Here is a 72,089-nt window from a genome sequence, read left to right on the forward strand (position 1 = left end):
CAACCCTCAGGTCAAGAGTCCAGAGCCCTAACCACTACTCCACACTGAGTATGGTCAAACTGTTTATACTACATGCAGAAATATATACATTATATAACATACATTCATATAAATAAAATACATTGTTTCCCATAACCTAGAACATATATTTGATCCTAATTATCCATAACAGATTAAAATCCTCCTGGGTTTGTAGATTAATTAAAATAGTTTGAATATTTTACACCACTTCTTTGTCTATATTATTATTATTATTATTATTATTATTATTATTATTATTATTATTATTATTATTATTATTATTGTCGTTGTGTGGTAACCAGCACAAGCGAGTTGCACGATGTGTGGCGTAAACTGGACAACTAGTTACGGGCTGTGTGCTTTTGGTAAGGAAGAAATTGTGAGGATACACACAATTATAAAAATAATACGTCAATGGGAAAGATTAACTGAACTTCCCAATATAGCGATAAAAAATAATAATAATCAATTTGCAGTATTTATCTATACATATAATTTGTACACACATGCTTAATATTTTTGTTGTCAAATACAAACCTTGTGTTTGCCAATTCTGGTACAGAACAGGTATCGGTATATTTAAATACTAAATGGGCCTACTGTATTGTTTCTGCTTTGATCTTAAGCCTCTGAAGACATGGCCAGCCATTGTATTGGGTGTATGTGTATAATGATTAACTTTAGCTACAATTGTAAGACAGATAGCATATTTACATTTTAAAGACCATTGTGTAAAATGAATCAATACCGAAATTACAACCTTGCTGTTTGGTGTAATTTTATCTGGTTTGTTTTTATGACAAAACCCGTTAGATCTTTAAGACATTATTACAATTAATCCGGAGCAGAAAAGGTATTGGGTAAATAAGGGAGTGTGCATATTTAATGTATTTACTTCGTATCTGCCATGGCGTGCTACAAACTGTAGGACGAACTGGACAGGTTTAACAATGTTATCGTATGAATTTCTCATTCATAAAATAATATGCCTACAAAATAAAACGGTTTTGTTTATGTTATCTAACGTGTATATGAGTAAATGTGTTGTAACTTTTGATTTTATTCAAAAACAGGTTTTAGACACTATTTTACCGGGGGAAAAACATACATAAAACAAATACAGTTATTGAATGGCCAGCTCAATTTAAAAAGTCGTCGTGATGTGAAATAAAGACAAAACAAAAATATAGACATCCAAAATTAGAGAGTTGTTTACTGTTAGAGCTATTGTTTTCCACGTCGTATGTGTAATATATTCAGATTGACTCCAGGGAAAACTAAATGTATAACGAAAGCTTATTCGTGAGGAGGAATATACTAATGGAACAATTTGATGTCTTCTTAATCCTATGTAAAAAAAAAAAAAAAAAAAAAAAAAAAATCTCTGTTGTCTTCCTAATATTGACTGAATGGGTAATTAATGGCTCTTCATCTCGGAGAATACCCAGTAATCCAAGATAGGGAAAGACAACAAGCCATAGTTACAAGAAAACAGCACTAACAGGAGAGTCTACCAAACCACAATCTATACAATCCTTCTGGTGCATATTAGAAACCTCGAGAACAACACAGCATAAACGATATCATAGATACTTAAACATGACGCAGATGATAATGCAAAGATCTCGGGAGGGCTAATACTTCAAAAACTTGTTTTTATATATTGTGCAGGTAATTTTAAGTAACTTATTAAACAAACTGCTTCACATCCCGTACGTTTCGTTGGTGATATGAATCAAAGTTTACACTTTTCTCAGACAGTTTTTTTCTTTCTTTCACAAAACACAAAATACTTTTAACGCATATTTCATAGAAGCACTGAAGGTAATACCATGCCTAGAGTACAATAATGAGGTTGTTTTGTCAGCTGACATCCTTTTAAATATTATTTCGCAAGGGAAATAAAAGCTTCATCTCGGATTATAGGTGGGTATTTTTTGGATTTATGCGATTTACAGTAACCATGACAACTAATGCTGTATGTTAGCTACCCCAATGCTTGGGAAAGGACTGGCAGTTTTAATCAAACTAAATGGGTTGCTGCTGTCTTTACCTTATACCTAAGTGATCTATACAATACAAGCGCCCCTATGTTTTCATGTTTTGTAGGGCGAGATATCAAATGAAAAGCGCTGCTAGACATGTAACCCAGGTTACAATAATCCTATCTTTAAAAAAAAAAAAAAAAAAACTTTCCTCCCAGAGGCATATCTTTAAAGGGGTGAAGATATGTGGTTCAAATAATAATAATAATAATAATAATAATAATAATAATAATAATAATAATAATAAATGTCCTTAATAGTTCGTTAATATTAGATAGATAGATAGATAGATAGATAGATAGATAGATAGATAGATAGATAGATAGATAGATCGATAGGGATACATTGTTATATTTTGATTCATTATCGATGATAATCGAATACAAATAAATAATTTCCTTAAATGGCTTTTTCCCCTCTGAAGGATAATTGAATTGGATATAAAATTAAAAAAGGAAAATACATGGTTGAAGTCCAAACATCATTTGAGTTCACATTCGGATTTAGAGACACAACTTTAACATTTCTGAAAAGAACTGGAAAGTATCCTATTTTTAAAACAATTACTGAGCTACCATTTAAACTTAAGAGCAAGACATTACCAGGTTATATTAGTCAGCTCATTTTGTCCGAAAAGCCTGTAAGTGAGGTGTATATCAAGGGTTTTCACAGGAATAAGTCAATAAAGTATTAGTATCCATCAAGCATGCATGAGAACATGTATATTAGGCATATGACAGCGGCATATAGCAGTTTATAATATTCTAATGACGTGAAGTCTCGCCTTAAAGACCTCTGTTGAAAATGTTAAAGAAGAACGAAACACAGCTGGTTATTATATACTAAATACATTAATGTATTCCTGTATTTTGTGCATATTTATCAATTTGTTTTTTTAAAGTAGGCCTATATAATTTTATATAAGCCCACGCACAAACACATTTGTATTTAGATCATATTGTTAAATACTTGTATCATTGCTTTGTATTTTTTTTTTTTTATTGCAGAAATAAAATATTAATAGATGTTACATTCATTTCGCAGCCCTTATTCATAAAAATATAAAATAAATAGAAAGAATAGAAACATCTCGTTGGTCAGTTTTTTTTACATCTAGTTGCTATTCGAATTAACATAACAATGCCAACAAGTTTTCGTGTAACAATTGTTTATATTAATTTTAAGATGTGAAATATCGAATTATTACTTTGGTGAATAGTATGTATTATAAAGCTGTAGACGTATTTTACAGATTCTACTGGTTATTAAACCTATTCGCCAAATTGACCCCCCTCCCATAGTTCCATTTCCCCAGCTGTTTAGACCACTCAGTAAACAATGACCGAATCAATTACTTGGCTCATTCATTTTTAAGATAAATACATATTTGAACGTTGAGCGAGTACAACGTTCTCTTAATATTTTACATGTTCAAAAAATGATGATATAAATATTTACATGTATTATATATTTATGAAATAGTTTAGCTAATCCATAAAATTTAAGAGTAGCCCATCAGTTTATGACAACTGTGTTTAGTGTCATTTATTTCATGGCAGATTTCTTAGCAGATGCCCTTATCCAGGGCGACTTACAATTGTTACAAGATATCACATTATTGTTACATACAATTACCCATTTATACAGTTGGGTTTTTACTGGAGCAATCTAGGTAAAGTACCTTGCTCAAGGGTACAGCAGCAGTGTCCCCCACCTGGGATTGAACCTACAACCCTCTGGTCAAGAGTCCAGAGCCCTAACCACTACTCCACACTGCCATACTATATTGTTTTAGCTAAAAGTGCATACCGTCAGTTTAATAAGAAATACAATCTAAACGCATCCAGCCAATTTATTGTAAGTATTATGCCGTTAAGAATTACAGCAGGCCTACGTCCATTCTATTTCTTTTTTTTTTCTTTCTAAATGAACATGAATTGGTGAGTTTCTTTGAATGTCTTTATTCATTATCTCGGGTGTGAATAGCTGCAGGCAGATATGAATATAGGATTCCCAGTGAAGAGTGGGTTCGAAAACGTACGGCAACGGGTTGGTTGAGCAAAATACTTGCCTAAATCAATGAACAAATATACAGAGCCAAAAATGGACCTCAACTACAAAACTGAATGGAGCGGTGTCTTTTTAAGAAGGCACTTGATTCACTTGACTTGCAGGTCAGCTGCTAAAATGTTAGGAAGGAAATATTTACTTTGCGTTTATTTTTTATGATCTTGGGGGAATTACAGAAAATTCAATGAGAAAACTGCTAAAACTCCTTTAAAAGACTTAAGCAAATTAGAGTCTTATCAGATTAAAAACCACTACAAATGTAAGAGCATTGTCTCAATCGAAACGCTGTGGGGTCTGAAGGAGAGATACTCTGCCAAATCTCGGGGATAAAATACGTCATTTAAATAGCAGATAATGAGCAGAATGTAAATTAATTAAGCGCTTGCCACTAACACGCTAAATACGTGAAGCCTATAGTTTGTCGATGTTTTTGTTGTTGTTATGGGTAGCGTAAATATAAGCGAGCAGAAAAGATTAATTTACTTTATATACAAATACCTATTTATATATAAATGTTACATTTAAAATCTGAGTACGCCTTTACATATGCATTGTTATAGAATATCCTATTGGGAATATATATATATATATATATATATATATATATATATATATATATATATATATATATATATATATATCCAAGCGAAGGCTTTGTCTAGATTATTATTGGATTTTTTTTTTTTTTTTAAATCGTGATTTAGTCGCTTTCAGTTCTAAAAATTGCATTCAGATGAAGATCATTGCGTATAGTTCCGATGTCTAATCAATATGATCTTGATAATATTTTTTTTTAAAACAGAAAGCCATGTATTCTAATTGGCATTAAAATTAAATCATACTTTTTTTTTTTAACAGGTTTACTGAATAAGTATACTGAATTGTGAAGATGACTTTTCATTGTTTATTATGAAGCTCCTGCCTATGCCCATTGTTGACGCATAGGACAAATACCGCATCGGTCCAATAAATACATAAATAAATAAATACAAATGGTGTATTCCTTTTATTAGACCAACATTCCATTTTAGCAATCTGCATATGTGTCTTCAGCTCAACGTTATAAGGGAGTAACTGTAAAGCCAAATGTTTTAGATTTATCTCACATACAACAGGAATTAAACATATCGTGACGTTTATTTTAACTGTTAGAGAATATACTTTACACTCAGAGATTTTTAATTACAGTTTATAAATACGGCCATGTGTTAAAATATACTGCTTAAGGTGTATGTTCAATAGTGTTACAATATAATAATAAGAGGCTTTCGTCTTAATCTTGGAAGATAAGGTTAAGACCGTATAACTCCTTTTTCAAAAATGGGCCTATGTAAAGATGACCCTTTGCTTGTTTTACAAGAATAGCCGGTTCTTAACAGCTGTACGTTTCAGATGTTATACTGTTTTACTACAAAAACTCTGAAAATTGTCTGAAAATTAAACACCAATGTATTTTACCTGTATTTTATTACGTTTCTTATTTATTTGTTTAGTTTCTGAACAGATTTAATTTTATGTAGAAACTCGAGCATTCACAAAACCTCTAGTTATCTCCATGAACTAATAATGTATGTATGTATGTATGTATGTATGTATGTATGTATGTATGTATGTATGTATGTATGTACTGGTAGTTTAAAAAGTTATTAATGTAACTGACCTGTTTTGCAAATAGCAGTCTACTGCAAATATCATAATACAATAGCAGATCTGATGTAACAGCATGTTAGCATATACAGTATGTTTATAGAGAAAAATAAAACGAAAATGGCGCTTGTCCCATTCTGTATAAAATCGGTTTCCATTCTGTTATTTCAGTAGCCTGGAGATGCAATGTTTTTTATTTTTAGTTATTTATTTATTTTTCAAGTGTTGAAATATTCCCAACGGTGGTAGCCCTTTCTTGTTTGTAAAATATGTGGTTTTTGAGGACAATTGTTGATGAAATAAAAATTGAATAATCTCATATTTGTGCACCGAAAATGTTTTTTGTTGCATTGTGGGACGGTATGGGTTCCATATGCACGGCTAATGGATTTATATGAAGCAGAACATAAGCACTTCCCAGGGTGAAAACCATTGGCAGGTTTTTTCTCCTTAGGTCTGGTTGGTCAGGGAAAACGTCATTTCTGAATTCCTTACGCGTCTGTGAAGGAGTGGGAGGTGCTTCCTGACGTCTGGCTCTAGAAAGGTAGCTCTGTTAAACTGAAGGCAAACAGGGAGCAGCTGAACTGAACAGCGCATTAGTGAGTGCTTGTGGATATAATATCATCTACCTGTCCCTGTCACTCTGACACTATAGTATTGCCAGAAATACAGTGTCAGCCAGGATATTTATTTTATTTGCTTCAGCTTCTTTAAAAAAACAAAACAAACAAAAAAAAAAAACGTTATTTTCTTCAGATATCGATAATGCCTGCAGGGCTTTAAATTAAGACATCTTAAGTAATTTAAGCAGAGCTGTGTACGCTATTGGAAGAGCTCCACCGCGAAACTCTTGATGCCACAGATTTTCTCATTTGTCTTCCCTTTGGACGCTGTGTGTTGGCACTAAGGAAGTTAATCTGGTTGTACCACCGGGTCTTCTGTTTGTTCATCGATTAACTCCACGAAAGACCCATTGAATTTGGAACAACTATCCGGGAATAAACTCACACCTCCTCACCATACCACATTGGCCATGGCTTCTTTGCAGCGATCTAGTGAGCCCAAGCACCGACTAGAGGTGCACACAGTCTCAGACACCTCCAGTCCAGAGTCTGTAGGTAAGGTTCAGCTTTGGCTTTGTAGGAGTTGGGAAAAAAAAAAAAAAAAAAAAAAAAAAAAAAAAAAAAAACATTTAAAACTGCAGGGCGCTGTCATAGCATGCCTCTGTCTCACAAAAGTAAGGAATTGTAAAACTCATACTAGTAACAAGAATATGCCTTAAAACGGCATCTAATGGATTAACCGTGAAATTCTAAACAAAACATTTAAGAAATGTGTTACTTTCACTGGAGGAAAGTGTGTGTTCTTATTTATTTAAATATGATGTTGCTTTCCTTTTGCCAGCAGTGAAAGCACTGTTATCGTATTGCTGAACTATAACATCAAATTGTTATGATTGCAATAATTATCCCTGTCTGGTGTTTAAAACAGTGTTCTACTTTTGACATATTTGACAATTCTATGAAAAAGTGCCCCATCTGCAGTCCTGCATTCATGTGGTGATTCCAAAAATAAAATGAAGCAGATTTCGGTCCATCTTTGTTGTGCGATATTCTTATTGTGTTTGACGGTCTCAATTGACACAGTTTTAGTTTCCAGAATTTATGGCAGGAGGTCACATAAAAGCGCATTAATATGAATGGCACTTCAAACCCAGGGTTTATTTCTGATTATAGGTATATTTTTATATGCGTCCGAAAATAACAAATAAAATCGAAAATGCTAATTTGATCGATTTGGCAAGCGCAACATTTGTATAGATTTCATATGTAGTAATCTGTTTCGTTCTTTTTTTTTTAGAAAAAGAAAAAACTCAGAGTAAAAACGATGACTCTGCTGCAGACGATCCTTCAAAAAAGAAGAGGCAACGACGCCAAAGGACTCATTTTACCAGCCAACAGCTTCAGGAACTGGAATCCACTTTTCAGAGGAATCGGTATCCCGATATGTCAACCAGAGAAGAAATTGCAGTCTGGACCAATTTAACTGAAGCTAGAGTCCGGGTATGTACAAATTGAATGTGATACACGAACAAGTTATGACTATTTTATACATATATTACTAGCAAGCCTGTATGAATATTTTAATGCGTACGAACCTTCAAACAGTAATACGGCTTTTGTAAATGAGTTTAATGAACATGACAATGGTTTATAGGCCTAAGCACATTTTGAAGTAAAATCATTTAAAAATCTGCGATCCCTGTTCTGGTCATTTTAAATGTGTTGCGGACAGTATACAGTTAAGATTAAAATGGACCATATTATGTGCCGAACTGTGTGTAGTTACAGCGACTATTAAAAAATGCTCTCTGGATTATTATTATTATTATTATTATTATTATTATTATTATTATTATTATTATTATTATTTTAATACAACGGTGTAGCCTATTATTTAGCCCGTGTAAGCACCGTTTTGTTGTGACTCAAAAGTTACAATTAAATGACATTTTATAATAAAGTATATTTATGATTTAAAGAATATGTCTAGCCTAAATATTTTCAGGTAAACCACGCACATTTTTTTTTTAGCACAACTCGTATTGAAATGTGCTGGGGTGGGTTTTTAATTATATAGACCTATATCTAATATTTTTTAATACACAGACATACATTTTCCAAATCGAAGTAGTGTCTATCAATTACCAGATATCTGCTCTAAACAAAAAATAACCATATAGGCCTACTCAAACGTACATTTATTGAGTCAGCTAGGCGATATACAATCAAGCGGCTATTTTAATCGCGTTGTCAATGATGTCCGATTGCGCGCTGTAGTGGACATTTCTTATGTAAAATATAATTGAGGTTATCAGGTTGTCTCGGGGCATTCTTTGAATACACAATCTGGGAATTGCAGGCAGGCGGCCAAGTGGCAATTTAGACAGAAAGATGTGTATTGAGATCCCTGTTAAAACCAGACACGGCGTGCATAGGCGGGATAAAACGCTCAATTAGAACTCATTAACACCGTGTAAACTAACAAACAAGCTACAGAGAATACAACACCACAGTATTAATCAGTTGTAAATGATTACTGACCGACATATAATGAAAATGCAGGTATTAAGCAGGGTGTTGTTTATAGTAATCCTACTTTAATAGGGCAACGTTCATGACTACAACGTTACTTATAAATTCTCAATTAAATTATGCCTATAAACTGCGACCGTAACGTTTTCTAAATGCGTGTTTGCTTTTTTAATGTTACACTTTGTGTTGTGTAAAACAAATGAAAACACACTCGATAAGTACACGCTGTTTTATAAGTTGAATTAAACTGCATGTAGCTTATTCATTATATATCGCCTAGTATATTGTCTTAAATTAACAGTGCATTTCACATTTAATATTTATGTTTTCTAAAATAAAACTATATATATATACACACATTCATTACAAATGAATGCGATATTGCAGTAATTTTAAAATGGACTAGTCTTTTTGCATGAAAGATTTAATGAATTCCCGATGTTTAATTTAAACTAATGTAATCTCCTCTAATTAGGTATGGTTCAAGAACCGCCGGGCCAAGTGGAGGAAGAGAGAAAGAAACCAACAATCAGAACTATGCAAGAACGGCTTCGGTCCTCAATTCAATGGCCTTATGCAGCCCTACGAAGACATGTACCCCAGCTACACCTACAATAACTGGGCTGCGAAGGGTCTGACGTCGGCCTCTCTCTCCACAAAGAGCTTCCCTTTCTTCAACTCAATGAATGTCAACCCACTGTCGTCGCAGACAATGTTCTCACCACCAAACTCCATCTCTTCCATGAGTATGTCCTCAAGCATGGTACCCTCTGCAGTCACAGGAGTGCCCGGCTCCAGTCTCAACAGCCTCAATAACTTGAATAACCTCAACCCTTCTCTCAATTCTGGCGTGGCAACATCAGCTTGTCCTTATGCCCCGCCAACTCCTCCTTATGTATATAGGGACACTTGCAACTCCAGTTTGGCCAGCCTGAGACTGAAAGCCAAGCAGCACTCCAGTTTTGGATATGCCAGTGTTCAGAACCCGGCCTCTAACCTGAGTGCTTGCCAGTATGCAGTGGATAGGCCAGTGTGAAAACTGAAAATTCCAAAACGGAATGAGGAGAAAAAGAGACTCCAGCTGACTTAAAGGGCACTACAGACTAAACCACTGAATATGAGCAAAACCTGAGATGGAGAATCTAACTTAAAAGCAACTAATTAAATACAGGCACCCTTCCTACAAGTATTTTTTTTTGTTTGTTTGTTTTTGTTTCTCAAAAGAACAAGTGCAGAATTCAACTGGATGTGCCATTTTATTCCTAGATAGGCTTGTTACTTTGAAGTTTAGCATTGTGGACACTGAATGACTGAAAGGATGTATATATAAGAATGTCTAAATAATTTTATAAAAGCAAATGCTAGTACTATCTCAACAGTGTTTTCAAGGTTTAGTTTTTTTTTTTTTAAAGCATGTGGAAACGTAAAGGAAATGTGTTTTGCTTGCAAACAAGAGATTGTATATACTTGTAATGCACCAGTTGTATGTTTCTAACATTATTATTATTATTATTATTATTATTATTATTATTATTATTATTATTATTAAATGTCTGTGTGAATATCGATTTTAGAGTAGCACCCCTAGTAAGACGCAACAATGTTTCTGCAAAATGAAATATAAAATTTACCCTGTGCATAATATTTGGTACAGGTTTCTGTTTCATTTTTTTTTTCAACAAAAACAAATAAAATAGTGTGTTTTATTTCATGGGAGTAAATATACTGTAAAACTATTCTTGAGTACGTTTTTCTTCTCTCTGTTTGCACTGCATCAACACAAATATGTAAAACTAGCTTAAGTGAATTCCACAGGTAATAAAAAAAAAAGCACATACAATGTTATTTACAGCAATATAGCCTAACAATAGCAGTTTGATAGAAATCCACACTCCATTAGCCCCAGACCAAGCACCGGTCTCTCCAACACACATTTGTCAATTTTGTCACAAAGAGGGGTGTAAAGGTTATGGCTACATTTCCAGGCACTTGAGTAGCAATATGTGGATCGCTGCAAGGTCAAGCACAGTATGTAAAGTTTTGAATAATGTTGATCTACAGTTTGTTACAGCTGTTTGTAGATGAAATAATTTAAGTTTTTACGTCCTAAGAGCCAGTATTATTGCTGGGTCACTCTAGATCATGCCAGGCGGGTTTGGATATCCAAATTCATATTATAAATTAGATGCAATCATTTTTAATATTATGAGCCTTTAGAACACGTGCTGGATAACGCACTGTTGTATTAAAGATATTCATGTGGAACTAATAAAGCACTAAAAACCTGTACAAAACAAAGAATGGAGTCCTTGCCATTTTGTCTAAAATACTGCAGCTTTTACTTAAGGGTGTTTTTCTTCCCCCAAAAGAGTACATCTTTGTTTTGGAGTAAACGCTTCCTCTGTATATCACCACAAACAATCAGATATACAGTTTACAGTTTTATAAAAAAAAAAAAAAAAAAAAAAAAGATTTCAGATTAACTTTTGTCATTCTTATATTATTAGGACGGGAAACAAATCCGCTTTAGAACGCTTGGTTTGCTTCATTTGTTTCTGGCACTGGGCCCAAGTAGACATATCTGTGGAACCGGGAAGTTTGTCATTAAGCACCTACACAAGGGAAGATTATTGAAACGAATGATACTCAAAATGAACACAAAATAATATATATCTGCTAGACGTTTGCACAGAGCAATCCACTGCATCTGGGCGTTTGGGGATCGGGACTGGCTGCAGGGGCGGGTTCACTGATCTGCTCTTGCTACTCGGAGCAGTTGCATACAAAGCGACTGAGTAACCAGATGGAAATGAAAGTTAAGGACTCTGATCTATATTGACTTGCAAAGTAGGTAAAGCATGGCTGATATTGAACGTTTTATGGAAGGATCGCGACTGATTAGATATCATTTATATTTTAGTGACTATTAAACATAGATCTGAAGCGTTAATAATTTAAGGAAAGCAACATAAAGATTACAATGGCTTTGCCTTTCTAAATGTAGCCCGTGTATTTAGTTAGTCATTATAAAAATGCATTACAACCCCCTCGTTATCTGCAAATTGGTGTTTCTATTTCTGTGGTAAGTTTTAAATCTTTACAATTATTTTTACGATAGCATAAAGTTGAACTGTACACGAGGGGAACTCTGCTATTGGGCTCGCAATACGAAAATGGCGAGCTGTTTTTGAAACGTGTTTTTCGGAAATAAACTGCTGCATACTAGAAACTATAAATGTGGGGTAACTGAAACAACTTTCGTTTCTTTGCCCAGCTAAAGCGTTCTCAAACTATCGATTACAGTTTTTTTTTTTTTTTTTACAGTTGTGGTATAGGTTTTATTAAAACTAAAATGTATATATATATTTATAGGCCTATATCGCACGTTTTGATTATTGATTTATACAAAACATTGGGGAGCTGAGACAAAAAAAAGTTGATATTCAAAAAGCTGGTGGGTGTTTAAATGAACAAATTGTTATGCCGTATTTTTTTTATTTTATTTGCTATAGCATAAACTATCTGACTGCACGTTTAAATGTTTTGCGCCAGCAGAGGACAGAATTTATGTTCCCAAAAAAAACGGTATGTTCTCCTAAAAAAAAAAAAAACTTCATCCTCAAAGACGAGGGCTTAATTACTTATTTGAAAAGTGCATGCTCTTGCTGAAGTCTGTTAAAATGAGGAGATAATAATGGCTGACAAAGGAACTTCTCCCAGCGTGAACAAACAGCGGTGTCTGGGTCCCAATACACATCTCAATACACATCTCTCTGAGCTGCCCAGAGGTCGATGACTTTTCTAAGAAAAGTCTGATCGCTGATGAGAACGGCAGGAAAGGAGCTTGGACTGCGCACTAATTCCCAGATTTAAACTAAAGGTAAGGAACATGATTTTCGATTGCAGACTGTTAATGGCCAAATTATATATGTATGCTTAGTTCAATACAAAGCATGTAATTGTGTATGTGTTTGTTTTAAATGTGCATTACGGTTCATTGTAATTGAGGTACGTGTGGTATTTACTGTCTAACACAAACTGCAGAGTTGATTTCTAAAAATAACTTCATCAAAAGAGCGATTAAAGGGGCAAATAAACCGATGGTGTTATTTAATAGTTTTTTAAAAGTCAGATATAAACCAATTGTAGCGAGTAGAATATTTGACAGATTTGTTAATTTTAATACAATGAATTACATAGGTCTATATGTTCCTCTTTTCTGTATGTAAGGCTATATATAAGGTAAAATGCGGTATTACCGGTGAAAGCTGTTTCTCTATCATCATACACAATCCTTAAAACAGATAAAGAACCCAAGAGGGTAACATTGGATCGAGTTGTATAGCGCTATACACAACAGTGGATTTGATTTTTTCAAAATGCATTTGAACGGTTTGTAGTTAATTGAGAAATATACAGATATTTTGAAAGGTATACACCAATGGATTTTCGGGCATAATGAATTTGAACACTTTGTGGTGCATGGAAAAATATTCCGATATTTTTTTAATAAAATAGTATTTACCTGTAATAACAGGGTGGGTACAGTATAACAAGTATATAGTTTGTTAAACAGTTGGTACCATATTTAAAATTACTCGTGTGCCGTTGGCTAAACATTTAAATACACAATACATATACTCATTTTAAATATGCAATATTTTTACACAATGGACCAATTATGCTCAACTGTTTAATTACAAAGTTTCTTGGACCCATGCTGGGATATTTTCTTCTTACATTAAGCTACATGAGAATACATTAGTATAAACCAGGGCTTCTCAAACTCGAACCTGGGGACCGACCCCCTGTGTCTGCTGGTTTTCATTCCAACCGAGATCTCAATTACTTAACTATATCCTTTATTAAACTGATAATTTGCTTAATGAGACCTTTTTACTTGTTTTCAGCTCTTAAGCAGTTGCAGTTCAAGTTACTTGTAAAATGTTGCGGCTAACTTGAAATATGCAACTGTTCAAGAGCTGAAAACAAGTAAAAAGGTCTAATTAAGCACATTATCAGTTCAATTAAGGGTCTAGTTAAGTAATTGAGAGTTCGGTCGGAATGAAAACCAGCAGACACAGGGGGTCCCCAGGACCGAGTTTGAGAAGCCCTGGTATAAACGTATTAATCTGATTTAAGATGAGAGGGCAGTATTAGTCGCCTTGACATTTAGACGGATCTGTGTCATGTGAACTGGCAAATCACTTGTGTATTGACTGATTTCTTCATAAATTAAAGCCTCGGGTTAAAGCCGTGAAGATGTGCTCATTAGCTTTGCTGACCCAGATCTGCGCAAACCCCAGTCTCCAGCCTCAGATACAATATAGCAACAGTAAGCCGCATGTAGCAAAATATAACGCTATTGTATCAACTTAAACAAATCGCATTTGTTTAAACAGCAAATGGACAATGCCAAGGGTTTGGATGAATTTCTGTACAATGTCTTGTCAAAGGTATTAACGAAGCCCCGTTGTTTCTGTTGCAGGGTCACAAGTGTCATCCACCAAGTCAACCACATACAGGGATCTGGGGGGGGGCGCTTTATTCCACCTCTTATAGGCAAAGACGGGCATTGGACAATACAAGAAAAATATACACCACCTGGCTGGTTATTTAGTGGCTCATAACCTGACAAACATAATAATCTGTATCACTGGTTGTACAAGGTGAACTAAAGTTTATTTGATAAATGTAGTATTTGTGCAGTGTGTGGTTTACCATCACTCGAAGGAATAATTGTGAAGGTCACAATGTTTGCGTTCTTTTCAGAAAATGCTTTAAATGCAATGAATAATACAGAATGTTTTGTGCAGCCTCTGGGCCCTACCTGTACGCATTCTATTCATATTGTCCCACTCAGCTAATGCCTTTTGAAATAATTCCCTAGACTGGCGCCAGATACGGAATAGAACATAGCTTAAAACCTTTCTGTTAAACCAACAGAATTAAAAATGGTGGCGTAATTGCAAGTCGGGCATATTTATAGAATGCATTTAGAAAAGCTGCAGACCTCCTTAGAACTGTTTAGAAAACCTAGTTCGCTTTACATTATGCATTCATAAATGTTACGTAGGCAATATAACCGGCGTGTAGAGAAAACACTGGAGCTTCCTTTACTCCACATAAGCTAAGTAATGATCTGAAGAAGTCTTACTGAAATTATAGTAAATACATTGATGTACAGATTAATATACTAAATTAATATGTGTGTTTTATACAGCATGTCCTGTTAAACGAATCTATTTTATTTGGGGTGTTTTTTGTACAATTGTTTTCAGTGTAATGGCGCGACTGTACTTGCGATTGTCAATGTGAATGCATTATTTTTTAAATTCCAGCAAAAACGATTTAGATTTTTTTGTATTTCAAAATGTATAAAAAAGATACAGTTATTTTTATGTGTAGGTTGACATTAAAACGCATGTGTATTTTTTCGAAACATCTCGGCATACACTACTGTTTTAAATTGAATTGAGCACAAAATAAATGTTCAAACCGAAAAACAATTACCGTTGAAGAAAACAACATCTTTATGGGCATAAACCAAAGTTAGCAGAACAAATAAACATGAGCAAATGTATTTCAAACTATCAGCTTTGTATTAAGGTATGGAACTTAAAACTCTGTCTCCTACTAATGCAGTTAAAAAAAACAAAAAAAAAACAAAAAAAAAATAACGAAACAAGAATATATACATAAACATGAATAAAAGTGGGCACCAAAAATATATGTGATGGCATACACCTTGAATTAAATTGTTTGTCGCTAACAAAATGAAGCTGACAGAACTCTGCTTTTATAACACATTGTTTTGTTATTTACTGTAATTTTTGCAGTCTTAAGAGTTAAATGTTTAGTTTCGGTAGACGCCCAGATACATTATAGCAGGTTACTACATTGTTTTTCTAAGTGGTTATTTGGGAGTATGGGATTGCGCTGAAATGACCAGTGTGGATTAAATTAACCAACACTAAGGCTAAACACCCAATAGCATGATCAGTGTCTAATATATATATATATATATATATATATATATATATATATATATATATATATATATATATATATATATATATATATATATATATATATTCAGTAATTGTACTCTTTGAGACAGATGGGTAAGATTTCCATTTAAATCTCAATGTTAAAACGAGAAAAATACTATCGGTATACTTTTCAAATAATATGAATACGTACTGATATATAAAGAGGTTTTTTTTTTGTTTGTTTTGTTTTTCTGGACATCCTAGACTAAAACATGAAGTAGACGTTTGAGAATGTGTAAAGCATCCAGATTTGTCTGTGGGGCAAAGTAGCATTACATGATATTTGTGGTTCGCAGGTTTGGCGTCTCTTACAGTGACACATAACTGTTAATAATTATTTACAAAACTTAGACAGCACATAAACTACCTTTTCCCCCTCGATGTCTGAGCAGATGAATCGAAGTTAAGCAAACGGATGGTGGTGATCGTACAGCTTAATTGTAATACTGACTGATAGCCTACACCGTAAAACAACAACAACAACAACAACTAGCATGATTATACTGCTAGTGTGTTTTACGGGCGCATGGGAGTCAAAAACCCGAAGTCCCAACATTTTATAAACTGTAATCACTCGGCCTGCCCCTCAAGACGCTGAAGGAAATTAATTTGCTTATTTATAACTCACATTTAGATTTTGGTTTATCCTTCTTTCGACATGAAGCAAACGAGTTGCTCTTAAATTATTATTAGCATTTATTTTTTTGGCAGACGCATTTATCCAAGGCGACTAAAAATGTAGTAAAAGCCCCAACCACCGAAAGTATTTGTAAGTTGTACATTTTCTTTGATTTGTTTAATATTTGCTGCAAAAACTAGACTTTCAAACTTTATTTCGCTTTCCCAATTATTTGCGCAGACCACTGGCATTTATTGCATTGTTTCCAGTAATACGCTAGGGGAATGTTTACAAGGCTTTACTGTAGTTTGTATTTAATGCTGTATTTATTGTTTGAACAAAGAGAAAAAGTTCGCTTAACAATGTCCGTCAAAATAATGGAGTTACTTATTGAAAAGGGTTAAAAAAATTTCAAACAGCAATGTGATCAACTTATTTGACCTAAATGGATGGCTTAAATTACTCATTTTTCCATGTTGAAACATTTTGATTTAATTTGTTTCTCGCATATGTTATTTAATAAATAATAAATAAACAACCTTAGCCCGAAGTGGGTTCTTCCAAGAAAACAATGGCAGGCTTCAATGTCTGTTGATATGAATTCAAACAGGTCATGTTTTGTATAAATATTTGAGGTGGTGGGATTATTCAGTAAGACACATGACATGGCCTTTGGGAGCAAAAGGATAATTAGCAAAGTTATACATTTTAGTGTTACATTCCAAAACCTGCATAATCACTGCAGTAAAAAGAGACAATTCAATGATGTGCAAAACTGCAACATAGGAAGCAAAACCTATAGGCAAAACAGAAAAAGCAGAAGAAAACTAACAAATCAGTTGGAAATATATTACACATAAACACAACATTATTATTATTTATTTCTTATTCCTTATCCAGGGCAACTTACAATTGTTACAAGATATCACATTATTTTTACATACAATTACTCATTTATACAGCTGGGTTTTTACTGGGGCAATCTAGGTAAAGTACCTTGCTCAAGGGTACAGCAACAGTGTCCCCCACCTGGGACTGAACCCACGACCCTCCGGTCAAGAGTCCAGAGCCCTAATCACTACTCAAAATATCAACTGCAAGATATTTAACACACTTTAAAACGCGGTTTCAATTGGATATAATGAACACCAGCTGTTTTTTTTCACAATAGCAGTGACCTGTATAAGGAGGTTGAAAAATATTATGATTAAAACAAAATATGGATGTGTTGAACCACTTCAGGTAAACAGATGGTGGTACTAAAGAGCTTTGAAAACTTTCACAGCTTAGGTATTATGTAGCACAGCACACAAATCAAAGCAACTGATTTTCAACACATTTAAGCATTTCTATGCTTTACAAGGTAATGTTTGTTTTGGTAACAGATGAGTTTTGTGTTAGTCTAAACACCAAAAATAAACACTATGATATGTTTAAAATATGTTGCTCAAAATGTGTATATTTCATAAACATTTGTTTTACAGTGCAGGGCAGGGCACAATTTAAACAATGATGAAAGATTACACAATTTTACATTATTATGCGGCTGGTACCACTTGCAATAAATATTCAAGGAAATGTGTGTGATACAGTCCAAAAGTAAATCATTATTAATTGGATAAAATCAAACAATGCCTGTAATGTTGAAGTTTACATTGTCAGTGACTAAAACTATAAATGTCACTTTTATACAAACAGTTGCTAGCTATGCATAAGGGCCATTCCATCACTGTGTATTATTTGTTAAGTCATCTATATCAAACTACTGACAAGCCACAGACTTCTGTTTAATAGGATAGATCCATCATCACAAAAATTCTGATATACATGATTTATCAGTGTATTACACCAAACATACCATTTCTAAAGAACAGCCCATACAAGCTTAGGCATATAAGGAAGCAGACTGTTAGCAAACACATTTTAAATAGTCTATTTACAATCAATACCTACATTAGAATCTTATAATCTTATATTGTGATATGCATCATGCAGCCATTAATTACATAGACACATGCCTGGATTAAATCAAAATGATGGCAATGCCATAGTCATAATACAGTATAGTTATTAACTTTGGGTTATTTCAGGCATGGATCCTCATATCAGCTATGCTGTGCCTTGCAAAAGACACAAGACATCACCTACAATATATTAAATGGATATAGCCTAGTTGTTTTTTCCAAATCTGTAACGATACAAAAGTGTATCCATATTTGATCATTGATTCTAGAATCAGAAGATCCAGTAGTACAGGACAAACCCCCACAACACAAACATTTTGAATAATTACATTTTTATTGATGATTATGTAAAGATGGACATTAGCCTCAAACCTGTTTGGCTTGAGGGTCCTCCACCTCGCTTGCTGGAAGCAGCAGACACAAGGAAAGGTAAATTACCTGTCTATTTTAAGTTTTCTGATAGGCCAGCAGTGGAGGACATAGCGTGTGTGAACCTAACTTAGAAACTTAATTTGTTGAAAACAGAAGATTGGCCTGGTATTCCATCACCTTGATCTGGAGAGCAAAAGAACAAGGTGTTAAGGTGTTTTATATCTAGGACAAAATCTAATCTGCCCTACTGGAAGCACAGACTTGTGTAAACAGAGTTGCACTAGTTATCAAAAAACAGCATCATAGGGTCTTATAACAGCTTCATAACACACCCCAGAAAAAGTAGGAACCTTGTTGTCTGTTACGCATCCATATTACTGTTACCTCATGGGAGTTACAAAGGTAAGAACGGACTTGCCACATTTTGCAATATATCCTATTTAGGTAGACAAGTAATTGAGCAAACAAGGGATATCTGGTCATTCCGAATAGAAAATGCAGTGAGGTCCGAAGTGATGGGGCTCGAGAACTAAATGAGTATGGACCTAAAATGGTTTCATGTGTATGCTTAGTCCAATATTTATTTTCCCCTGGTATTCTCAATCCTCAAAATAAAGAAAGAAAGAAAAAAACAGGTCACAGTCACCACATCTCCCACTGAATTACATTAGTGAACACAGGTTATTTCAGAACAACTGTGCCTTAACAATGGAGATGGTTTTAATTAATGTGATAATGGTCAACAACAATGGTTTTGTTTAGCCAGGCAGTGATGCTGTGAGCAGGGTAGGCTAGAGTTTAGGGGTTCTAGTTGGGCTTTGTGCGCTTTTAAAAGGGTTTAAAGAGTAAGTAGGTCTAAAGCGTAAAGTCTGTTTCAAAGCTCTTTTCAAAATGGCAGCAGTGTGGAGTAGTGGTTAGGGCTCTGGACTCTTGACCGGAGGGTTGTGGGTTCAATCCTAGGAGGGGGACACTGCTGCTGTACCCTTGAGCAAGGTACTTTACCTAGATTGCTCCAGTAAAAACCCAACTGTATAATGGGTAATTGTATATAAAAATAATGTGATATCTTGTAACAATTGTAAGTCGCCCTGGATAAGGGCGTCTGCTAAGAAATAAATAATAATGTCCGCTGTTGTGCACTGGGGATTGAGATCTGTCCTCTAGATCAGTGGTTCCTAACCCTGGTCCTGGAGGACCCCCTACCCTGCTGGTTTTTGTTCCAACCAAGCTTGCAATTACTTAATTGAACTAATAATTTGCCTAATCAGTGCCTTTTAATTATTTTAAACAGTTGGGGTTCCAAGTTAAGCATAACATTGTATAAGGAACTTGAATTCTCCAACTTTTTATAAGTTACATTATTTAAAAAGTCAAATTTAAACAAATTCTTACTTAAATTAAGTGTTCAATTAAGTAATTGAGAGCTCGTTGGAACAAAAACCAGCAGGGTAGGTGGTCCTCCAGGACCAGGGTTGGGAAGCACTGCTCTAGATCACTGCAGGAAGAGCGATTAAAAGAAACATAACAATATACTCTGGCTTTTCTGTTCCATACTACATCATGGGTGGTCATTGCTGTGTTACCTGTTTGACAATGTGGGCAATAATCCTTACACCATCAGTGCACTACAGCGGCCATTTTGAAAAGAGCTTTGAAACAGACTTTAAAGTTATAAGTGTAAAAAGTTGTCAGGATGTTAACGATTAAAAACAAAAATTACAGGTACATCATTTAAACAGTTGTAGCACCGTGCAGAGACGTGGATGCTATATTTTTTTGGAACCCTGCTATTTACTCTTTAAGAATCATTACTAAATAAATGAGCATTTATTGTTTTATTTCATGATCATTTTTCCCCACTAATCAGTAGTTTAATCATTTTTGTTTTTGTCATGGACTTTTGATGTTGGGCAGGTGTGGCTCAATTGCTTACTTAAAATTGTATATACTGTAATACATCTATTTAAACCCTGTCCTGAGGTTTTGACGTGATTTATGATTGCAATGTATTTGTGTACACAGTGTTACATTGTAACAAGTAAAAAAAAAAGACGTGTGAAGGTTATGCTATTGAATTTCAAAATGGAAGCGACTCATTAACATTTGTTTTTATCTAGTACTACATTTGGCAAAAAGCTGTGTGGAGTAGCTTTTATTGTAAAAAAAGTGGTGTAAACCATGTGCAAATCATTATAATTTACACAGCAGTGACATTAATAGTGAGAAGCTGAGCCTAGTTGTGTCTTGCTTAATTTATGTAATTTGTAACATCACAAGGGGGAAAACATCCATTTAATTGCCAATTGAGTCAGGAAAATCTTGCATTAAATAACCACCTTTATTATAATACAAAATCTTACAGATTTCCAAAAACATTGAACCCAAACAATGGGTGAAGAAAAATAAGTAAAGTAAAACTAATTGGAGCATCCCGGTGCCACAGAGACCAAGACCGACAGCTGAGATTGAAATGAAGGTCTCCAATGCGGAGGTCCGATAATGGATCGAGGAACTGGTTTAGGTGGTGATTTCGCCATGCCAGAGCAACTCACGGTAGCAGTGATGACGTTGTTTCTAGAAGGACATCCTTGAATGGGGAGAAGCACCTGGAGCGCAGAGTTGACAGACTTAGGACTCCTTTGTGATCGGTGCTTTGGAGGATGTAGGTTGGAACAGATCTTTAGATGTCCTGCAGTGACATTTGCAAATTAGAATAGATGTTCTATTGGATTTGTTGAGATGGTTCGTTGATCTGGAGGATTGGTGAGTGAGTGAGTGATAGAACATCCAGTTTATCAGGGGTTACAAACAATAAATTAGAGAAGTAAGTATAATAGATTCTAAGGCGACAAGCAGCTTTTGTAGAAACGTGTAGAAATGTCTCTGTAGCTTAAATGAAGTACCACAGGGTAGATCCTCCTCGGAACATTTTGAACCCAGTTTTGTCATTAGATATATGCACATTTTTAATCTTATAGCGGCTGTCCTGCATAGTAATAGTAAAGAAATCAATAGACTCTAAAACAAAAAATAAACCCAATGGGAATTTGGTCTTTTTAAAAACATTTTATTATTATTATTATTATTATTATTATTATTATTATTATTATTATTATTATTATTATTTTAGTAAATATAATACATTTTCACAGAACAACTGTTCTTTCGGGCCACTGTCAGTCATATACCTGAAAACACAGACAGCTGAGCTGCATTTCCAACATGAACCTGAGGCACCAAAGATATTAAGCCGTTCTGAATCCTGTTCTCTCTCTACACCCGCTCCCTGGGCCCCCTCATTGCATCCTATGGTTTCCCATACCATTTCTATGCTGATGATGCTCAGATTTTCCTCTCCTTCCCAACCTCTGACTCCACCATCCCCTCCCGTATCTTTACCTGTCTGTCTGCTATCTCCTCCTGGATGCACTCGCATCACCTCAAACTCAACCTCTCTAAATCTGACCTCCTTTTCTTTCCCTCCTCCTCCTCCTCCTCCTCCTCCTCTGATCTCTCTATCTCCATTCCTCTGGAATCTACCACACTCTCTCCCTCTTCCTCCGCTAAGAACCTTGGAGTCACCCTGGACCCCTGCCTCTCTTATTCCCAGCACATCTCCACTCTGGCACGCACTTGCCGATTCTTCCTGAGCAACATACAAAGAATCCGACCCGTCCTCACCAATTACGCCACCCAGCTCCTGGTCCAGGCCCTGGTACTCTCCCGCCTAGACTACTGCAACTCCCTCCTGGCTGGCCTCCCTGCGTCCAACACCCGTCCGCTCCAGCTCATCGAGAACTCTGCTGCTCACCTGGTGTTCTCTTTGCCTCGCTTCTCCCACACAACTCCATAACTCCGCTCATTCCACTGGCTCCCGATCACCGCTCGCATCCAGTTCAAGACTCTTGTACTTGCCTACAGATGCCTTGACCAGACTGCAGCCGGTTACCTCCAGACCCTCATCTCTCCCTACACCCGCACTCGACCTCTCCTCTCCTCCTGCACTGAAAGACTGGCTGTACCTCCTCTACACTCCCCTACCTCCAGAGCCCACTCCTTCTCCACCCTCACCCCACAGTGGTGGAATGACCTTCCTACAGATGTCAGGACTGCCCAGTCCCTGACCACCTTCCAGCGCCTCCTCAAGACTCACCTCTTCAGACAGCACCTGTAGAACTCCTTTTCCCTCTGGACACTTATCACTCTTCCTTAAATGCGCTTTACTTGCTCTTATCTGCTCCCTATTTTACTGCATTTAATCATGTACTTTCGAGTACTGTAATCTGTCACAAGTGTTATTTAATCTGTAGTATTTTGTATTTAATTATATCCTGATGTAACTATCACTGACACTGTTATCTGCTCCGTTATTGAATCATATTTTGTCATATACTTGTACTTGCTAGAACCGAAGTAATTGTATTTTATCCTGCTCTTAATTGTATTAATACTTGTACTGTGATTCTTGAAATGTATTTTTATTTACGACTGTAAGTCGCCCTGGATAAGGGTGTCTGCTAAGAAATAAATAATAATAATAATAATAATAATAATAATAATAATAATAATAATGTTAGATGTACCCAAGAATACTATCTCTATTGATAATTAATAACTTAACATGCTGTCATAGCCAGAAATCAGAGAAAGTAATTCCACATTAATTACCTCTATTTGAAGAATTGGTGCCTTCATCATGGTCTTTGAGTGCCAGTTCTTGCTTGCCAAGGTAAACAACAGAATCAATAAAGCGTTTAAGAACCTCATGATTTTTTCTCATGTGCTCATTGTGATGTATTGAATCCCTACGCTTCTGCTCATCCAGCTGAACATCAATCCGGGTTCATCCAAAAGTTTTGAGTGTTACAGTGGCTCGCAAGTGACTTTGGGAATGCTCATGTTTTTGTGCTGACTTCATTAGCCATCCTAGATTGCTGTAGCCAGTGCTGTTCCATATCACCTTTTCTGTACTGAACAAAATACAGTTCCAGCAGTATAGTTAATTCTCAATAACTAGCAATATCGCACGAAATTCAGCTATTCTTACACCCTTACCTATACTTATGTCCTGCCTCTGCTCACTAATGATTGGACATGATTCACATTACCTGTTTTTCCAGTGGCAAATGTATAACACTCCCCACAAATTATCAAAATTGAAAACATTGCTCTGACTTTTGACCTTTAAAAATACTACAAAACATTGCATAACAGGTACAACTAAAATGTCTTAATGGACAAATAAATGCCCCTCAAAACGAGCTACAACACGCTACGTTTCGGCACGTTATAAACCAAACCCCATGCATTTAAATATATGCATTCCTGCAGTATACCTCGTGAGTCACTTACGAGTTAAAGGTCAAGACGTGAATTTGTTGCAGACGCTATTTAAAAGATAAATCCATCTAGATATTCTTACGCATTTGTTTCATGCAGTATATATATCTATGGCAGGCTGGTATGCAAAACATTTGACCACCCTACTGGACTAGCGACACATGGGAGTACAAACGGCATTTGGAAAGACTGACTTGTAAAGTATGAATGTTATGTTGTGACTGAAAAATGTATTTGAGTTTCTTTCTGAAATCCGGATGTGGGTAACTGCTCGCATTGGGCTACACCTCGTGGCATTCATGAGTCCTGCCGGAGCACTGGCTATGCATCACAGGGATTTTGCACAAGCAAAGTGTCTTCGGTGTTATACATCTCCAAGGAGAAGTAACAATACAACAATGCTTTTTACGTTCTTACCTTGTGGATTTTGAGCCAGAGGATTACTGGAACATGAAACATTTGGCTACAGAGTGATGAAATGAAGTAATTGCTGCAAAATTAAACATTTTGTAAGATGGATGTGGTTTTTAGACGATTCCTTTCAGGACGTTTTCCTCCCGAATCCTGGACTGGTCTATGTTTGGAGAGTCGAATCCATAATGCGAAGTTAAGGGACAACATTGATATGACCGGTGGGGGTATGTAATCAAATAAACAACAAGTGGTCATTCGAAAACATGGCAGAACTGAGGTGTAAAATAGGTTTATATTAGGGGTGGGCACCAACATCGATATTCTGATAATATTGATATTTTTTGATACCGATAATTAATTTCCATACCACGATATCGTGGGATTAAAAAAAATAAATAAAATCACGTACACCCACAGAGACTAATACTGCTAAAAATACAAACTCAGTATAATCAAGTTTATTTTATATTAAGATACAAAAAACCCTATACATACCAATCACTGTTAGTCTCGTAGGCAAACATCACACATTAAAGTATTATTATTTTAACTAAGTTAAAATATGTTATTGCTTTTCATATTTAAATATCTGTTGACGTATATATATGTTTCATATTGCAATTGTGTTATTATATGTTTCTGTGTTTTGGAAGACTTCAATATTATGAATATCGATATACAATTTTCATATTGTTGCCCACCCCTAGTTTATATACCTTTTATAGGCTGAAGGGAACTTGCCGGTAATTGGCTTGTAGATTAACCAATAAATGTACTCGGCACTTGTATATAGATTTCCTGCCTGAAAACAAGTTTGATATTAAATTCGATTTAGATTTGTTTAAGAAACATTGGAGTTAAGGGACAGGTTGATCTGAGCAGATCCAGAATTGAATACATGCTTATAATATTTTGACAGGTATTTCAAAACTATACCTGAGAGAACACAGCTGGTGATTTGTAGCACCGCAAGATGTTTGTATTCACAGCTTGTACTCACATAGAAAATAACTTTGAGCAAGGGTATGCAGATATCACAATTGTTCAATTGACATTACTTATTTATATATTTATTTTCCATACAAGTAACAAAAAAGATACACTGGGATTTAAAGTTTTATTATTTGTAAAATGTTTCTGGCTGATTCTATAAATGGTTGGTGTTTTGCAAGTCCAACACTAGATGCCACCACGACTATTTACCACTGACCAATTAAGCAAGATCTAATTGTTAATATTGGCACTCAAAGATCAGTTACAAATAATAAGAAACATTTCGACTTCACCTTTCGATGATGCAACAGAGTTAAAGTCCAATTGATTTTGCTTTTGACAAGTAAACTATCAAGTCTAATATCTTCACAACCAGCTTGATGATACTCTGCATTCTCACATTCATTTGCATTGGATTCACATGAAAGGCCCGGCCCACACACAGTTTATATTTGGTATGTATGTATTACAAAATCTAATTTTTGAATCTAAAATTTAAAATGAATCACTCTCATTTTGTAAATATTTGTTAACATGTGCTTCATCACCAGAATCCAGTCCTAACTATCTTGTTGATTCATCTGTATCGATACTGTTATATAGATGAGGTCCCTTAAAACATGACACATTTTCAAATTAAAATAATAATTTGTTTACAGTTTCATTGCTTGTTTGGAATTTCAGTTGTGTAAATACAGTTTGTTTAGAGGCAATCAACTACAGCTGAAAACATCAATATTATGTACTCTATACACAATGTCCACAAAGAGATACCCAAGTAATAAGGAAAAGACTTCTGAAGATCACCAGAGCTTACAATTATATATTTACATTAGTTTTTGGAGTGCTTCCGTTGTGCAGCAGGCAGTTCATTGTGTTTTTATTTAGGAATAGTGTCGAGCCATCTCCGAATCTCATCCTTGTTCCTCTTCACCCATTCAATGTTGTTATTCAGAGTTTCCAGAGCCTGCTTCCGTGGTGTCTCTCCTGCGCCTGCCTCTGGATATTTCTCAAAGAAGTTTTGCATCTACAATGTTTAAAAGACATTTTTTTTTTTTTTGCTTACCACTAAAGTAAATCAAAATAACTCATCTGGAAACATTCTGTGCTCTTTACCTGCCACAGCTCCAGTTCTGTATTGAATGTTCCTGAAATGGAGTTTATCAAACGACCCAAGTTTCTGTCATTAATGGTAAATCTGAAAAAAAAAAAAAAAAAAAAAAACTAAGCAAATTGGGATCCAAAAAAACTATTAACAGAGAAATAGGACCCAAATGCTGTGAATATCATTTTTCCAGTCAGCTGCCAAAAGCTACGGTTATGAAATAACTTTCACACAGCATCCCTAAACCAGTTAAAACCAAAGCAGTTGCTTGTTTTATGTCAAGTCAACCTTTCCAGAATCTTCTAGAACACTCCTATCCACAGAACAATTTTACCCTAAATCAATTACTTGGAGAATAATGGCTACCCAAGTATTATTTGTCCCCCAAAATAACATACTTGCTTTCGGGCAGCTTTTAGAATAAGTTAATAGTCACAATAGGTAATGGACTAGAAAACGCTATTTTCTGACTAAGTGGGACTATTCATTCTCCTGAAGTACTGTATCTCTTTTTAAAAACAGATTGCCATTTATAGGGACCCATAACTTTGATTGGTGCCAGATAGAGGTACAGTAACCCATTGCATATCCTTCTGTCACATATCTGCCCTAACCGTTTATCCGCCATGATCAATCTCTTCAGCAATGTTAGTTTATTATTGAAGAGAGAATATTAGTTCAGAGATTGGAGATCCTACCAAAGTTTTCGTACACTGTGTTGTATGCGCTCCATGCGCAACCATTGCTGGTATTGTCATGTGAGCTGTTCAGTGTGTTGATATGTAAATAAATCCTGTTCGCCTGCAGGGTGTATCAACTTCAACCTCCATCTCGATCTCCTGCCTGTCACTCAGTAGTGAATGCACACATCCACGCAGCAGACGGCTACCCTGTCACAAGCATTAATACCCTGTATCTTTCTAAACAAGGGATTTAAGGGAGCTCCCTAATAAAAGATAAATCTCAAATACAATAGGGTAAATCTATTTTAGGCAGGATGTAGAACATTTTGGGTAGTGTAGTCTGAGAGGTTAGAGTTAAAAGATCTCTTGAATTTGGTTGACACAAAATAACGAATACATTCTTCTTATACTTGTCATAAATAAAAGGAGAAGTCTCTGTATTACAGTTAAATAATAATATCCTCCACAATATTACTGAATATGACACACCTGTTCACCAAGTACTCCCAATTCAACCGTGTCCAGTCCCAGGCCATAGTATTTCCATATGCGTTATATGAGATATATTTTACAATGGTAAACACATCTTGACTCTTGACAATACTTTCATTTTTGATGGATTTTAAGAACCTGTGAAAAGAACCTGTCAATAATAGTCACACAGAAAAACAGGTTTTGGTTTTATTAAATCTAAACATTAGAATTATTGTTGGAATCTATTCCCGAGATTCATACACTCTTAAGACTGTTATCCAACTTTATCACAGTTAAAGCATTATGTGTAAGTTCATACATGCAGGCACCTCTACTATATGCTAATCAAAACACAACCTAACAAATTACGGTAAATTACCCTTGATATTCAAGGTACATTCTCTAGCAATAATTACATAACTAAAGTGATTATACCTTTAGGGTGCATCTTTAGACCCAGGAGCTTAACAAAATATATTTGCGAGCTATAGGTTGCATGAGGACGTAGGCCAGCCCTGCAAGTTTCCACCTGAGCACACTGGGCATCTGGCTAGTAAATGCTACTATACTGCACTGAGGTGACTCAGTCTCTGATGAGCATTAGCACCAGAGCCAATACAAAGCTTCCTGTGGATCCCCAGTGAAGATCTCTAACTTTGATAACCAGAACGCAAACTTGCACTTCTCTGACTGTATGACTTTGTTCTAAGATCCTATCATTTTGTGTTACTTTTTCATGGACAAGAAATGGCCCTTTCCCTGTAGTTAATAATCTTAATATATAAAGAAGAAAGTTTGTCTGTCTGTCTGTTCCTTTATGCATTAGGACCCCGCAGGAGCCAGTGCAACCAAACTTTGCATGGCCTCCTCCTTCATCCAGGGGAAGGTCAAGGGCTATGTTTGGATCCAAAATTTTGACCCCCGGAGTAGTAACCCCATTGCTGGATCACTACAGTAGCCATATCTCAAACAAAAGAAACACACAAAACCAATCAATAAATAAAAATAACACAAATTTTTAAAAAAAATTAAATGGCAAAAACCATATAAAAAAAAAAAGTTAAAAAAAGGCAAAGGGGTCAGAGTGCATTGTGTGACACCCAAGATTGGTAACTTATAGGAAACTATAAGGCTACCGTTCCCCAATTTGTCATGCATGAAATACTGAAATATTGAATTTCCCTGGGCAGCGCCGGGTACTACAGCTAGTAACAGATAATGTACCTGTCCAAAAGCTTGATGTCCTGCACTGAAGCTAACCCATTCAGCAGCTTGTCCTTTTCCTGAGCAAGACTTGTGTTGGTGTATATTTCGAACATAGCATTCCAAGATTCCTCATCCCCAGAATTCTTCATTCCATAGCGGTATACCAAGAGTCTAAGGTTAACTGGAACGCTGCAATCATAAATGGTATTCATGATTTATATCTGGAATTATGTGTGTGTGTGTAAGGTAGAGAGTGCATACTGTACATCATACCTTATCAATAAATCCAGGATCCAGGAGTGAACATAGTGTTAACTAAGATATACAATTTAGATTAAGCTGCTTGTGTTTGGTTCAGATTGATACTTTCCTATTACTAAAATACAGATTTTTCCCATTGTATCATATAGAAATATATGATACCCTGGATGGGTTTTCCTTATACTCTCTTTTATTTTAGTCAATCCACAGCTACAAATAAAGGCAGCCTTGGTTGTTTTGCTTTAATGAATTAATTAAATAATAGTTGACATGCATATTGACATATTGTGACCAATCAATTTGTCCACAGCTATATGTACACCATTAAAAAATAAATAATACATTCCATCTTGATAGACTGGGATAAATCAGCTAAAACATCTTCTTGTTCTTTCTGTTCTCCTTGATGAAGAAGTGAAACATCTAATACTGTCAATAATGGCATACCATACCTTGCAATCACCCATCAATCCCCAATTTATTTTTAAAACATGTATTTTTTGCACACATGAAATGTTGTTGGTCAGATTACAATTTGCAACAGTTCTTTTTCCATGCTGTTGCATATCTTTTTTTAATATAAAAGACAAATAATATATTCAATGAGCACAGCAGTTAAACCACATATGTACATATGTTGGAATGTATGTGAAGTATATATTTCTAAAGACATATCTATGGTCACCTTATGTTTTTCTTAAGCCACTCGTTAAATAAAGCAGAGGCATTATTTAAAGCATCTTGGTCATCCATCTGGCAAGCAATTCCCAAGACAGTTTCCCTCAGTAACCTTGCAAAGAAACAAAGAAAAAGGTTTTAAAATCCTTTTAATCCTTTTCTCTCACTTCAGATTTAGAATTAAAAATAGACACACAAAAATCACCTGTCCAAGTGGGATCCTGTGTCTTCCCACCCCAGATGGTCAGCAATTGGTTTAACTTGATCACGGAAATAAGTCTGAAAACAATTCCAAACATAACTTTATTCCTTTTGCTCAGTCCGTGCAAGTGGTTCTTCAAACATAAATCTTTTTACAAGTTAATGTACCAGATAATAGTAACACCCAGGTGTACCAGGTCTACTCTGAGATTCATTTTCGAGAGATCTGTATTGAAGCTACATTGTGTGTTTAAACATCCGAGTTTTAAAAAGTTACCAGGGTGTGAGGACTAAAACAGAAAATAAAACAACAACCTTTGCATTTTATGTAATCAGGAGATCCAGGGTTACAGTGTATTTATGGTGTTGCTATCCTTATATCCTGCTGTAGTGGCTTTAAAAAAAAGTGACATTATTTAAAAGTCACAGCTCGTTTTCACCAGCAGCGAAAGCGCAACGCCAGAAAGCTGGAACGTAGTACTGCTGCACTGCCATGTGACGCACAAACCGAGCGCCTCACAAAGCTGCTTGTTACCATGGCAACTCACCACACTGGCGAGAGACGTTCAATTGTTAAGGTAAACGAACACGGCAAGTGCATAAGGCAGGCAGCGATGTGAACAAACTATTGTTAGCCATGTTTCCTTCTTTTAACCAAATAAGGCAGTTTCATCTCTTTTAATCATATAACTGTCAATTTCTTGCCACAACATGACAAGCTGCCTTTTTTTTTTAAATGAATGATTTTGTGATATTGTATTTGTTTCTTTATAGCGAATGTTGCACGCTGGTGTCACGTAATGACTTGTAGAACTAAATAATATGTGGTTTTAAGTTTCTCATTTGCGAATTGATTATAAAAACTTGTATCCACAATTCTGTAAGTTGTGTGTTGTTTAGTGCTAATGTTGCTTTTTTAATTGATTTTCGTGTATATTTTACACAGCGACTGCAGTCTGTTATTTGAATGCATTAAAATGCTCTCAGCGGAGGGATGTATGAAATCAGCTGAACAAAGTGCATTTACTTTTAGTACATTAGCCATTGAGTGGGGGTGGTAATATATATTACAGTGTTAATATATGTATATTAACATTTTCTGACTTGGTTCATTTAGCCCTAAACACAAAACTTTAAGGACAGTTTATTTCATGTTATTTCTCAGACAGCTATTGATTCAGTAGTTTATTTTACCTTGAATGTGTTGTAAAGTGTATCATCATTCATCAGCATGTCTGTCACGTATGATATGGAAGAAGACACTCTTTGCCAAACTAAGTATTCTGTTTCATTTGTCAAGTATTTTGTGAGGTTTAAAGCATGTTGATAATCAAGAAGATCTGCCCTGCAAGGAGAAAACAAAATTCACTGCTGTTACAGAGCTGCAAACCATCATATTATATTGATGGGACAGGCCATGTGTGCCAAAGATATTATAATAAATCACATTGTTAAATATGATTATGTGACTGCTCTGTGTGCATTTGCTCAGCAGATAAAAGTGTTGTGTACATACCTTGCCAGAGAAAAAACATCGTCTATGAGCCCAGCTCGGTCAGCAATGCTATACATCTTTAAAACAAATCAATAATTGAACTTTAACAATGGCTTTACATTTGCATAATAACTGAACTACAGTATAACTATATAGTATAAATAAATTAAAGCACCAAAATATTTTAACAAATATGTTAATGAATGTGCATTGCACAAATAATAAAATGGTAATGGAGGGTAAAATAAAATGTAGCCATATGTTCTTTAAATACAACAAATTACTTGGGTTAGAACTGAAGTTACTTACAATCAAAAGGTCAAGTAGGGTGTAAAGTTATATGTCAGATATAAAAATAATAATAATAACAACAACAACAACAACAACAACAACAATAATAACTAGAGTTGCCAGCAACATTATGGCTTCCAGTACCAATACCAGTACCAAACACTTTAGCAAATAGTGCAGAATGCCAGTACCAGTACCACTGTCTCAGGAGCTATAATCCAGTTTTACATTTGACCTTTAGGAGAGGTCAAAGGTCACATGCAATTACATTTTTTGATAGAGCATACATGAGTTACTATATGTGTTCCAAAGTAACCATGGCCCTATCTGCACTCTATAAGGAGTTATTAGCCAGTTTTGTATGTTGATGATGTCATCCAATGTGGCTGCCATTTTTTTTTTATTGTAGCAACTTCCCTTGAACAATCTTTAAAGACAACCACACTAGGATCATGTGTGCCAATTTTTGGTTCAGTCGGTCTAGCGATTTCAGAGAAGAAGGTTTTTGTAACCAGTTTTGTATGTTTATGATGTCATCCAACATGGCCACCATGTTTTTTATTGTAGTAACTTCCCTTTAACACCATTTAAGGACAAGCACACTACTATCATATGCGCCACTGGGTAGCGGTTTGGGAGAAGAAGCTTTGTAGTTTGTGATTATGACGTCTGTACCATGCGATTTTTTATTTTATTTTATTTTTTTAATTTAGTCGTTGCCAATTAGTTTTTATTATTTTCTCCCCAATTTGAAATGCCCAGTTATTTTTAGGCTTAACTCACCGTTACCACCCCTGCGCTGACTCGGGAGGGGCGAAGATGAACACACGCCGTCAGCCGCCCGCTTCTTTACACTCTGCAGACTCACCTTGCAGCCGCCTCAGAGCTACAGCGTCGGAGGGCAACGCAGCTCTGGGCAACTTAAAGGCAAGCCCGCAGGCGCCCGGCCAGACTACAGGGGTCGCTGGTGCGCGGTGAGCCGAGGACACCCTGGCCGACCTAACCCTCCCTCCCCCCGGACGACGCTCCCTGGGAGCTCCTGTCCACGGTCGGCTGTGGAATAGCCTGGACTCAAACCGGCGACGTCCAGGCTGTAGAGCGCATCCTGCACTCTAGTGAGTGCTTTTACTGGATGCGCCACTCGGGAGCCCCTGTACTGTGCGATTTTGACGTCTTACGAACACCAGTTAATCTTGGACTATCCCTCAACAACTATACCAACTTTCAGCACTCTGCCTGGAAGCATCATAATAATAATAATAATAATAATAATAATAATAATAATAATAATAATAATAATAATAATAGTAATAATAATAATAAATAAATAAATACCCCTTTATCCATGGACAGCTGGAGAGAAATGTTGTCCCACATTTCAGTGTGATAATTTACTCTGTAGAATCCCAAGTGATCTCTATTTACTTTTAGCAGTCCATCATTAGTTGAATATCCAGCCAATGTAATTTCTTTGTATGGAAACCAAACATATTTTTTCAAAGAAAAGACATTGTAACAATAACATATTTTTCAACATTTATGAACAGTAAAGTGTTATTTTCTTCATAAATACAAAGCATATACAGTAGTGCATTTGTTGTAAGCAGTTCCCAAATGAAATATAATAAAAAAAAAAAAAGATTGAAGTACTATCCCTGCAAATTAAAATCCATGTCATGCTTTACACAATTTTTGTTCTAGAGATTTTTTGTCCAGAATATTAACATTCCCACATATGCAGAGTCTCAAAAAAGCATAAGGCAATGTATATACTTTGGGTGGTATATTATTCCAGGAGAAGAGATAACTCCCCACATAGCACCCAATTTAAAAGGTATCAAACATGTGTTTCTTAATGAAAATTACAAAATATATTTGGTTTTCCGCATTGGTAATTGCCAGTAACCCTCACCCCTTCCACCACCGCTAAGAAACCAATGCAATAAAAATGAATTCTCACTCAATAGTCATGTGAAGAACAAACAGTGCCTTTTGTGTCTTAATAATAGTTACTATACTTTACCATTTTCTGACATGTTAAAGATAGCGGTTCCGTTTTTTGTACTGTTCACTGCATGCCACTGTATAGGGATAGTCCATTTATAGCTGAAGAAAAATACAAAGAATCAGTATTCCTACTATAAGGTTAAAAAAAATGTTTTGTTTCTGATTATGGGTGAATATGAGCTATACAGCTATGGCCAAAAATCTTGCATCACCCTCTAGAATTAACTAATGTTGCTTCATAAAGTCGAATTAAACTTCTGAATAATGTTACGTTAACATATTGAATTACATACCGCTTTGTAGTTTTCCATATACTAATAAAAAACTGACAAAAATTGAAAAATGTGATTTTTAAAAATATAACATTAAATACTGTACTACTATCATGGCTTCCGGTTGACTTTTGCAATATCATTTAGTAGTTTCTTTGATTACATGATGTTAAATAAAATATCTATATATATATATATATATATATATATATATATATATATATATATATATATATATATATATATATATATATATAAATCGTCTCAATCCTAAAATTCTAGGTAATGGAAAACTTTTGGACAGATTGTATTTCACACTTTAATTAAAAATCTGCTGTTCTGTAACCCTGTAAATATAAAGTGTGTACTAGTATTTTAGAGAGACCACTTTAAATAGTTTTTTCATCTTGACCTCATTTTGAAATATGAGTGCAATGCATGAAATAACTCAAATAAGCCAGTCTCAAAATGCTGAAAAGAAAAGAAAACCTTTGCAAAATGTTACTCCTAGCGTGAAAACTAAGCCTGTATATAAATCAGCAGGCACTGCTCTCAATAATTGTCATTATGATAACCAACACAACATTATTGTCCACAAATAATACCATTCCTATTTATCTATAATAGCCCTTAACTTTATATTCTATTGTTATTTTCTGTTTTGATTAGACTAAACAAAATTACCCCAAATCTGTTGGCGGCTGAGTGATATCTGCTTTGGGGTCTAACAGAAAACGCTTTTGTGTCATGGAATAACTTTCTGACACATTCAGCAAAGGAAACCCCATCTGCTTTGTCCAAGTGTCCATCACTTCTTTCACTGGTTTCCCGCTCACCTAAACAAGAGAACAGCACACCATCACGTGCAGTCAGACATTGACGTGTTTCTTTTATTTTTACATTATGATAAAATGAGGTGGCACAGAAAGGTTTGCTGTTTAAGTAATCACAGAGAAAGTCAGCGTCTCAGGTGCGTAGAGTGGATTGTACCATTACTAATGCACTCCTTCAGGTGTATTCTTGTACTTGTAAATTTGCCTCGAAATAAAAAGCAATATACTACAAAATACAGGGCAAGTACCAGAGCCCTCTGATTGTACTGAGGATACTGAGTTGGAATTCTTTTCAGACAATCTTTGTCAGAGCTCTTGGTTTGCCCGGGGGAAATTACGTAAGTTCACGTGAGTTCAGGTCTCTACCTGTCATTGTTTTTGAAAATACAGGTTTCCTACATTGAGACAGGCATAGAACTGCATTTCAATATAGCATTTACTAAATGAAAGCATTAGCTCCTTAGTTCATGATTTTTGCTCACCCCTTTTCTGCAGACACATACCTTAGCAAGCGATTCCCAGAAGTTGTCAGTTTTTGCATTCTTAAATTGAAAATCCTTTAAATAGTTCTGTAAACAAGATAAAAAATGTAATATTTGTATGCACTTTTAATTTAGAGTAAAATAGTGTTCTTTAAACATATAACCAAAAGCATACACTTGCATTTTACTTTATTAGGCTACCTGGTATCTAGTAAATGACATGGGGCAGCAGTGTGGAGTAGTGGTTAGGGCTCTGGACTCTTGACCGGAGAGTCGTGGGTTCAATCCCTGGTGGGGGACACTGCTGCTGTACCCTTGAGCAAGGTACTTTACCTAGATTGCTCCAGTAAAAACCCAACTGTATAAATGGGTAGTAAAAACATAATAATGTAATTGTATGTAAAAATAATGTGATATCTTGTAACAATTGTAAGTCACCCTGGATAAGGGCGTCTGCTAAGAAATAAATAAATAATAATAAATGTGCCAACATCATAATATTAATATTATTACTACTCCTCCTCCTGATAATAATAATCTTTATTAAATTAAACCAATGTTGATTAATTTGTTTTAAAGTGTCTGATTAGGCTATGATTTGTACAAGATAAAGTTATTTAATCAGTAGATAATTAGCTTTCAATAACATATTGTGAAAGTATCCGCACATTCATTGACGTACATTAACGCTGTACCTACCTGACATCCCGTTTGAAAATGTTCTGGACTAATCCAGTCCTGAAGCATGCGTAACACTGATGCACCCTATGGAGAAGTGGATGAGATTTGTTAATCTGAGGAGGCACTTACGAGTCCTAAATGTAACCTGGGGCATAGGAAGTGAGGATAGAATCCCATTCTCATGGTCCAGAGCCCCCAGTAAAATAAAACCTGAAGATCATTTAAAACCATCAGTAAACATCCAAAGAAAGCTGTTACTTTGAGGTTTTATATGCACACCTGGCATATGCTGGTTTTTAACATATAACGCTTTTATTTATTTTTTGGATTAGAATGTAGTTGCACAATCTGCACTGGAGCATAACTGCCAGTGGTAAGATTTATATGGCACTTCCTTGACAAAAACATGTTTGTAGTAAAGCTACAATTCCAGTAGATGGCACTGTTTATGCATAATAATCATATTTAACTAATTGGACATCACTTTGTCTCCTTGTTCCCAATAAGTCTGTTATACAAATTAATTAAAATAAATAACATCAATACTTTGTGTTTATGTATTTATTTTTCTTATACTTGTAAATATCAGTGATTACCTTGCTATATGATATACCATCAAAAACCGATGTTATTTCAGCTGGGGTTGACACATCTACTATAATGGGATGGGAGGATAGCAGGGCATCATCTCGCATTACTGGTAAAACGTCATCGATGACCATCATATCAAGCTGCAAAATAAAGCTTAGTATTCTTCAAACATTTCTACAATTTTGTGATGTAATATAATAAGAGAACCAGATCATTCTCCCAAACAGATTAATTTGTATTAATACTTACTTGTTTTTATTATACACTGAAAATACACTGTAACTACCCCCAGTAAATTTACGGAGCAATTGAGCAGTTTTACCATGCTTTTCCCATGGTTATACTATGCATTTAGCATAGTTTACCATGGTTAACCATCATTTGCCATGCTTTTTAATATGCTTTACTATACCCCTCTGGGCTCTACAATGCTTACCTTTGCTTTACCGTGCTTTCACTATGCCTTGTTACACTTTGTTTTGGGTTCTCCCAGAAAACATCAAAAACCCACCCGCTGGCTATAAATGGACCTATGTGAATATTTTGCGGGCACACATTTAGTCTAGTCAAAATCTGGGGACAATTCTAAAAAATGATTTATCTGCTAGCCAAACATTCAACAAGTGTATTGTTCAGTGTCTGATTTGACTGTTCAAACCACTAAAAACAGATCGTAGATCTTACCATTTTCCAGTCTGGTTCAGCTTCATTCACTCCAATGTATTCAAAGAAACTGGCAAAGCCCTCATTGAGCCACAAATCATCCCACCAATCCATTGTCACAATGTTTCCAAACCACTGTGGGCAGATTAAAAGAGAGAAACAATCAAATGAATCACCAACACATTTACACTGTCCTGCCATAAAGCTAAACTCTCAAAGCCAACATGTATATCCTTGCCAAGGGATACAGTGCTCACATTAGTCGGGTGTATGTCTGTTCATATGTCACACTTGTTTTGCATATATTTAAAGAACCACTGGTCCAAATGTGACGAAACTTGCTAGTGCTAATGCATTGTAATCTTGGGGTATATGGAAGCTGTTTATCTGTCAGATTATTTTTCTGTCTGTCATTTTAGAGTTTTTCATATGGAACAGGATGGAGGCTTGGTTCGAAATGGCAACCCTGCACACAACAACCAAGCGTCTTAACCACAATGCAAAAGAACCAGACTCCTTGACATTCCAGGTTTTAGAGCAGGGGTGGCCAAAGTTGGATCTTCCACTCCTGGTCTTTGTTGCAACCCTGTTATAAATTGTTTAATTGAACCAATCAAACCTGCATCCAGACCCTGAAGTAGTTCATTTTGACCCTCCAGGACAGTGATTGGACACCCCTGTTTTAGATTTTTTCTTTTAGTGCCCACACAAGGATGCCCTCTGGTGGGAGGCCTACAGACGGGATGAGGTAAGCACAGCAGAGGAATGGCTCCTCTGGGGAGAAGTCCAGCCCCAGCTGCCTGCCCCAAAGAGGAAGAAGGGGAGGAGCAGGTACCTCTGGTGTCTCCCCTGCTAGCTGCACGTCTGGAGGAAGCAGAATTTCCGCTGCCAGAGTGCCCTGCACAGCTGTCAGCATTGCTGCTGATAGCATTGCCGCTTCCAGCATTGCCACTACTGGAGGAGCCAGCCTTGCCATTGTCAGCATTGCCGCTGCGGAAGGAGGAGGTGAGGAGACCTCCACCACAGCCACAAGCATCAACCCACCCATAATAGTCCATGTGGGGAAGAATGGACATGAGGGGAGGAGGGTGGTGCTTTAGGGGGGAAAGTGGCGGATGGCGGCCATGTGTGCTGCGCACATGAGGGGAGCTGTGTGGCAGCATGGCAGGGTGAAAGTCCTGCCAGTGCACAGCTGTGTGTTATGTGAGTATTGGGTGGCAGGGTGGGTCAAATTCACATGTTGGAATGTGGCTGGAGCCGTCAATTGAATAAATGTTTAAATGATTAATTAAGACTCCAGCCACAGGTGTATAAATAGGGTGATCATGGGTGTTAGCTAGAATTGTGTTGGTGAAGGAATGGTGCAGTGGACGGTGTTCTCTGTTTTGTAAATGTAAATAAATATGCGCGTGTGAGCTTCCTGGTCTCTGAGTCTCCTTGGCAACACGCACCCTGTCGCACTGCCTCATGTTAACAATTTAAGTAATTTAACTTGGTATTTTATGTTAATGTTTTAAGGTAGTAAAAACTTTGCAATAGTACCTTAAATTACCTAAAACCACTTTAGTGTTCATGTAGATCAAAAGCCAACATGCATCTCAGCCAATTGGCAGATGTTATTTTCCTCTATTACCCAGCTGGGTTAGTAGGCTGAAGGGGATAGTCGTCTGCAGCTCTCCTAACTGAACTCATATTTACCCACACATGAAATATGTTAGCGAAGTCATGTACAGCTCAAAGCAAGCTTCATGCCACATCAAGGAAGATATAGAGAACATAATCATAAATCAATATTGGAGCAATAAAAGACAGAGCCACTCAGAATGACTGCAAACACCATAAAAAGGTAAGGGAAATGAAAGTCACATTTAAAATGACACTTTAAATTCCTCAAAGCTTTGTGAACACTGCTGAAGTGAAACGATTCATGAAGTGCAAGTGGAGAGAAACTGAGAATAAGGCATGCATGTGTGCTATAACTTGTGTTTCTTTCAAAACTGCACGTTTGAGACCTATATTGGTAATGGAAGAGCAAAATGCATAAGATTTATGGAATTAATTTGTTAGCTTTAAGGATATGCACATTGACATAAATTCCAACGCTTATTGTACTGTTTGTTTTAAATGTATTTATTTATTTATTTATAGTGTGGTGTTTCATAAAAATGTATTGTTATTATATTCTAAACATTCAACAAATTGTTTGCAATAATATGGGTTGTAAATGATTTAAGTTACCTGATGAACAAGCTCGTGGGCAATGACGCTGGCTACCCTTTGCTTATTATATGAGGAAGATTGGTCTGGATCATACAGCAGATTGTTTTCCCTGTATGTGATCAGACCCCAGTTCTCCATGGCACCAGTTCCAAAATCTGGAATAGCTATCTTATCTATAACATACAGACACAGAGAGAGAGAGAAAGGGAGTGATTTTTGATAAGAAATAAACAACCCCAGCAAAATGCATATTTTTCTTTTTTTTTCAAAATTCACCAACATTAATTAATCAGAATGTGCTTTAAAAAAACAATCCCAAACTAAACATTCCTTTAAACAGGCCTTTATGTTTTGTGAATAGTGCCCTTTACCTTTAAACTTTTTAATAGAAATTAATACTAAAATAAAGCATAACGTTACCTAGTTTGGGGAGCGAGTAGTTCATTTTGAAGTACCACTCAAAGTAGTCAAAAATGATCTTGGTGGTGTTTGCAGCATACTCAGCAGTGTGTTTTTGTTCCGGCTGGACATAAATGTTGAGCTAAAATTGAAAAGATGGCAGAAATGGATACAGAGAAAAAACAATACAGACTTTGCTTAATGTAAATTGCTTTAAGTGCAAGAACGTTTTAACCTCACACAACTACTGAGAAATAACGGATACACATATTCTTAGTCTGTTATCTACCTCTCAGAATTAAGTGATGGGTATGAGGCCAAACTATTGAGCTGAGGGGTCTGAATGACCTCTTCTACCAACATTTCTGGTGTTCTGGTGTCTGAGACTGTCCCTGCTTCTATGTCATTTTTACTTTTTTACATTTCCCTTTCTATTTATGGTGTTTGTGTGGTAATATAGTCTGACCCATATTATTTTATATATTCTATGTTTCTTACCTTCATTTCGTTTTGTTTGTGTAAACTGAGGCGCGCTGCTGTAGAAAATGCTGCACTCATAGTTATGCGCAGGTTACGCTGCTATGTTTCAGAGTGGACTTGTTAAAGTTGTCCCCTTTTTTTTAATTTTTTGCTGACAAGATGAAACCAACGAGAGACATATTTTTGTGTGGTAATATATTTTGTCCCATATTATTATTTTATATATTCTATGTTTCTTACCTTCTTTCCTAAGTTGTTTTTGTTTGGCTGAGAGTTTTTTGTTTGTGTAAACTGGGACTCGCTGCTATAGAAAATGCTGCACTGTCCGCGCAGGTTACGCTGCTATGCTTCGGAGAGAACTTGGTAAAGTCACCCCCATTTTTTGAAAGTGGTCCAGGTCATTTTTAGGTATCTGGTGATTCTATGGTTTCTCCCACTGAATGCAAATACTACATTGTGAGGTTTCTGCCAGTAAGTGTTTTTCTTGTATTTTCATTTTCTTGCTCTTTTTTAAATGATTGTTTAAATTCTTCTGTCATTGGGGTGAAGCTCTGTTCTTTCGAATTGTCCATAGTTTTGTTTGGAATGCAACCTATTATTGTCCACTTTACATTGCTTGTTTTAATTAGAGATACATATGGCGGCCCAGTCAGGTACTGCACACTGAAGAAGGTGATGACGGAGGAAGGAGTCTAATATGAAAAATATTAGTCACGTTCATAGGTATGAACGTAACTAATTAATTGATAAAGAACAACCCGCACTCTCCATTAAAAAAACAATCCAAAGCACTTAAAAGTACAATTAATATTCCTTCATTATATAATTTTTGATTAAAACAATCTTTTATATCCACCCCCAATTCAGAGCGGAGCTACAGACGTGTTTCGGCAAACTGCCTTCCTCAGTATGAGGAATCTCAGAACACAGAATCACATATGTGGTTTCCACTTAATTAACAATTAACAGTTAACAGATCAGTTCACCTTTGTCTATTGATTTAAAACACATGGTGTACATACATTTGCAAAACACTCAGTATGACAACAGGATACAAAAACAATAAATAATTAAACAATTAAAAATAATTAGTATCAGTTCAAAAAAATTATCAATTAAAAAAAGTATCAATTTTCCAGGGGTCTGTTGCCATGGTAACAAAGAATATATATATATATATATATATATATATATATATATATATATATATATATATATATATGATATATTGTAACGATCTCTGTTTCTGCAGACGGGTTGCTCACAGGCAGAGGTGGGACGCAAACCCGGGGCCTCCAGCACTGATGGCACTGATACCACTGTACAAAAGAGCCAGCGCTGTGCTTCACTGTGGGAGGTCCCGGGTTTGCCTGCAGGAACCGAGATTGTTACAATAGAGAGATAGATAGAGAGATAGATAGATATTTTTCCAAGTACAAGATAGTCCAGATTTTTTGCCACCCAGTACAATACTATACAAAAGAAATAAACCTCAAGCAAGTTAAGTTTAAAACATTACAGAATGCAGAAAACAATTGTCCACACAGTCATTTCACACTCCACTCTAATACCCTAAACTTCCAGCACATATCAATACCTCAAACATAATTCAAACCAATAAATTAGCACATCACCCACAATTACAATAATAACAAGCACATTACTAAATTATCTTCTTCCACAAAGCACATCACCTCCCCAATTGCCCAGATTGTCTGAAATAGCTCTAGCTGATGCACCAATTTATAAAAAGTAAAATCTACTTTAACTCTTGCTGTCTCCAACATTTTAAAAACAGGCACTGTCGCATCAGTTAATACCCCATTCATTTTGTTCTTCCTATTCTTTAGAATGGTCATTTTTGTCTGGCCCAGTAAGAAGTTAGCTAACTGGCTTATATTTTTGTTCCCTTTGGTGTACTTCACCCCAAAGATAAGAGTAGTTTAGATAAAGTTCAAACCCAGTGCATTGAATAATTCCTTTAATACCTCAAACAAAGGCTGTAACCGGGGACAAAACAGAAAGTAATTAAATACTGTCTCCCTTTTCAAGCAGAATAAACAGTTATCATCCATTCCTGGCTGAATGGTGGCAAGAAATGAATGGTGTGCAATGCTCTCCACTGTAAATCACCCACTCTTTTTGGTGTTGGTGTCTTGTACAGATTCCTCCGTGCAGGTGTCATGGATTCCTCTACTTGCAGCCTCTCTCGCCAGTGTGTATCGGACATGCTCTTTAAACTTTTAAAATGCAGCACTTTCACACATACCCTGCATGTCTCATTTTTTTTCCATTGATGCAAACTGCACCCTGTACAGTTTCCCAACCTGCAGAATCTGCCCCGGGGTGTCAATGGTTCGCTCTATTGCCAGTCCAATTTGCAGGTCCAATTCTGGAGGTTCTAACTCCAGCATACTTTTTCCTATAAAAACCTGGCTTAACTACTGTACTCCCTCTCCAGGCAGCACAGCTCTAAGCTGCCTTAGAAACCCCTCCACCACATGCACTGACTTCACTCCCAACTCACTCGCTAGTGATTCAGGGCTTTTCCAGGCTCTGTTATCAAAATCAATTAAACCTTCACTACCCCTCTAGAAATTAAGAGTGAATTAAAACTCTTTGAATCTAAAAGGTGGCCTTTTAAAAGGGGATTATAAACTAGAGGCTCTTCAAGCATCCAGAAAAGCCCTACAGACTTAAAATCTATTAAAGTCTTAAAAACCTTCTAGGCATTCAGCATCCCCCTATAAAACACTGGCAAAACAGAGAGGTTTAACTGTTCACAAGTGCCTATCAAAATTTAACCTCCCCACCAATCGAATTAAAGCAAAAGCCAATGCTCTCCAGGACAGAGGTTCAGGAGTGTACAGCAGTCTCTGTAACGACTAGAGTCGAAAGACTGTGACCCTCCTCTTTAAGTCCATTAACCCCTGCCCTCATTCCTCTAAAGGTAAATATAACACCCCCTGCTTTATCCAATGCAGACCATCACAAAAAAAAACTAAGTAATAACTTCTGAATTTCTAACAACAGAGACGGAGGGGGATCTCCACACATTAGTCTGTGCCAAAGCATGGACGTGACCAAGTTATTATTGATTAACACTCTTCCTTTGTAGGAGAGCTTAGTTAGAAGCCAACCCCAGTTTCCTAGTCGGCCTTTTACCTGTTCTAAAACTCCGTCCCAGTTCTCTCTCGCTATTCCCTGTCCTCCCAAGTTCCATGCTGGTGGTCGGCTACCCTCCATGTCCCCAATCAGAAAAGCATTACTTTTAGCCCAGTTTACCCTAGCTGAGGACACACTTTCAAAGATCCTCAAGCTCCCCGCTATTGACTGAATGTCATGCTTGTTTGCTATTAACACAGCGAGATCGTCAGCATAGGCTACCACTTTAACAGGCTCCATCATCGCATTAGGGATGGACAGCCCAGTCAATATCATTCTCAATTTTAACATTAGTGGTTCAAAAGAAAGAGAGTGCAACATTCCCGTACAACATATTTATTCATTCATGAAGGTGACTTAATATTCTCACACCCAAGTATTTTTCTACCCCCCCCCCCCCTCCCCCCACCCCCCGCCACAAGCACTCCCGACAGACAACATGCAGACAGCACCAACAGAGATAGATAGATAGATAGATAGATAGATAGATATGGACTGGAGAATTCTATTTTTCCATCGATGTGTCACATTACTTGAAATTATGCCATTATTCTCCTGGAAGGATAGGGGCTATTTTATTAATACGGCTACAGCAGCTGGAACAATAACATGCGTACGGCTGCTGTACATATTAGAAGAATGCTGATGTGCCACAGTATGGCTACATATGTTACACTGAAGTGCCATCTGATGATGATACCAATGTGTACACTGGTATCAAATGCTGTTTATTATTTATCACTCAAAGGCATGTGGTAATAACACATTTTAATAAAGACTTCAGTCATTCAAACAAACATATTCTGCAACTAGTACTTATTTTAATAACCCAATGCCAGGAGTAGGCAAAGGTCCTATTGGTCCCATCAATAATTTATCTATAAATATGTTTCCAATACACAGTAGGGTGGGCAAACGTAATTTCTGATTTTAACCAACAGAATTACAAAAGCTCAAAGGTCGTCAAAGACTTAAAAATAAAATCCACGATGACCGCTGGATAAAAGTTAAAGCGAGGTTTGGTGTGTAAAAAAGTATTTCTTACACATTTTAAATATATATTTTTGTGTTTTTTATTTCAGATATGTTTAAAGTTAGATGAAAGCTGTTAACAAAAATCGATTTGATTTTTTGATAGTTAAAATCAGAAATTACGTTTGCTCACCCTACTGTAAATGGATAACTACCGAAAGCCAGGACTGTGTCTTAGCTCTGTCGACGCTATCTCACTATCTCGTCACACCTGCACTCTTCCCAACCCACCCACGTTACGTGATCTTCGCATCCCACGTGACCACCTACGGGAAAAATAGAATACTGCATTTTGCCTGTGCGCCATACCTGAAGACACTTCGTCTTTTAATATATGTTCATCAGTCAAGAAATTAAGTGAGGCAAGGTTGGATAGTAAATATGATTTTATATATTTGGTTTAAATGTAGCAGATATAGTAAATAAATAAATAACAGAAAATGTTTTTGAAGTTCATACCGCATAGTTATCAAAGTCTGGCTTGCTGACTGCTGCATAATACAGTTTAAATCATAACCATCATATTTGCTTACATTGTCGAGTTGAATTTGTTTGAATTTCAGAAAGTCAGAAAACAGTGACAGTGACGTTTGAATCACCATTTTAGTGTTTGGAGCATCTTTCTTTTGTAGTATGTTTTGTAATTCATTTTCTGTCAAGTCACAGAATCTATGTTTAGCAGTTTTTTCACATTCAGCCATTTTCTCATGTTGTCAGGTGTGGAGATGAAAGGCTTTCCTTTGAAAAGGGGTGGGAAACTATTGTCCAGTGGTGTAAGGGTGTTAGGGCAGTTCAAACTATGTTTGCACCTATGATGAGGTTTTAACCAGTGCTGTAGTGGTAAATAAAAAAGTGGGTTAACGCTCCTGTTTGGAGTTCAACAGATAGATTGAACTGATAAACATGAACAGATACATTGTTATTAACCCTCAGCCAACCAGAACCCCTACATACAGTTATTTCCCCTCTGTGAACAGTCACAGACCCGGCAGTGTGCTTCATGTGAACAGTTCTGGGAGCGTCCTTTCATGGGTTAGGTTGAAGGCTACTAGCATCACAGAACATTAACAGAACATAAACAACCAATCACAGAACACACACACACTCACAGGAACACGCAGTCCAGTGGCCACGCCCCACTACTCGTGCCACAGTTCTGACTGAGAGCTCTCAGGTGGCAGTCTCACGCGCAGCAACAGAACACAGCCGCTCACCATTAAAATATCTGGTCTTTAATCCAGGATTTGTATATCACAGGAGAGTACGCTGTAAACCTCAACTCTTTAAGTGGAATTTCATTGTCTTAAACATTGAGTTATGTTATTAGTTTAACTACATTTTAAAATGTAGTTTTTATAACCTACAGTTTTTTTTTCAGTTTTATTAAAGATGCACTGGTTGATAATGGCTGTATAGTCCATGAGGCTAAAGTAAAGTACAGAAATCTGTTTCTTAGCACTCCATTTCTCTAAGCTTTTTCACTCTGTGGTGTATTTTTTTGTTGTTGTAACAAATTACAAACTGGAGTAAAATGGGTTCAATGTCCATAAATGTATAATCTGAAATACAGTATCTATTGCTGTTTCTTTAGACTCAGAAAGAGAATTGGACAGTAGTTTCTGTATCCTTCTGTAAGCAATTTTTCATCCGATGTATCAATTTGCAGGTTGTCCTTCTCTAAAAACTAAATGAATAAAGGGACCATGTTGTACAGTCTGCCCACATACCTTCTGGCTTACCTTGGTAGTTTACTCTTGAGATTACCAGTACGTTTCCTGGCTAAATAGAGCAAAGGTAGTCTTTCATTTGTAAAGTTTTCCAAAAGCCAGTTTCCAATGATTTTTTAATGCTATCAAATACAGCTTTGCCGAAAAGGTTCACTGTAATTTTAATATAGGTTTAGCACAAGCATTTTTAATTTTAATTTACATTCAGAATTTAAATAAATTGAGCATAACTTAAATTTAAAACCTTAGTTTCTCCTTATAAAAGTGTATCATAGTACATTTGAATGCTAGTTTGTAGTTTTCACATGATTTTCCTGTGGTTATACAGTACTGTGCAACCATTGTTTGCCATGTTTTACTGTGTTTTTAAATATTATTAACTTTACCTCTCTGGGTTTATAATGCTTATCTATGCTTTATTACACTATGGTTTTACTATGAGAAACTTTTATCAGGGCCATACTAAAGGGGAACTATTACTGATTTAAATGTACAGTACTGCCAATTTAAAAATTGTCCCTTAAGCTATCTGCATCATCAAGTACAGTACAGTACATTACAGTACAGTACATTGATGCATCCTTTCAGACCTAGCAGCTGGAACTCTGGGTACTAGACCAACGGATATAACTTCAGGGGCGTGGCACCCAAGCCATAACTAGGAGTGGGCGAGTGGGGCAGGTGAAAAATTACTTAAACGCATTACCACTCGAGTAATAATTTTGTTCTGCGGTTCTCAGTGTTTTCACTTGTCAGCTGTCAGCGCCCCCCTAGCACAGTCTGCACTAGAAAAAAAAATAGCAACAGTCTTAACGACCACAAACCTGTTTATACACAAACCAACACCATAGCATCGCCAGTTCATTATTATTATGGGGGTCATATATCCGTAGTTCGCATCCCCGTTAAAATATGTATGTATAAAGAAACACACAACCTGGTTATTATTTTTAATACCTTATTTTTTTTTGTTTAAAATAGCATACAAACCTGCATGGCTCTTGCTAAATTCTAAATTGTTTTGGATCTTTAGGGAAACTGAAGAATTTTCTTTCCTAACTAGATGGAAATGCGAGTTTATGTCTTTCTGAATATGCTTCAAGCAATTAAGTCATTGCATCCGTTTCTGTGTTACAGCTATTTTCAATCCATGCTTTTTTACAGAACCAATCAATGATTATGAGAGAACGCTACACATGAACTTAATTAAAACTTACTTACAGTACTGTGCAAAAGTTTTAGGCAGGTGTGGAAAAATGCTGTAAAGTAAGAATGCTTTCAAAAATAGACATGTTAATAGATTATATTTATCAATTAACTAAATGCAAAGTGAGTGAACAGAAGAAAAATCTAAATCAAATCCATATTTGGTGTGACCACCCTTTGCCTTCAAAACAGCATCAATTCTTCTAGGTACACTTGCACAAAGTCAGGGATTTTGTAGGCATATAGTCAGGTGTATGATTAAACAATTATACCAAACAGGTGCTAATGATCATCAATTCAGTATGTAGGTTGAAACACAATCATTAACTGAAACAGAAACAGCTGTGTAGGAGGAATAAAATTGGGTGAGGAACAGCCAAACTCAGCTAACAAGGTGAGGTTGCTGAAGACAGTTTACTGTCAAAAGTCATACACCATGGCAAGACTGAGCACAGCAACAAGACACAAGGTAGTTATACTGCATCAGCAAGGTCTCTCCCAGGCAGAAATTTCAAGGCAGACAGGGGTTTCCAGATGTGCTGTCCAAGCTCTTTTGAAGAAGCACAAAGAAACGGGCAACATTGAGGACTGTAGACGCAGTGGTCGGCCAAGGAAACTTACTGCAGCAGATGAAAGACACATCATGCTTACTTCCCTTCGCAATCGGAAGATGTCCAGCAGTGCCATCAGCTCAGAATTGGCAGAAAACAGTGGGACCCTGGTACACCCATCTACTGTCCGGAGAAGTCTGGTCAGAAGTGGCCTTCATGGAAGACTTGCGGCCAAAAAGCCATACCTCCGACATGGAAACAAGGCCAAGCGACTCAACTATGCACGAAAACACAGGAACTGGGGTGCAGAAAAATGGCAGCAGGTGCTCTGGACTGATGAGTCAAAATTTGAAATATTTGGCTGTAGCAGAAGGCAGTTTGTTTGCCGAAGGGCTGGAGAGCGGTACACGAATGAGTGTCTGCAGGCAACAGTGAAACATGGTGGAGGTTCCTTGCAAGTTTGGGGCTGCATTTCTGCAAATGGAGTTGGGGATTTGGTCAGAATTAATGGTCTCCTCAATGCTGAGAAGTACAGGCAGATACTTATCCATCATGCAATACCATCAGGGAGGCATCTGATTGGCCCCAAATTTATTCTGCAGCATGACAACGACCCCAAACATACAGCGAAAGTCATTAAGAACTATCTTCAGCGTAAAGAAGAACAAGGAGTCCTGGAAGTGATGGTATGGCCCCCACAGAGCCCTGATCTCAACATCATCGAGTCTGTCTGGGATTACATGAAGAGAGAGAAGCAACTGAGGCTGCCTAAATCCACAGAAGAACTGTGGTTAGTTCTCCAAGATTTGGGCCAACCTACCTGCCGAGTTCCTTCAAAAACTGTGTGCAAGTGTACCTAGAAGAATTGATGCTGTTTTGAAGGCAAAGGGTGGTCACACCAAATATTGATTTGATGTAGATTTTTCTTCTGTTCACTCACTTTGCATTTAGTTAATTGATAAATATAAACTATTAACATGTCTATTTTTGAAAGCATTCTTACTTTACAGCATTTTTTCACACCTGCCTAAAACTTTTGCACAGTACTGTATATGAGGATATTAGAGCTGCTTGATGAGCTTCTGGGATCAATAAGCTACTTACAACCAACGAGTAAGATGGGCCGAATGGCCTCCTCTCGTTTGTAAACTTTCTTATGTTCTTATAGAGATATTAGAGGATTGCGTAAGGTTTAATGTTGCTGCTAAAATAATCATACTGTAGTTTTTATTGTTTACAGACACTGCTAAAATTCCACAAATGCGTGCACTAACTGATCAAATTTTAATTTGATCAGAAAAAAGAAAACAATATAAATCGTCCTTATTATAAGCACATAGCTTGATCTCTACCTTAGGTTTTACTGTGGAGTCAAAAACTAAAAACTCCAACCCTAACTAACAAAAAATGACCATACGTAAAATAAACTCATTATCATTGGTTGGTACTGAAAATGCGTAGATTGAATATAATCTTAGAGGCAGGAAATCTAACCTTGCAGTTAACGTGTTAACAAGTTTTAATGTCTTGTTCCCTTCAAACATGTTAAAGGAGAGATTCTGAAATGGCAATAAGTTAATCAAAACTATGAAACGTGAGCAAATATACCATCCCAACTTTTAACACCCAAAAAAAAAAAAAAAACGAGGATGGGGGACGACAAAATATGATTTCCTGCCCCAGGCACTAAAATGCCAAATCAATTATTTTCTGTTTTGTATTTGTAATTAATTTAGAACAATTTGTAGATTTTATTTTTCACTTTGACATTATGGACTTTTTTTGTGTTGATCAGTGGCAAAAACTCCTAATTAAATCCATTTTGATTCCATGTTGTAACACAATAAGATGTGGAAAAGTCCAAGGGGGGGTGAATACTTTTGAGAGCCACTGTATATTATTTCTTGTTTGTACCATGGAATTCCACACAATTCAAATCATTTTTTGCATTATCTGGAACCAAACTATAATTGATATAAATGAGAGGATACTTAAAATTATACATGGCTCCAGATAGAGAACAGTGTGAAATAGTGCATCAATGGGGAGACAAAAGAGGACTTTGAAGGAAGTTTCACCCTTGTGGATATTCATACATCATGTTGGCCTTTTACCTTGAAACAAAAGGCTGTCTCCATTTAGATGTATTTTTCAACATTTTAACCAAAGATTATTGCATATAATATCAAGTTTCTGTTATTTAGTAAGATAAGAATTGAATACCCCTACCCAAGAATGCTACTACTTTATTTGATTGTATTTATACTTTTATAAAGGATTGTGACAGGAAATACTTAATGCCATTTAGTTAAACGGTGGTTCAGGCAGGGAGCTCACTTTTTAAACTAGATTAAAAACATAAAGAGCAAACATATTAGGCACCCCCACTTAGAGCACATTGTCAGTTAAATGGCTAGTACTTCATTCGTTATTCAATAAACGACACATTCAATGATTAGCTAGAAAGGGCTTTATATCTTACCTCAATCCATCGTTCACTGCTTTATGTCAAAGTTCGCCTCCTCTTCCCTAGCCTCCACCTATTTTCAGCCTTGTCTAAAGGGAAGGGCAGCTATCCTGCCCCCCTGCCGATGGCTTCCCTACAGTGAGCAAACTAAATTATGGGCAGGGGTACCTCGAAGGGCGAGGCCAAAAGCCAAAGTTGTTATGAAAATATGCAGAACGTTGTATTTGTTGCCTAAGCTTTAATAAATATTGTTCTCTATCGCATGACTTATCTTACTGAATCTATTTGTTTAAGAATAGGAAATAACTGTGGTAAACAATGTCTAACGCTAAAAAGAGATAGAGAGACAGCAGATGGTAGGCTTTCAAGTAGAAAATACTCTAGTGTTAGGTGAATTAGAGCCCCCCAGAAATAAATAATTGCCCCTTCCCTATGTTCTCTGTACCAGTACAAAAAAGTTGGAATACAAAAGGAATAATGGTTCCAAAAAAAAACAAAACTTACAGGTATTCCTTTGGCTGACATTCTCTTCACAGCAACAAACTGGTGCACAGCAAAGCACACCAAATAGGTACTCATTGGTACAGACTTCTGGAATGTTGTTTTAATAGAGCCATCTTGAAGTACAATTCTGTTCTGGAAATGTAACAATAAGATGAGTTACTGTCACCATTATGGTATTAATACTGAATGCCACAAAACAGTTTAGGTATAGTTCAAAGACAGGATGTAAATTAATGTCAGACCCACACCTCTTTCATTAAGAGCATATTCGCCTGAGCTCCCACAGCAGTTTTATAGAATCTTTGTTAGTTTTACTGGAATCCAACACCAGGTAATGCCAATAATCAGATTGTAATCTACTGTAAGTATTTGTATTCAGTAGAAATGAAATTCTGCTTACAGAGTAATTTAACTCTGTTGCACAAGGAAGGTCAATCATAATTCCAAATAACCAACTTTATTAGTCACAAAATGTACAATAAAGGGTTGTAAATCAGGTATAGAACTAAGATTTGAAACATCAGCAAGTTTGTTTATTTTTTTTTTATTTCCCTTAAAATGTTTTGACCTTGGATCTTAGCTCAAGAGCTTCACAACAACCTATTAAATCAAGCTATCATTTCATCACAGTTTCCCTTATATACGTTAAGAACATTACCTCCTCTGGCATATTGGAGAGTGCATTGTAGTCTTTCTCGTGTATTATTGATATTTTGTAGGTTGCTTTTTTGTTGGGTTCATCAAAACATGGGAAGGATTTCCGGGCATCTGTGGGCTCATGGTCGGTTGCAGCAATCTTCCTTGAAATCATGAGTAAAAACAAATACAGGCCTGAGTCATGACTTTTTTTTTTTTTAATCTTTTCTTGCTATATTATATCTTGCCATTTTTAGTTTCAATATTTACATCTTGGCAATTTTGTACTCTTTTACGTACTAGTCGGCTAGAATAAGATATGTAATTTTATACAGTTTTTGCTCATGATAAGAGACATCCTACACACAAATTATTAACTTATTATAAATACCAAAAAGTAAGTTAATACTCAAGAACTAGTATTGTTGTTTCTTTAGAATTGTGCCATGTTTTCTGTGGGCGAAATTACATCTGAACGGAGGATAAGATGTAGTGGAATTTTGATAAATCCTTAACTGTGCTTGCTTGATTTTTAATAATACACAGGATGTTTTGCTATATGGAGTGGAGAAAAACAAAGATGTGCTTCCACAGAAGGTTTGGGTAAGCACGCCCTTGTACCACAAAAGATACAGAAAAACAGGCACAAAAATCTAAGTACCAGTAAAGTGTAAAATTAAGTTGTCAGGATATAAACTTTGAAACAAAAAATGACAGAAAGGCACTTGAGAGTCGTAACGTATGTGAACAATGCAACGCTATATTTTATCCCTAATCACGCAAATGTATTTGTCATTATTCAAATACATTGTTACTATTAACACTGGATATTCAAAATCATAATTTTAAATGAAAGAATTTGATTTTTGTATAACACCCCTATCACCATTATTATAACTTTTTTATGGAGGTCTGGATTTTTTCTGAAAGCAGTTGAACCGAAGAATGGCCTTTTCTATTTTTTTTTGTTTGTTTTTAAATAACACAATCTCAACACCTGTTTAAATTAATACAGGTACTGAGGAATATATACAAACTAGAAAAGGAACATGCTATAAGATAAGATTCCATCATCATACATACAGCTAGATTCTCAAAACATTTTACTTCAAATATTCATTAGCATTATTTTATCAAAAAGGTAACACTAATAATAATAATAATAATAATAATAATAATAATAATAATAATAATAAAGAAAAACAGTAATAAAAAACTTAATTTCAGGGTTGGTTAATAGTATTAAGTTGTTTGTTATTAGTTTTAGAATTTAACTACCCAATGTGTATATATGGCTTGCTATATTTACTCTCGGTTACATATAACAAAAGTCAATGATATTTTAGCTGTCCATATATGAAAGCTGCATATTTATTATACTGGTGAAATTGACTAAAATAAGCTGGCTAGTGTGTCTAATAAAAAATGTTCAGTTTAGCAGTTATACTTCATATATTTTGCACATCTAAAGTATAACTGGAGAATCCCAACAAAGATTCATATTATCTGATTAAAGTTATATAAATTATTTGTTATTGATATCTTGTGCTTTATCTATATTATTACAAAAAAAGAAAGCATAGACATACTTTATACATTCACTTAAAAAAATTAAAATGTATGCTATAGTCACACACTGACATGCATGAAATGAAAATATATACAGTATATATATATATATATATATATATATATATATATATATATATATATATATATATATATATATATATTTATATATACATACTTACTTTAGAACTCCTTTTTCCATGTAAGTGGTTTTATAGAACCCAACCAGGGATCCATCTAATCGGCCCTGGAACTCCAGTGTCAGCAGGTAATGGTCATCATTCTCTGATGGCTGCAAACTCTCTTTCAGTTCTACAACCACATACTCCTGGGCCTTATACTCAAAACAACTTAACACTGCAACATCCTGCTGAGTGTTCCCCGATTTCTTCTGCAGCTTGGGGATCGCAGTGACAAAGGTCTCTCGGATGTGAAGCCACAGGTGTTTAGTGGCCTGCTTGATGTTAATGGTTATGGTTGTGCTACCTGTATAGATGTCATTGTTCAAATTTGGTGCCAGCTCCAGGTCGTAATGGACTGGGATCACATAGTCAGGTAGTCTGAAGTTGTTCCAAACCCCAATGCTGTTGGAGGGGGTGCAAGGCCCTCGGTCTACTGGTGGGTCAGGGCTGCTTGTTGGTTCTTCAGGAGCTTTGGAGGACTCCGATTTTGAAAGTCCTACACCCAGTCCAACTGCAAGGGCTGCTACCACCACCACGGCGCAGATGATGGCCACATGCTTACCTCTCATGCAGTACTTGTTCTCATTTTCATGATTGTCATAATCCATCCCTTGCATGGTGGTGGTCTGTCAACCCTTTCAAACCACGTCTTTAAACAGCTGTCCTATGAAAATGATCTCTCTTGGAGTCTCCGCGGTCCACAAGAAGCTCCTAATCTGCAGTAGACTGTGTCCTTTGAAAAGTTAAGTAATGTTTTCTTAAAATGACAACTCAATTAGTCTTTACTTTTATCTTTCTTGAGGAAGGGAGAAGGGGGTCAAGCAAAAAGTTAAGCGAAGTGCACAGGCTGAAGCTTAGCCCCTGACAGGAGACAGAAGCACTGCTGTTTCTCTATTCATACCCTACTCAGGTTAAATATAAAACAGTGGTATGTTAATCAGCAATTGGGAGTTCTCACATGCCAAGTAGCTGTCAGCAGCTCAGCGAAGGACAGAAGCCCATAGTGCACACTGCAGTGAGAGTGGAATCGCTGCATCATTTGTAAAAACCTTTGAGTTCTATAAAATAATAAAGATTTATATGTTTCACAGTACAATGGTCCAATTGTACCTTTACTCTCAGCAGTTTTGTAACAAGAAAGGTAGCGTTACAGGGAGTTTTGCAGCTGATTTTTTTTTTTATTTCCAGCTTTTTTTTTCTTTCACAAAAACTATATTGGATAGACATGTAAATGATGAAAAAAAAACTGCTTATTGTTTTGAAGCAGTATTATTGATATTCTGTAGTATTATCTCCCTATTCAAGGAGATTCTTACTTTGTACTAAATATTGAAGTTAAGTAAACCAAAAGCAGATTTAACATTTAAAAACTGATGCAAAAGTTTAAAAAAGGGAGAGGGACATCCAGACAACAAGCTTAATTATACGAATTCTAAAAAAGTAAACATTTAAGCAAACAATTTGCATATGTCCAACAATTATAGTTTTATGATATCCCATACACCATAATTTGCAAGTAGAAAAAAATGATGCACTAAATACATGTCAAATCCAATAAATATAGCTGCAATACATTAAGTAGCTTGCAACTGATTTATTTTTAGGCAACAGCTAAAGCACGTAATTTTTTAATTAAAAAAAAAAACAGTTAAAATAAATTATTTATTTCTTAGCAAACACCCTTATCCAGGGCAACTTACAATTGTTACAAGATATCACATTATTTTTTACATACAATTACCCATTTATACAGTTGGGTTTTTACTGGAGCAATGTAGATAAAGTACCTTGCTCAAGCGTACAGCCTATTTAAGGGCCGGTAACAAACTGCGCCAGCTGCCAATAGGCAGCCGATGCACCAGTTGCCAAAAGGCAGCCGGTGAAAAGATTCAGTTTGGCACCCCCTAATCAAAAGGGGGTGCCAACAAAAAACCGGCCATTAACTAACCCAGTTTTTTTTTTTTTTTTTTTTCCCCTAAATTAAACGTTCAAAACAAAGGGGGGGGGGGGGTTACAGAGCACGCCACCCAGAGCCCACTGGTCGACAAAAGCCGTCATGTCACCAGTGGACTCCGCGTCGGCGTGCTCCAACACCACCCGGGAACGAAGGAGGGCCCTGAACATGGCCCCACAGTCAAAGAGACCCTCCCCGGTGATCTTACGCTTCCTGGTCTTGTAGATGGTAAATTTGCCAAGAGCCAGGAGCAGATTCACCAGGAGGTCCCTCTTCTTGGTGGAGCCACGAACAGGGTGCCCGAAAATAAAAAGGGTAGGGGAAAAATGCAGCAAGACCTGCAGCAAAAGGTTCTTGAGGAACACAAAGAATGGCCTGTCGATGCCTGGCGATTTGTTGTAGGGCATCAGACTAAGAGCGCCGGAGAGCTCGGCCAGGGTCAGTCGGCCCTCGAACTCTTCCCTGACACCCTCGCCGACCGTGGGAAGCCCGTCCCAAAGAACCCTGCACGCGTCTGAGACGACGGGATCCGGAGAGAAGAGGTCAGAGTAAAAGGCTCTGGCCCTCTCGTTCACGCTCTCCGGATCCGTCAGAAGGGAGCCGTCGTCTGCCAGAAAGCAGGTGATGTTCCTGCGGTCTCCCTTCTTTTTCTCCAATGCGTAGAAGAAGTGTCAGACCGTCCAAAAGTCCCGGAAAGACTGCTCAAAGCGCTCATCCTCCAACAAGGCGTTGTTAAAGTGCCAGTAGGTGGAGGCGTGCCCAACTGGCACCAGGGCCACCGCCACGGCCACCAGGTTGTGGTCCGTGAACATTGCCGGCCTTATGTCGGAGGAGCGAACGCAGTGAGCGTGGTTCCTGGTGACGTAGAACCTGTCGATCCGGGACTGAGACACCCGCCCCTCCCTCACCCTGGTGAAGGTGAAGGCGGAAACGTCTGGGTGATGCCAACACCAGATGTCGACCAGAGAGAGCTGAGCGGTCAGCTCTCTCAGTGCTGCCGACGAGAGAGGGTAGTGTTCTTGCCCCCCCACCCTGTCCGCGGCCTCGAGGGTGCAGATGAAATCACCCCCGAGGACCACGCACTCGTCGGCACTGATGTTGTTCATATAGGTCGACATCTGGCGAAAGAACTGGACCCTCGCCGGACCCGTGGACGGCGCGTACACGTTCACCAGGTGAATGATACTGTCGCCGTCCCGGATCCGGTGGTGTAACAGACGGCCCGGCTCGACGTCCACCACATCGAGTACCGTGGGAAGAAAGGACCCGGAGAAGAGCGTCGCCACCCCACAAGAGGTGCCGGTGAGATGGCTGAACAACACTCCCCCCCCCCCCACCTCCAGAATCCAGTTGGCTTCCGCCTCTGGGGTCGTGTGGGTTTCCTGCAGGAAGCACACAGAGTAATCCCCTTTTTCAGGTAGGAGATTAAAGGGTCCCTACACCTGTTGACGTTCACAGTACCGATGTGATACATGATCTTCTGTCAGGAGTTGTCGGTGACGCTCATGGGAGATCCTGAGTTCTCCCGAAGCTCACCAACTGGTCGTGTAACTTGCGGGCCCGAATGTGCACGTTCGAGCCCGAAGTTTTATTGGCGTGGCTGGCCCTGAGGAAGGAGCTCACAGACTGTAAGATCCTCTGGAAGTCCCCCCATTTGTCCAGGGCCAGCATTACCTTGTCCCTGCGGTGGACAGTGGCCTCCAAGAATTCGTGGAGCTCCACCACAGGGATGTCTGGGAGAGAGACGGACGGAACCTCCGTGCCCACACTGCCCGTGGACTCGGTATCCTCCTCCCTCTCCCTCAGCTCTCCATCGCCCCCCTCGCGATGGTAAAGCACAACGCACTCCCGTTGGTGGGTGAGCACGTTGCGCCTTATCTTGAGCTTCACTGGTCCTCCCTGCGCCCCACCCCCAGGGGACGTGGCGGGAGAGACCGGCGGAGGGGCCCTCGCAGGGACCGTCTGTACCCTGGATTTCGGGGGCGCAGACGGGTGCTCGGCATACGCCGCTGAGCCAGATGGTTTGGTCCCCAGTCTGGGTCCCTCCTTTGAGGTCCGAGGCATGGTCTCAGGCCCGTCCTCTTTCCTCGAAGGAAGGGGATCCACCCTCTCAGGTCCTTCCCCTCCCTCCCCTAGAGAAAGGGGATACACCCTTTCGGGTCCTTCCCCTCCCTCCGCATCAGTCACCGGGACCGCCTCGGGCGATGTTTCCCCCCCGACGGCCGGAGCCCTCATCGCCACCGGAAAAGGGAAGCCCGAGGCGGTTGTTCTTCCAGGGTCTCCTCCCGCGCGCCCTCGGTGACTGGAACCAGCCCCTCGATGCTGGGTCGGGGACCGGTTTCTTGGCCCTGTTGCACTTCGGGGAGGGGATCTACCTCGAGGGCACCACCTTCTGCCCTCTCTGGTTCTTCCCCTCCCTTCTACGCTCCGGAGACCATTGTAATCGTGGGCTCCGCAGAGCCCACGTCTGCCTCAGGGGGTGTTTTCTTCTCCCCCTCCGCGGCAGCACGAGGGCCGGAACCCCCGTTGCCGCAAGAGAGGGAAGCCTGAGGCAGCTCTTTTTCTGGTTGGGGGGGTTCTTCTCCCCCCTCCGACCCCTCAGTCGGGGTCGTCTGCATGGGCTCCGCATTGTCCGCGGAGCCCACGCCTGTCTCGGGGGCCGAGTCTGCCTCCTCCCCGGAGACGGGAGCCAGAGGCAGCTCTTTTTCTGGGAGGGGTTGTTCTTCCCCCCCCTCTGGCCCCTCAGCGGGGGTCGTCTGCATGGGCTCCGCGTTACCTGCGGAGCCCGCTTCTGCCTCAGGAGCTGTTTCCGCCACCCCTCCTCGGCAACACAGGTTTCAGGACCTGTGTCGCTACCGGAGGAAGGCGGTGCCCAAGGCAGGTGTTCTGTCGGAGGCCCCTCCTGCGCCCCTTGGTGACCTCCGCTGCGGCTGGCCCCTCGGTGGTAGAGTTGGGGCCGGCTCCGAGGTCTCTTTAGTGACGGGGAGGGGATCTACCCGAAGGGCTCCATCTGCCCTCGCGGGTTCCTCCCTCCCCTTTGGCCTCTCGGCGGGGGCCTCTTCCATGGGCTCCGCTGCTTCTTCCGCGGAGCCCCGGACCGCCTCGGGGGATGGATCCTTCACCCACTCTGTGGCATTACGAGGACCGGGGCCCTCATTGCCGGCAGAGGGGGGACGTCGAGGCGGTCACTTTGGTTTTGGGGGGCCCTCTTTTGCCCCCCCGGGGACCCCCACCATGAGGCCGAGACGTGTGCACTTGCGCCCTCCTCTTTCCCCTGATGCTGCCGGAGGCGGTCCCCTGCCTTGTCGCGGCGACGGGGAGCACACCTCCGACAGCGCTTTTCTCCTCACCCCCGTGGGATGAGGTATTTCGTTTTACGGGTGGCTTTGCCGCCCTGCCTCGCAGGGGGTGCCGTCGAGTGAGTCCCTTTCTCTGGGACTCCCCCTGACCCACCGCCAGATGGTACGGCTTCGTCTCCCCCTGCTTGGCCGCCCCGGTGGACCTGGCCGCCGCCTTCGTTTTGCGGCGGGCGACGGTGGTCCACTCGGCAGCCTTCTCCCCCCGCGCGCTTTCAGGAGGCGCGGGGGCCTTCTCTCCCTTTCCCCCCTCGGATGTTCCTGGGAGGGGGGCGGGTGCTTTTTTGCCCCCCTCTGCGGGCCTTTTTGAGGGCCCCGGGGGTGAGGTGGACTCGGAGGGGTGCGGTGCGGGCGCGGGTGGCTTTGTGCCCTGCTGAAGCTTGGGGCACCTCTTTTTCTGGTGCCCCAGCTCCCTGCAGTGGTAGCACCGCACCTCCTCCGAGGAATAAAAGATTACATAATTGGTCCCCTCGAAGGGGACCACAAAGTTGCCCTCCACGGCGTCCCTCCCCGCCAGGTGGATGGTCACCTGGCGTCGGAAGGACAGCATGTGGCGGAGGGGTTGGTCCTTGCACCCTAGGGGGATGGGGTGGATGCCCGTTTTTAGCTCCCCTAGGGCCTGAAGATGGGGCTTCAGGAGGTCGTCCTTCAAAAACGGTGGGACGTTTGAAAGGACAACCCTGCTGCCCAACCCCTCCAAGGGTTCAATGGGGATGTATATCCCCCCGACCGCGAGACCCCTCTCAATAGCCGTGTGCGTGGTGGCCTCAGATTTTAAAAAGAAGACGGCCTTGCCATACATCTTTGAGGCCGCCACGATGGTCGATGGCCTGACCACCTTGGCCATGGCTTTCACCATGGCCTCTATTGAGAGGGTATCTCGGAGGATGCACCTGACCCCGTGCCTCCTGGTCATGTTTCTAAAGGGGGCTGCAGCCTCCCCTGCAGCCACCTTTGCCCATTTTTGAGGGGCTTGTGGAGCCTGTCCACTCATTCTTATTTATATATTTTTTTGTATTTACTAATTATTTATTTATTTATTTATTTGTTTATTTATTTTAATAAACAAACACCCCCCCCGTACTTCAACAGCACAGGGGTACAAAAATGATTTTTTATTTTTTTATTTTATTTTATTATTTTAAATAAATACAGAAAACAAAATAATACACCCACCCCTGCACTTCAATATTGCAGAGGCAGATAAAAAATTAAAACAAACAAACAAAAATTATTTATTTATTTTTTAAACAAAGAAATAAAATAAAATACACACAAACACAAACCCCTGCACTCCAATAGCACAGGGGCAAAATAAAAATGAAACAAACAGAAAAGTTTTTTTTTTTTTTAAACAACAAACAAACGTTTTTTATTTTTTTTATTTTTTAATAAATAAATAAATACGAATTCGCACACGCCTGCACTCCAATAGTGCAGGGGTACAAAGAAAAATTCAAAAATAAATCGAAGTTTAAAACTAAAAAATAGTTCTAAACTAAAAAAAAGAATGAAAAAAACAAACTAAGGGCAAACAAAGGAGCACATGGCATGTGCTCCTTGCCTGCCCTTCCCCCACTCTGCACAAGGCAGAAGCAGGGGATTAAAACAAAAGGATTTTAAAAACTAAAACTAAAACTGTGTAGTGATTTTAAATGATTTTAAAATAAACTAAAGAAAGTGCTCTTTAATAAAAAATTAAAAAGCAAAGAAAAGAAACTAGTTTAAATGAAGTAAAAATTTAAAGAACAAAACAAACAAAGGAAAAAACAAGCTGAAATGGCTGCCCTCCTACACTTGCAAACAAAGCAAGTGTAGGAGAACAAAAGAAAAAATAAATAAAATGTGTTTTAAGACACTAAATAAAAGGTTTTACAAAAAAAAAAAAAAAAACTGTAATCAGTTATCACTGCCATTTGCAAAGGTCCACAGTGGCTCTGCTGATCTTTTGTACATGAAGAAACTTTAGATGGTTGAATTGATTTGACTATGTGTGTTTCCTTACATTAGGTCTTTATGCTTTGCGTGAATGAAGAGCTTTGTCCTTCTGTCACACTATCCACACTACTCATTGAAGTTAAATAGAGTTAGATCATTTTGTCAATTTGTAAAAATAAGTTAGCATGCCCTCTAATTAGCACTGGCTGATGCTGGTTAAAGGGCTACAGATTCTTATAAAAAATACTGCTGCACATCAGCTAAGTATCAACATGATCTACATTGGCTGGTAAGTGTACAATATTCTCAAATTGTTAAGCAACTTCAAAAAGCAATTTAAGTTTTTCAGTTTACAGAACTGTGGCAATGTGCCCCGCCCTGTGTGCATATTATGTGTTGTATGTTGCGTGCGTGTGTTAATGTTGGTGTATAGTCATTGGTACACGGGATATAAACGGGTCTGTGTTTCACGTGTATTTAAAAAGTGTAGATTTGTATTTAGGCACGAGGAGGGCACAAATCACTTCACGTGCTGGTTAAAAGTAATATGTGAGCATGGGGTTGCACAGAATTAATTCACGTGCTGGGATTCAAGTGAATAATTAATTAGTAATTGAATCCCAGCACAACAGTATATATAGATGCATGTTTCTTTCACTCAAGGTTGGGTGTTCGAGAGTGGAGAACGGGAGAGAGAGAGGAGAAAGAAAAGCGAAATAAAAACGTAAAGTGTTTGTTCTCACCGTGTTTGTTTGTCTCCGTGCACCGTTTGTTAAGTGTTAGTTCGTTTTGTCTGTCTATTTATTTTGGCTTAAAGTGCCATGTCCTGTTTTGTGTTTAAAACCTTTTATTTTCTGTGCTGTTTATTAAATGCTGAGTGAAAGCATTCGCTCAGCTTCACCAAACCACACATCTCTGTCTGTTTATTTCCTGCTTCTGGTCTGACGCCACCCTCTCCGGCCGTCTTTGTGACAAGAACCTATAGGAGTGGTAAACAAAACAAAACAAAAAATCCATGCAGCATACTTTGATTATCAATGCATCTTCCATGTTTGCATACAGACTGGGGAAAAAAGAGTATAAAAGCATACTGTATAAGTAGGCTTGCTACTATTTGATTTTTCTTTTTTTTTGTTTTGCCAAATCGACAATTAATACTGACATTTATTTTAGAAAGAATTTGCCGGGGTTTTTTTTTTTCAATCTTTATTTTTCAATTAAAGCAGAGAATGGGTAAAATCGACCTTTATGCTTTAAAAAAAAATAATACTTTTTAGGCCATTGCCAACGTCTCATTTAGCGAAACCCGTTTATCATATTCAACATGCAACAAAATGATAGGTTGCGGATGCAACCCCGGTTCCCTAAAAGAGAAAATAACCATCAAGGTATGGGATATTGCCGTCAGGCAGTAGGGATTGGCTGAGCTTTATAGCAAAGCTGCCGATAGGCCTCTGTGCGAGTTGCCGTGTAAGCCCGCCCCCCTGGGAGCTTACTACACGCAGAGACTCTCTTCCTCTTTTGCTCTTCAGGCTGTGAAGGCTTCCGGAGCGACCTCGCGGCTTGATGGTTATTTTCTCTTTCAGGGAACGGGGGTTGCATCTGCAACCTATCGTTCCCTTTCAAGTCGAAAATAACCATCAAGGTATGGGAACAGTGTACCCAAGCCGTCGCGAGGGAGGATTCTCGGCAGTAGGACAGACTTACGTCATAACGCAACTGCGTAGGCAGTACATCTAGGCATATGCGGAGCTGCGCCTCAGCGTCTATGCTCGCAATGACACCTGTCCTAAGGTGGAATAGTGAACACCATATAGTCAACCACTCTATATGTCCACATCCTGAGGCGTCATAGAGTGAAGCACAGATGCTCCAAATAGTGGAGCAGAGGAATCCAGTACGTTAAACCGGTAAAACCTCATAAAAGTATGCGGTGTAGCCCAACTGGCTGCCACGCAAATATCAGACACCGGCACCCCTCTAAAGAGGGCCCAGGATGTCGCCATACCCCTAGTGGAATGCGCCTTCAACTGCCCTGGTGGCGGAAGGCCTGCAGATTCATAAGCTAATTTAATAGCATCCAAAAACACAGTTTTGATAGACACAAGCTTCATATCCACGCTGTGGAGAGGCTCGAATGGTGCCTTGGTAAGGACTTCTAACACCACGTCAAGGCTCCATGACGGTAAACTGGTCATTCTTGGAGGCCACAAGCGTTTTGCGCCCTTCAGGAACTGAGATGCCAGAAAATGGCAACCTGGTGATAAACCGTCAATGCGTATGTGGCAAGCCGATATGGCGGCTAAATACACCTTAAGCGTAGAGGGAGATTTCCCTTCATCTAACAGTTTCTGTAGAAACTGTAATATCACTGCCATAGGGCAGGATATTGGGTCATGGCCCTCCGCCAGACACCAATCTTGAAACAACTGCCTCTTGTACGTGTACTGCAACCTAGTAGAGGGCGCTCTAGCACTCTGAATGGTCGAAATCACCGCCTTCGAGAGCCCTAAGGCTGACAGGCGCTCCCGTTCAGGGGCCAAGCCCATAGCTGCATGAGCTTGGGGTTCGGGTGCCAAAGCCCTCCTTGGGCCTGGGACAATAGGTACGCTCGCAGGGGAAGCTCCCTCAGGTGACCGTGCAGCAACTGCACCAGGCTCGGAAACCATATCCTCCGAGGCCACCGAGGAGCAATCAGGATCACTGTCGCTTGCTCTACCCTGACCTTCTCTAAGAAGGTGGGGAGCATCGGAATCGGCGGAAACGCATATAGGAGCCCTGGCGGCCATTCGTGAGCCAGTGCATCTACTCCTAGGGGGCTGTCGAGGTCCCTCACCGAGGACCATAGGGGGCAGTGCGTGGTCTCTCGCGAAGCGAAGAGATCTACTTGCACTATGCCGAACCATTCCCAAACGCGCTCTACCACCTGAGGGTGGAGACGCCATTCCCCCGCAAGAGGGCCTTCTCTGGATAGGAGAAAGGTCAAATGCGGTTGTGCCCATAGCAACATCCGCGTTACCATCCGGTGAAGGCGAGGGGACCGTAGGCCCCCCTGGCGGTTGATATACGCCACAACCGTGGTGTTGTCTGACCGCACTAACACGTGCTTGCCTAGAATCACTGGCAAGAAGTGCCAGAGGACGAGGTCCACCGCTCTGAGTTCCAGAGCATCGATGTGGGCTGACCTCCAGGGTCCTGACCACACTCCGCGGGTCCCTGAGCCGTTCCAGACTGCTCCCCAACCTTGGTTGGAAGCGTCGGTCATGATAACCTCCCTTCGGAAGATGGGACCCAAGCGTACGCCCTGGTGGATGTTCGACGGAACTTTCCACCAGCGCAACGCTTCCCAGCAGGTTCGGGATACCCTCAACCTGCGTTGTTTGTCTCTCCGTGGATGCAACGCGAAGGCATTGAACCAGGCCTGCAGAGGTCTCTGGTGTAATAAGCCCAAGGGAAGGGCTTGCGAGGCGGCAGCCATTAACCCCAGCATGCGCTGACACAGCTCCATGCTGACTGTTTCTCTCAACCTGAATAGGGAGAGACACCACTCCATCGAGGCAACTCTTTGTGTCGACAGGGTCGCTTCCATGGACACAGAGTCCAGATGCAGACCCAAGAATTCGGTCTGTTGGCTCGGCACGAGGCGGCTCTTTTGAATTGACCTTCAGACCTAGCCGCTGAAGATGGTCTGTAACCATCACTGTGTGCTGTGCCAACTGCTCCTTCTACTGCGCGCAGACGAGCCAGTCGTCCAGATAATTCAGCAGTCGGACGCCTTGAGCCCGCAAGGGAGCTAGAATGGCATCCATACATTTTGAAAAGGTTCGAGGAGCTAGTGACAGGCCGAATGGAAGGACACAAAACTCGTATACCCTGCTCTGAAATGCGAAACGCAGATACTTCCTGTGACCTGGGCAGATGAGAACGTGAAAGTACGCATCTGTCAGGTCCACAGTGGTGAACAAGTCGCCGTGTCGGACTGACTGGATGATGTGCCTGTGCGTAAGCATCCTGAACGATAACACCCGCAGGTATTTGTTCAGTACTCGCAGATCTAAAATAGGGCAGAGCCCGCCGTCCTTTTTGGGCACCAGGAAGTATTTGGAATAGAACCCCTGGTCGATCAGAGCAGGGTTTACTTGTTGAATGGTACGCTTCCGGAAGGGGGGAGGTTTTAACTGGAACTGAAGGGTGTACCCGGTGAATATAGTTTTGCGCACCCAGATGTCATTGGTGCATTGTTGCCAGAACTGGAACTGTGGGACAGTGTAGGGGTGGGTTAACAGCTGCCTGGAGTTTTCAGGGCTGTTTCGGCTGCGCTCGTTCGCAAGGGGTCTGGCCAAAGCCACGAGGGGAATATGGGGAAATTAAAATTAATAATAATAATAATAATAATAATAATAATAATAATAATAAATAATAAATAATAATAAATAATTTAATTAATTAAAAAAAAAAGTTTAAGTAAACAACTAGCTATTACTAACAAGGCAAACCTATGGCTAAGCAGTTTAGTTCTGGGAAGGGAAAGACACAAGAATATTCTTCTGCTTTTACTGCTGGATTGAGGGAGTACAACACAGAAGATGCCTGGGAGCAGAAAGGGCTGGTCTGAAGGGCCTGTGAAGACAGAACCACCCGGATGGTGTTCTGGTGATGCGGAGGAGAGTGGAGCTGTGCCCCAGTCGACAAAAGGCAAAACGTTCCCAGTGGACCCAGCTCCTACCTATGTGCCAGCGATGCATCAGGTATGAGGTATGCCATTATTCAGCAATAGTAAAGATTTCAGGATTGATATAGAGGACTAGATTAAGGATATGCAACACCTGTTGCGTTACCTGAGTGGTGGAGCAAGGAAGCTCGTATTGAACCTCCCATTAGAACAGCAGATTGCCTCCAAAGCTTTTGAGGAGTTGAGGGCTGAGTACAGTGACTGCCATTTATCCCTTGACCCAATGGCAGACTTTTATGAGCAACATCAGCGTCCAGATGAGTCAGCCTCCACTTATGCCATAGTTAGATGCCTTATTGAGGAGCATTGAAGAAAAAAATAAATGGAGGCAGATCACTCCAAGAGCAGTTCATGTGTGGCATAAGTGAGAAAGATGTACGTAATTGCCTTGCCCCCATGCATCCTCACTATCTTACGTTCAGGCAGCTACAGGGAGAACTGAGACAGCTGGTGAGGGAGAAAAATTCATAATGTGACAAGAAGGTTAGAGCCAAGAGTGTAAGCAGTATGCAGCAGGCTGCAGTCAGTGCAGAGGGGAGCATGCAAAGTAATGTTTTGCCCCAGCAGGAAGCAGCTGCCACAAGGGGGTTAAGTGATGCTATTCAGAGCCATGGTTTTGCAACAAACTGCTACTAACTACCGGTATGTCCCTGCCGGTAGCCAAGGAAATGGTGATGGAGCAGCAACTCGGAGGCCTCCGTGTCGCCAGGAGACCTTTGTGTGCCATCGGTGTGGTCAAGTTGGCGACATCACTCTTGGGTGCCGTAACCAGCCAAATGCTTATGCTGTGCAGCACAGTGTAAGAGAAAACAATTCTAATTTAAACTACTACAGCCTGAAATTGAGGGGCAAGTGAAGGGCAACGAAAACAAGACCAGCCCTATAGTTACCTGTGTTCACAGTCTGCCACAGTTGGAGTGCAGTGGGGAGACAAATTCTTCCAGTTTAGTTGGCCCAATGAATGAAGATTTTGTTGTGGTGAATAGTGTCCCCTGTAGAGCCCTAATTGATTCAGGATTCCAGATTACATCAATTACTGAGGAGTTTTGGCGCCAACACCCCACCGTCGGAAACCTGAGACCAGATGAGGTTAATATTAAAATGGAAAACCCAGTTCCACTTGCAGCCAATTCACTTTGAATATATTTGGCAGTCAATCTTGGATTGTTATTAACCTTCCTCACAATTCTTCTACTTGTTCTTGGTGAAAGAACATTCTTTCTTCCAACCGAGATAGCATTGTGACAGTACCATGAGTCTTGTACTTCTTGAAAATAGAAACAACAGTTGAAATTGGGATACTCAAATGCTTGGAATTCGTATTTTATCCTTCTCCAGCTTTATGATAACAAATAATGTTCTGCCTAATGTCTTCAGATAGCTCTTTAATTGTTCCCATATTGACTTATTGGTAATGACAGCAATCATCATATGCCTAACCCTTGTATACTCTCTAAGAATGTTCACCTCCAATCCATCCATTTTCTAGACTTTTCTAGAATTAGGTTCTGCGCTATCATATTGAAATTTCTAGTACCTTGTAGACAATACTATCATAGCACCAAAAGGTATGAATACTTCTGAATTAGCATTTTTTTTGTTTAAATTTCCATTGGGGTACATAAACTTTTGACTACAATACGTGCTTTACGCAATATATTTCATTACAGAATGTGAAAACACAAATTGAAACAGCTACTATTATTTTGTACAGTATTTAATTTATTAAGTATATACAGTGCCTTGCATAAGTATTCACCCCCTTGGACTTTTCCACATTTTGTAGTGTTACAACCTGGAATTAAAATGGATTTAATTAGGATTTTTTGTCACTGATCTACACAAAATAGTCCATAATGTCGAAGTGGGGAAAAAATTCTACATATTTTTCTACAAAATTATTTACAAATTTAAAACTGAAAAGTCTTGATTGCATAAGTATTCATCCCCTTTGCTGTGACACCCCTAAATAAGCTCTGGTGCAACCAATTGCCTTCAGAAGTCAAGTTGAATGGAGTCTACCTGTGTGCAATTAAAGTGTTACATGATCTCAGATTAAATACACCTGTTTCTGGAAGGCCCCAGAGTTTGTTAGAGAGCATATCTAAACAAACAGCATCATGAAGACCAAGGAGCTATCAAAACAAGTCCGGGATAAAGTTCTGGAGAAGCACCAATCAGGGTTGGGTTATAAAAAAATATCCCAAACTTTGAACATCCCCCGGAGCACCGTTAAATCCATTATTAAAAAATGGAAAGAATATGGCACAACCGCGACTCTGCCTAGAGAAGGCCGTCCACCAAAACTCAGTGACCAGGTAAGGAGGGCATTAGTCAGAGAAGCAACCACGAGGCCAATGGTAACTCTGAAGGAGCTGGAGAGATCCACAGCTGAGATGGGAGAAACCGTCCATGGGACAACTAAAACCCGGACGCTCCACAAAGCTGGGCTTTATGGAAGAGTGGCGAGAAGAAAGCCATTGCTGAAAAAAACCCATATCAAATCCCGTTTGGATTTTGCCAAAAGGCATGTGGGAGACACAGCAAACATGTGGAAAAAGGTTCTCTGGTCTGATGAGACCAAAATTGAACTTTTTGGCCTTTTTGGCAAAACGCTATGTGTGGCGCAAAGCCAACACTGCTCATCACCCTGAGAACACCATCCCCACGGTCAAGCATGGTGGTGGTAGCATCATGTTATGGGGATGCTTTTCATCGGCAGGGACTGGGAAACTGGTCAGGATTGAGGGCAAGATGGATGGAGCCAAATACAGGGAAATTCTACAGGAAAACCTGTTTCAGTCTGCAAGAGACCTGGGACTGGGGCGGAGGTTCACTTTCCAGCAGGACAATGACCTTAAACACACAGCCAAAGCTACACTGGAGTGGTTTAAAAACAAGAACCTGAATGTCTTAGAATGGCCCAGTCAAAGCCCAGACCTCAATCCGATTGAGAATCTGTGGCAAGACTTGAAAATTGCAGGATCCAGATGTGCAAAGCTGGTAGAGACTTACCCAAAAAGACTCACAGCTGTAATTGCTGCCAAAGGTGCTTCTACCAAGTATTGACTCAGGGGGGTGAATACTTATGCAACCAACAAATGTCTTTTTTTTGTTTAATTAACTTTTGTGTCACAATAAAAAATATTTTGCACCTTCAAAGTGGTAAGTATGTTGTGTAAATCAAATGGTAAAAATCCCAATTAAATCCATTTTAATTCCAGGTTGTAACACTACAAAATGTGGAAAAGTCCAAGGGGGGTGAATACTTATGCAAGGCACTGTATGTATACTTTTTTCTGATGCAATCAATTTGTCCTTGCAAAACCCATTTTGTGCTTTTGCCTACTTCAAAACCCTTTAATATAGTATTTGGTATTTTTCTTAGCCGTACATACAGGGAAAGGTAAAAGTAATGCAGGTAAGGAGAGAGTGCAGGTCACCAAGGTTTTAGGAAACATTTCTCTAAAACTGGAAAAGTGCAGGTTACCCAGGGCAAACTGCAGGTTACCTGGTTAAGGGGAAACATTTCTCTCGAATAGGGAGCATGCAGGTTACCCCGATTAGGGGGGAAACGTTCAAATCTATCAGAACTGGGGAAAGATCCCTGCAGAGGAAATGTTTCAGAAGTAGCTGAAGAAACATGCTCCAGACAAGATCATCATAGACATTAATCTATTTGAACACAACTGGTTCTTGACAGACTTTAACTGCAGGTGATTTCCCAAACCTAGAACTAAAACTTGATGCTGCAGTAAGGAGAGGATCAATATCCACAATTCTACCAGAACTTACAGTGTGCCCCAACAAGTGACTGCTTTGGGTGAGTCCTGTGTTACCAAAAGAATACATGATTTCAGATTTCTTTTTTGTTTTTGTAAATATGTATACTATTTATTTATGGGCTTGTAGCTTTTATGCCCCTTTGTTGAGTACTGTAAGTAAAATGATAACTTTAATTCAATGAGACAACAGTCAGCGAGACACAGTCAGGTCATATTTGAAGTATAAATACATCTGGCCTAGAATGTCTATGTGCTATATCCCTGTTGCTAAGCACATTACACATGTGTACTGTACTGAGCACTATTCAGGAAGATTCAGAGGTATAATGACAGAGGTGTGTGTGGAAAAGTGAGATAAGCGTGTTGCAACAGATGCATATAAAAGACAGCCATGACCTTGTGAAATCATAAATGGTGTGGCAGTGGCACCAATTTAGCAAAACCTTGGTGGGGGGGCAAAGTTAAAACCTGAGTAATTAATTAGTGGTATTCATTGTCATGAAACCGGTCGTGTTTTATCAGTGCTAACAACTCATGTTGTGTTCATCTTCAGCACCTACATAAACACTTCAGACATGACATGCAAATAACAACAGTAACAACAAACCCCCAATACACTGCACGAGCACCAATGTTTAATAAAACTAACAAAAATAAATCTGATCCAATTCCGTATTCTCAAACAAAATCCACAAGCAACAATTTATGCAAGATCATAAAAACTTATAAAGCGCAAAGGTTAAAGTGATTTATTTTCCCCATTTAGTGAATTTATCATCCCAGTAAACTATCAAATTAATAAACAAAATGCTACCTGCATTTATTTAACCCTGTACTGATAGACTGATAGATAGTTAATAAATTGTTTTAATAATTCACAAGTGTAAGTGCATAATGTTACAGACATCTACATTTCATATTAATGCATGTAATACCCAATAGAAAATGACATACATGTCCTGGAACACCCCCTTGTTATTCTTTGTGTTGGTTTTGACCAAAGTTCTAAACAAATGGTGTTTCAAGAAAGAAGTAATACCGTTACCGTTTTGTGAACCGACAGCAGAATAAAAATACTAAAGAAAAGAAACAACTATCAATAAATTAATGTGTGTAACACATACAATAATTTACCATACACTTCCATACAATTTAGTGAATACTGTGCATTACCTTGGTATTTGGATGGCACCAGGTGTAATTCAAAGGACAACAGCACAACAGTCAATACATTTCTTTAATATACAGTTAATTAATAGTTTTCTTTTTTTTTTGTTTGAGATGTAACAGGAGAAAAAAAGATTTAAAAAAAGATGCAGATGATAGATTAATCAAGCAAAGGGTACCGACATTCTCACATATTGGCAAAATCATTCACTAAAATATCCAAATCAAATGATTTCACCAGTTGTTGTTCAGAAGCATTAAATGTCTTTCATCTCCTATAGCTGTCCTGATGTAGGTTTTTACTCTGTTCATAACTGAGAAGAATCTTTCATTGGCAGCTGTGGTGACTGGCAAGGTTAGGGGCGATTTGAATTACCTTCAGAACTTCTGAATGCGCCACAGGCAGAGTCTGCAGTTTGTTGAATAATGTGAGAATGGCACTGTCCTCTGCATTTGACAGTACTGAATGCAAGTATGCTTTTGCCACACAGGTTTGAGAATTCAAAACGACCTTATCAATGTGGGTGCTACAGTTTCGAAAACTCTTCAATTTTGTCTACATCCATGAACTTTGGTAATTTTGTGTCAGATGCTTCCATTGATTGAAAAATGTTTCATTATTATTATTATTATTATTATTATTATTATTATTATTATTATTTATTTCTTAGCAGACGCCCTTATGCAGGGCGACTTACAATTGTTACAAGATATTGCATTATACACATTATACAGATAACAGATATTATTTTTTACATACAATTACCCATTTATACAGTTGGGTTTTTACTGGCGCAATCTAGGTAAAGTACCTTGCTCAAGGGTACAGCAGCAGTGTCCCCCACCTGGGACTGAACCCACGACCCTCCGGTCCAGAGTCCAGAGCGCTAACCACTACTCCACATTATCTGTAAAGCATCGACTGAATTTGGCAGCGAAGCGATCAATAATTGCGTAGTAAGCCCTTCTCATCATCTTGTGAATGCTGGTTGGCTTGTCATCGTTGTTTCGCAGTCCAGTTTTTGCATTCATAAAATAGTCAGCTAAGAGCTTTGATACTTTATGTACTCTGGCTGGTCTGGAATGGACAGATGTAGATGCAGAACTCCCAGGGTACACATCGATCTCAACACCAACACTTGCAGCAAAGTGTTTTGCTTTCATTAATGTAGCTTCCCATTCTGCTTCTGATCGGGCTGTTTCTAACTGATTTTTGGTAAATTTGATAAGGTCTGTTGCTTGCAGCAACACAAGGCCTCTTTGTTGCAGTTGCTCGGAAAGTGCATTTGTAATACACAGCACTTTTTCCAGCATGTGGAGAAGGCAGATTCCAACCTCATCTTCAAACCAGTCACCACGATGGAGCTGTCTTTTTGCATTGAGACAGTTGCTTGCAGTACAGCCAGAATAGTGTCATAATGCAAAATTATCTTATTAATTGCTCTGTATCAATACAGCCATGCA

At 38.6% G+C, this 72,089-nt stretch overlaps 2 protein-coding genes and 1 long non-coding RNA gene across 6 annotated transcripts in view; 2 read left to right on the forward strand and 1 right to left on the reverse strand.

Annotated features, from left to right (window-relative positions):
* The window catches only part of LOC117409613 (pituitary homeobox 2), a 14,680-nt gene extending 4,066 nt beyond the window's left edge, over positions 1-10,614 (forward strand). For 2 of the 3 annotated variants that reach the window (XM_034015901.3, XM_059000701.1), the window contains exons 4-5: positions 7,644-7,846; positions 9,354-10,614. In XM_034015901.3, the coding sequence (XP_033871792.1) occupies positions 7,644-7,846; positions 9,354-9,914 (764 nt within the window). In that variant the 3' untranslated portion in view covers positions 9,915-10,614. Of the gene's footprint in view, positions 1-6,323; positions 6,902-7,643; positions 7,847-9,353 lie in introns of those variants that run through there. The other variant, XM_059000705.1, reaches the window with a different exon arrangement.
* A 1,829-nt stretch (positions 10,615-12,443) lies between these two features.
* Positions 12,444-15,558, forward strand: LOC131701644 (uncharacterized). Its single transcript, XR_009308930.1, has 2 exons — positions 12,444-12,758; positions 14,367-15,558. It is a non-coding gene; the product is annotated as an uncharacterized LOC131701644 (long non-coding RNA).
* A 10,179-nt stretch (positions 15,559-25,737) lies between these two features.
* Positions 25,738-54,546, reverse strand: enpep (glutamyl aminopeptidase). 2 transcript variants are annotated; one of them, XM_034015646.3, is made up of 20 exons: positions 53,694-54,546; positions 51,965-52,106; positions 51,307-51,438; positions 40,196-40,316; positions 39,794-39,948; positions 37,577-37,690; positions 36,898-37,032; positions 36,320-36,385; positions 35,642-35,707; positions 34,990-35,141; positions 34,050-34,132; positions 33,362-33,495; positions 31,757-31,812; positions 31,435-31,585; positions 30,245-30,318; positions 30,047-30,151; positions 29,119-29,289; positions 27,910-28,050; positions 26,749-26,830; positions 25,738-26,659 (listed from the first exon to the last, which is right to left on the reverse strand). In XM_034015646.3, exons 1-20 carry the CDS (start codon positions 54,308-54,310, stop codon positions 26,513-26,515), a joined length of 2,844 nt encoding a protein of 947 aa, XP_033871537.3. In that variant the 5' UTR covers positions 54,311-54,546; the 3' UTR covers positions 25,738-26,512. The 2 variants fall into 2 exon arrangements, with proteins under 2 accessions (XP_033871537.3, XP_058856716.1); XM_059000733.1 differs by lacking the exon at positions 27,910-28,050.
* Between the last annotated feature and the right edge of the window lie 17,543 nt (positions 54,547-72,089).

The sequence above is a fragment of the Acipenser ruthenus genome, chromosome 2 (assembly GCF_902713425.1).
Source record: "Acipenser ruthenus chromosome 2, fAciRut3.2 maternal haplotype, whole genome shotgun sequence".
NCBI classification, from domain to species: Eukaryota; Metazoa; Chordata; class Actinopteri; order Acipenseriformes; family Acipenseridae; genus Acipenser; species Acipenser ruthenus.

Bases quoted from the DNA above. Each gene is read 5' to 3' on its own strand.
- enpep (XM_034015646.3), bottom strand. From the start codon at position 54,310: ATGCAAGGGATGGATTATGACAATCATGAAAATGAGAACAAGTACTGC. The intron at 52,107-53,693 runs GTAAGTATGTAT...CATGATTTCAAG, and splicing joins ATGGAAAAAGGAGTTCTAAA to GAAGATTGCTGCAACCGACC. The intron at 26,831-27,909 runs GTGTGTCATATT...TTTTTTTTTCAG, and splicing joins TGGGAGTACTTGGTGAACAG to ATTTACCATTAATGACAGAA.